Source organism: Uloborus diversus, chromosome 6 (genome assembly GCF_026930045.1).
Source record: "Uloborus diversus isolate 005 chromosome 6, Udiv.v.3.1, whole genome shotgun sequence".
NCBI classification, from domain to species: Eukaryota; Metazoa; Arthropoda; class Arachnida; order Araneae; family Uloboridae; genus Uloborus; species Uloborus diversus.
Window position 1 is genome coordinate 4,515,753 of NC_072736.1, and position 72,089 is coordinate 4,587,841.

Sequence of the window (72,089 nt, forward strand, 5' to 3'; positions counted from 1 at the left end):
ATGTTAGTATATAAAGCCTGCTTTTTAAAAATTATTTATGTAACACAACAGATAATTGTTAAAATACGATTATATATATATATATATATATATATATATATATATTTATATATATATATATGTTAATAGCTAAAGTAAGGTAGGTAGCTATTTTAAAAGTAATCAAAAATATAAGCATACAGATTATAGCCACATTAGTAGCTTATAGCCACAAAAAATTATAAAATAAAAACTTTTTAACAAAAAAATTGAACCGCCGAAAAAACTGAAAAGCAAAAAATAATAAACCGTTTTAATTAAACCTTAATAACTAAGTTCTTAAACTGATGTAAGTATACCTAAGTATATATTTTTGTAATAATTTAGAGTTTTTAATTAACCTTAATAACTCAGTTCTTAAATTAATGTAAGTATACCTAAGTAGTTTTGAGTCGGTGCCAAACAATAAATAAACAAAGATCCCTAAATTACCTAAATTTAAAGAAATAACCAAATAAAATTAGCAATGTAATGTGAAATGTCCGGCGATAAACATAAATGTTTCAAAAAATGCTCCCTCCACACGCCATCATTAAATCATGAATACTAGTAGATCGTATACAACAAAAAGTACCTCTCGTTGGAGCTTTGAAACCTTTGGGACCTCGCACGAGAGAGGCAAACAACCAGTGAGAAAAATCTTCAGGATCATGTATGCAATTAACGGCTACAGTTGTTATGCCATACTTACGCTGAATAATACTATGACCCACAAAACCATTTATTTGAGCTTTTAACAAGATGAGAAATTCTTCTTCAGTATGATGAACAATGATATAAACATTTTGACTGTTGTATATGAGGCAAAAGCTCAGTAGCAGCCAAATACTCGACACGTGCTTCTTCGAGACCACTCGACGACGTTCGGGTTTAACTTCGTGAACGCTCGGCATTTTCCGGCGAAGGGGCGTGTCGCCATACGCCACCGCTGCGCCTCACGCTTTACAAAAATAATTAATTTGCTTGTTTGGCACCGACTCAAAACTACTTAGGTATACTTACATTAATTTAAGAACTGAGTTATTAAGGTTATTAAAAACTCTAAATTATTACAAAAATATATACTTAGGTATACTTACATCAGTTTAAGAACTTAGTTATTAAGGTTTAATTGAAACGGTTTATTATTTTTTGCTTTTCAGTTTTTTCGGCGGTTCAATTTTTTTGTTAAAAAGTTTTTATTTTGGGAAATTTAAATTTTTGTGAACACTTGGTGCGGTTTAAAATCTTACCAAATTTGCCTGAATCATTTTGGGACACTTTCGATAATATTCCCCCTCCTTACTAATTTTTATTATAGAAATATTGTTGCCAGATGCTGAGATACTTTTGGTCAAAAGAAATGGCGCTAAACGGTTTCATCCGAAATGTTTCCAAAATTAGTAAAATTTGGCGATTGTTTGAAATCGTGCAAAAAGAAAAATTAATGGAAGTTTTTGTGCGGTTTATGGATTTGCCTAATTTAGTTGTTGAATTATTTTACACAGTATTTTTTTTTTTTTTTTAAGTATCTTTGATTGGCGATATTTTGTTTATATGGTGAAAGCTGAGAAACATTATTACGTAGTCTTTGGGCTCAAAAACAGCGACAGTGGAAAAAACTGCCAAATGCATCAGCTACTGAAATCTTTCTGAAAAAATTCTGGCGATATTTCTGCTGGTTGGTTGGATATAGTGAGCAAGTGTCCAATCAGCATAAATAATAATAATAAACCATTAATTACATAAGTTCCGTTTAAAAGTAAAATGATCAGTCAAATCCATTTATTTTTAGCCAATCTTGTGGAAAAACGTTACTTTAAGATTTGACTTGAGAAAAGCCTCAAAAAGTCAAACGAAACGCAAAAATATTCAACAATACAACAATTCTTGGGAGTTGAGATGACACACTAAATAATGACTTGGGTTGATGAAAGCCTTCGAATAGGGAACAAAAAAGTTCATAACTCGTTTTTTATACAACTTAGAAACTTCGAACAAATGCTATTTTCAGCAGAAAAATTGGCGCTTTCGATGGACATATAATGTTAATATGTGCACGTTTTTTTCCACCCCCATATTGGGGCATTTATGCGAAAATTGGGACTAAAATTGGAATAAAAAGGGAACTATCAATCGGATTTTTTTCGAACTGGTCTATAAACCTTCCCAGTACCAAACTGAACAAACTGTGAAAGTTTCAGCAAAATCTGCCGGGCAGTTTCTGAGATCTTAGGGAAAAATTTACCAAACTCCATTTATATATATGTTACGGCCAAAGCCCGAAGTTCGGCCAGTTCGCGAATTGGCTGGCCAATTCGCGAACTGGCCAAGAGGTTTGGCCAAAGCCCGAAATACTTGCAATTAATATTGCATTTTCTACTTTGGCTGGCCATTTCGCGAAGTGGCCGGGAATCCTTGGCCAAAGCCCGAAATGATTACGGTAGATTTTAGGTTGACAGGTATATGACATATCTGTCGCTTCCAGAGGTACGGCGGGGAGTGCAAGTGATAGAAACTAGGAAGGAGGTTGGTCCAGGGCCGCCGAGAGCCAAATCGAGCCCCTTGTCATTATCGTCACCTGCCCCCCTCCCCCTCCTCCTCACAACACCAGGAAAAGTTATACTACTTTGATTCCGAGTTGGGCCCCTAGTTTTGGATTAGGCTGACATGATGGCATCGGAGGATGCTATCACGTCCCTGAGAAGGTCCTGCCAATGGTTATTAAAAATTTCGATCGCGCTTTACTTGCCGTTAGTTCTTTGACGGAGCTATGAGTGTGTATTTCTCGTATTTGCACTTCTATATGTGAATACTTTCAGTTGAAATCATATTCGATAGCTAATAAGGGGTCATTCAAGTATTGTCTAAGCAACTTTTGGTCATTTTGTACCCCCTCCCCCTCTCTCACCTTGTGAGAAAAAATAAACATACGCTATACTCCCTTCCCCTTTTGCTTACATAAGATTTTATGACATTTTGTACGTCACAGGATGCTTTTTCCCCACGTTTTTTGTTGTTGTACTGTAACTGCTTCGTTATTTAATGCTTGCCTTAGAATTTTTGTTGCCCCTCACCTCTTGTCAGAGAAAATAAGTAGCCCTCGGGATCTTTCCTTTCTGCTTACATAATACACTACTGGCCATTAAAATTGCTACTCCAAGAAAGCGACATGGTACAGACATGAAATTTAAACGACAGGAAGAAGATGATGTGATATGCAAATGATTAGCTTTTCAGCGCATTCAGACGGCACAGGCGTCCGCAGCGACACCTACAATGTGTTTAAACGAGGAATTTTTACAGCCAATTTCCCACGTGCAGATTTAATTTGAACGTTGTTGCGTGGTGGAAAATTGTTATGATGCCTCGTGCAAGAAGAAAAAATGCGTACCAGCACGTTTCTGCCTTTGATAGAGGTCGAATTGTAGCCTACCGGGATTGCGGCTTATTCTATCGCAGTATTGGTGCTTGCGGTCGGTAGAGATCCAATGACAGTTAACAGAATATGGATTCGATGGGTTCAGGATGGTAATACAGATTGCCATGCTGGTTCTCAACGGAAAGTAATCACTAGCAGCCGAGAGGACAGGCATGTTATCCGCATGACCTAAGTGGATCGTACAGCCACGTCACGAGCCCTGAGTCAAGAAATGGGGTCATTTGAAAGACAACAAGTGCCTGCACGAACAGTTCGGCGACATTTACAGCAGCATGGACTGCCAGCTCGGTGACCATGACTGCGGCTACCATTGACGCTGCATCACAGACAGGAGTGCCTTCGATGGTGTGATCAGCGACGAACCTGGGTGTACCAATGGCGAGACGTCATTTTTTCTGATAAATCTAGGTTCTGCTTACAACATCATGATGGTCGCATCCGTACTTGGCGACATCGTGGTGAACGCACACTGGCAGCGTGCATTCGCCATCGTCATACTGGCCCAACCCCTGGCGTGATGGTACGGGTTGCCATTGGATACACATCTCGGTCACCTCCTGTTCGCATTGACGGCACTATGAGCAGTCGGCGTTACATTTCTGATGTGCTACGACCCGTGGCACTAATGGGTCTGGTCAATGGTTGCTGAACAACTGGCTCGTCAGCTAACGCTAGCCACTAAGGTCGATGAACTGGGGCATCGTTTTAAAGCTGCATGGGTGTCTGTATCCGTATATGCCATCCAATCTCTGTATGACGCAATACCAAGGCGTTTAAGTGCTGTTATTGCTGCCAGAAGTGGTACTTCTAAGTTCTAATTTCTCGGGATCTATTCACCCAAATTTCTTGAAAATTTAATCACTAGCAATTTTTAACATAATATATGTGTCCAATAAATATCATTTTGTTATCTGCATTTCTTCCTCGTGTAGCAATTTTAATGGCCAGTAGTGTACTTGACCGATCCAGCTAAAATTAAACATAAGGCCGTGTTTCTCAACCTTTCAGTGTTTGCGATGACACAAATTTTAAATAGTATAATTTTCATTTTGAAACCAAACCTAATGACAAGTAAGGGATTCGTTGTGTGCTTTTCTCCTTAGAATTCTACTTGAAATCAATTTTATTTAAGATCCCCCTACCACCCTTACTCCCAATAAGGGTAGATGTATGATCATTAGTTTCTATTACACTAGAAACTTCAAAAAATCTTTGCAAAACCATATCTCAGAGAAAATCTCCAAGTCAAAATTAATCATGATTAAAAAAAATAGCCATAAAATAGTAGTGATAAGAATCCAAATATTCGAGTAATTGTCGGAAGCACAAGTTTTGTAAGTGACTTATTGCATGAATAATATCAGGGGTGATTGTGAGTTCATCAAAAAATACCTGAAAGCTTTAAAGCGAGAACGGGGGGGGGGGGGGGGGGGGGAACTTTGGCTCCTATTACTTAAGTGCACCTTTGCCATAGTATTAAATGTATTAAATAGTTCTGAGTCAAAATATTGTGTGTAAGGAAAAAAGAAGGTAATTAAAAACACGTTGTTAGAACAAAAAGAAAATCTTGCTCCTTCATCCCCCTTAGGAAAAAAGAATTTAGCTCAAATACAGAACAATTTATATAAATGATCATTCCGTATCCTCTAGAAGAAAAAGTTTAAAATTAAAATACTCATTGCAAGTACAGCAAGACGAAAAGAAATTCAGTTAAAATACACACAATCAGATTAACATAAAATAAATGTAGTAAAACGTGAGTAAAAACTATTTGAAAAAAAGGAAGAATTAACATAAATACTATGACAGTAAGCAGGGCCGGATTAGCCATAGAGCAGAAGTAGCAAATGCTACGGGCCCCGCGCTTCTGGGGGCCCCGCGCCATGAGAAAAAAATCCAGAAAAATATTTTCCGTACTTTAACCTGTTTAAATTTTTCTGTCTTTCTTTTATTTAGATTTAGCTTTTCTAAATGCTCAGGTAAATTAAAAATCTTACTTTTTCGATGGCTTGCTTTCCAGAAATTTCTCCCAATTGAAGTCTTAAAAACATAACTTTAGTTGATCTTTCTTAGTGGAAGGAGAAAAGCTCCGTTGGGTCAGAAAAGTTTCAAACCTGACTTAAAAATAACAAATTTAGGCAAAATTGGAGAACGGAAAATTAAGTTTTCTCTGGATTTTTTTTTTTTTTCTTTTTCAAAATGAAGTCAATTTTAAGGTATCAGGAAATTTAAGGAAGAGTTAGGGTCCTAAAACTTTCAGCTATTCAAGCTTAAAAAAAGAAAATTTTAGATGTTTCATAACAATAGGTGAAATGGGAAGGGGTTCTTTCCTGAAATTGTGCTCAAAACTGAAGTCAATTTCAGGCTATCTTTGGGGAGGAAATGGTTTGAGGGATCGACCCATGGCATAGTTGAAAACAAAATTTCATGCTATGTGGGTAGATTAGAGAAAGGAATGAGGGTTTGAACTCCCCCAGAAACAATTCTGACTTCAAGTTTCAAACCGTGGTTTTAGATTATCACTGGAGACGTAATCGGGGGGGGGGGGGGGGGGGGGTACAGGTTTGCTTCGCAAAATGTTAGAAACTGAAATCATCAAGACGCAGACTATCTTTAGCTCTAACTTTAGGGAAAGAGTGGTGGTTTGGAGCCATTTCCCCAGAATGTTGAGAAGCTAGGGAAGTAGGTGGGTATTCTCCTTTGGAATTTTTTTGAAATCGAGATGGTTCAAGGGCTTTCTCCGAAATTTTTTGGAATTTAGGGTCTAAAAACTCAAATTTAAGCAATTTTTGTTGCTAGCAGGAGAAGGAGGATGCTGAAATTCTTAAAGCACAAATCCTAAAACCGCATTTTAAGGCTCTCTTTGGTAATGTTAGACAAGAGAGGGGAAAGGGTTACCATCCATAAATTGTTTGAAAGTGGCTTTCTTCTTAAAGCTTTCAAAATTGGAGTCCTGAAAATGTAATTATTAGTCATCTTTAAACTCTCTATGTTACCATCAAAATTTTCCACCCCGTGACACGAGGACGTAGATCCGGAACTGTACAACAATGAGCAAAATTAAGAGATCATGATAGAAGAAAAGAAAAAGATTCTGAGACTTCGCACTTATGCTGAGCGAAATAAATGAATTGTTAAGAGAATATTATTTTTTGATGAACTAAAATCGTTATGTGTAGAAGAAAGACTTTAAATATCGTTTTTAATTTTTTCCTCTGAGTGGAGGGGAACTAAAATTCTGCCACCCATGCCCCGAACCTAACCCCTTTCTTTTGCATCACGAAAGGTAGCCAAAAATGTTTTTATTCAAACTTGAAATTCAGAAAAATTCAGGAAGAAAATTGTTTAACATAATCGAAAACCCGCTAAAACTGCTTTCTGGAACTTCAGTTTCGAAAAATTCCCGTGGGTGTAATCCCGAGCCCGATTCCGTCCTACAACGTCGTCTAATAACAATCAATTACAAATCGTATTTTGGACTATAATTTCGAAACATTTCAGTGGGAGTGTACCTCTCCACCCCCCACCCCCAACATTGTTAACAATGGTCTAAAATGTACTTTTAAGACTTCAACTTCGAAAATTTTCCAGGTTGCCTCGGAGAGTGCCTGACTCCATCCCATACTGAAACGTTACCCGCGATGGCCTACTATCTATCACGTTTTCACGACTTCATTTTCAAGAAATTTCCAGAGGATTTTTTTCGCGAAATCCGCCCCAAAATCACCAAAGAACGTAAAATAATACCCTTTCAGAGTATATAATTTCGAGAATTCTTGCTTAAAATTGTGTTTTTAGATTAATAACAGATAATAAATTCAAAAAATTTCCAATGTTACCTCCTTGAACACCCCTCTTTCCTCTCTCCACAACGTCATTAAGGATAATGTACAGTTTTATTTAAGACTTCGATTTTAAAAAACTGCCTGGAGAATCGCTGTGAACCCAAATTTTTTTTTCCTTTGATCTTACCTAAGATAGGATGCAATCGCGTTCTTTGACTTCAGTTTCTTCAAATAATGGCCTCCGAATCTTCTCTTCCTAATATCATCGGGGGCCATTAGAATTGAGTTTTTAGAATTGAAATATCGAAAATTTTCCGGGTGTAAGCCCCTGACCCCCCTCCCTTTATATCGTGCAAAAATTGCATTTTTGGAATTAAAAGTTAAAAACGTGCAGTAACGGGGAGACGAGGGGCAATATAAGGGGATCATAACCATGGTAAAGCTCTAAAATTACATCCACATTTATGTATTCATGCGTGTTATAAGTACACCTCCCGTCTCCATGAAGAAGTGCTATATTGTTTACTATATCATTCGAAAATGAGGGCCCCTTGGAAACATTTGCTACGGGCCCCGCGCTGGCTTAATCCGGCCCTGACAGTAAGAACAACCTTTCCTTAATGTAAAAAGAAAAAATAAGAAAAATATGCTAAGTTTTCCAGATTGCATTCCCTTCCGAAATATTGATTCATAAAAATACGAACTGTTTTACAAGGGGAAAAAAACAATACTAAGTGTAAATTAAAATAAACATAATCACATTTATGTATAAAATATTAATAAGTACATGTAGAGGAATTTTCGACAAAACGCGGCATCAAAGTAATTTCTTTAAATAATATTAACAAGAAAGCTATTTTTTCTTTATGTTTGTCTTAATGAACCCTTAGTATTGAGGCTTTGCAAAATACTTTAAAATCTTTTGAAACAATATTTCTTGGTACAATATGATCTAGAATCTTTAAAATTAGGTCTATGGAGCAGAAAAAGACTGCCAATCATCCTTAATTCAATAGAGGCAGTGAAAAGTAAACGGATGTATGTGACAAAATTAAAAATTTGGAGATAACGCGTACAAATGGTAGGTGAGCCCCTCCTTTGTCTTGGGGCAAGAGATAGTAATAGTAGCCCTGGTAGGTACTGCTGTACAGCATGATTTAGAGAAAAAAATTAAATGAAAGCCTACCTAGGACGTTATCTTTATAGTCGTTTTGCTCAAAACTTGAAAATGTCCACTTACATCCCTTGCTTCTCACTGCTTCAATTAACCTTTGTATTCGCACACTTAACACAACGCATTTATTTAAGATGTAATTCGCTCATATGAAGGGGGCAAATCCAATCTTTTTACGCAATCACGTTGTTACATCATTTACTGTCACTGAATAATATCTATTATGGCTTTAATATAGAAACAGAATGACATGAGATCATATTTTTATGGTATCCCTTATATGTGAACTTCGTTTGTGAAACAAGTCAACTTCAAGAAAAAAAAACTGTACACAAAAGTACTTATTTTAAAATGCTTTGTGAAACAAGTCAACTTCAAGAAAAAAAAACTGTACACAAAAGTACTTATTTTAAAATGCTACATTTTTAACAGGGAAGCACAATCTGGTCTTGGTTTCTCTCTTCGTACTTTGGCCGATCGTCCATAGCCACTTCGCGAATTGGCCGGCCAAAGCCCGAAATGAAGAAAATTTCGGGCTTTGGCCGGTACGTTTTTGATAATGTTGGCCAGTTCGCGAATTGGCTGGCCAATTCGCGAACTGGCCGATTTCGGACTTTGGCCGTAACATATATAAAGATTTCGTCAATTCTGGATACATTTTTCAACTGTAAGACTACTTAACAGAAAAATAAAATAATAGTTTAAAAAACTAAAAAAACACGTTTTCGTAGCAAAGTGAACTAAAAAGTGAAAAATAATCTTTGAATGATAGTAGTTGACCAATCACTTAATTTTAATGTAATACAAAAAAGCGTGGGGTGCTGGAATTTCTTCCATTTATTGTCCAAGCAAAAATGTAAATAGACAGCACCCCACGCTTTTTTGTATTACATTAAAATTAAGTGATTGGTCAACTACTATCATCCAAAGATTATTTTTCACTTTTTAGTTTACTTTGCCACGAAAGCGTGTTTTTTTAGTTTTTTAAACTATTATTTTATTTTTTAGGCTGCACAGGGATTTAGTTTTAAATACAGTTAAATAACCCCAGTCACAACTAAATTAGTTACTGAGCTCGCTTAGATCTATTTAGGATGAGCCTTCTGAGTTCTGACATTACTTATCATTGCGTGGCATTTTGTACTTCGGAAAATTTAAAAATCAATAAAAAAATTTCGTGAACTCAAGTGCAATAGTTGATTTTAGAATGCAAATTACAGTGTTTCCCTCCCCCCACCCTACTGTGGCACACCCCTCAATCGTTACGGAGAATCCTTCCAGAATAAAAGCCCTCAAAAAAGAAAAAAAATACATCTTGAAAAAACTGCCTTAAACATTGCAATGATGCAATCTGCGCCGCTGCTCCCCCCCCCCCCTCCTCCGCCACCTGTGCAATCCGGGTTAGTTAGCATTTTTGTCTATTAGTTTATTATTTTACTATTATAGAGTGGTTCTTGCGATTTTTGAGTATTTTTTTTAAGTAATAAAATTATTTTTTTAAAAAAGAGGATTATTTTGCCATCCCCTTTTCTCCCCGAACCCGACAAGTAAAATTCTGGGACTTTTTACACCTTCTTGCTGGTATGGTAAGAAGTAGTTTGCAAGAGGTTAAAAAAAAAATTTTGAGCAATCACGATTGCTTATTGTTCTCACTTTACCGTCCGCGTTTGGTTCCTTTTTCAGCTTGAACCAGGGGTCTCTGGTCCTGAGCACTGTCCCCCGGAATCCGCTGCTCCTGGTCGGTGGTGTTCATGTCCTACACTCACGCACGCTCATACACATGCACACTGACGCACAAACTCACACACACGCCTACATACATGCACACAGGTCCACGCACACACACAAGCATACACATGCACGCACGCGCGCCTACACGCACCACTATACACACGTAACCGCCCCCTGGAGGAAGGGCAGGTTTGGGGGGGCAGGAGCCGTTTCTAGTAACCTCTGTTCCAATGAGTAGGGTCGTGTCGCAACTTGTGATTGCGAAAAGCATAATTTGAATTCAAAATTTCAGAATTAAAATTAATTTCTTTTTAAATTTTTTTTCCGATGTTTGGGTTTGGCGATTTTTTGGCTCAACTTTTCCTATTCCTATTCCTATTCAGAGTCACACCTGACTACAACTGTATTTATGTCGAGGACTGCATACTAAGTGCCTTGCCTCCATTATTTTATATACCGATAGATGGCAGCACCATCACCGGATCGAACAGTTAATGAGAATTTAGAACTGGTCCAGGAGCTAATAGCTACCTGGTGCTAGCACCCCCAGAGATATCGTTTCACTTGGAGGACATTGAGACCACGAGCATATTTAACGTCGCCCAGTCTCCTTTAATGACGACGGTGGGTCTTCGACCACCGAGGTTCGAACTCAGGACCCTCCGGCCCCGAATCCGGCACTCTACCGATCGGGCTACCACGGCCCTAGGCTCAACTTTTACTGTACTATGTGGCTTTTCGCAGGAGATGTTTGGCTCTTGTATGTTTCGTTAACTCAGGATTTGTAGCAAATGTCTTTAAGCAATGCTCGCACGAAAAAGGCTTCTTGCCAGTATGGCCTATTATGTGTCTCTTTAAGTCTGAAAGATTGGAATATGTTTTTGAACAGTAGTCACACGAGTAGGGTTTTTCGCCAGTATGGACTCTCACGTGTTCCTTCAAGGTCCCACGCTGACGGAATGTCTTTGAACAGATTTCACACGAAAATGGCTTCTCGCCAGTATGGGTTCTCGTATGATTCCTCAACTGTGAAGCGTTAGCAAAAGTCTTTGGGCAAAACTCACATAAATGGGACTTTTCACCAGTATGGACTTTCATATGTGTTTGTAGTATTGATTTTTGAGAAAATGCCTTTAAACAATAATCACACGCAAATGGCTTTTCGCCGGTATGGACTCTTGTATGTTTCTTTAACTCAGACTTTGTAGGAAATGCCTTCGAGCAATGCTCGCACGAAAAAGGCTTTTTGCCAGTGTGGCCAATTGTATGTCTCTTTAAGTCTGAAAGAAAAGAATATGTTTTTGAACAATAGTCACACGAATACGGCTTCTCGCCAGTATGGATTCTTATATGCGTCTTTAAACTGGTACATGAAGAAAATATTTTTGAACAAGTTTCACACACAAACTGTTTGCCGGCCCCATGGATCTTTGAAGGAGATGCCATTGCTGAATCATAAATTTGCGTCTATTCAAAATTTACCAAAATGTAGGTTTTGCCAGAAATAAATGATCCTTTAGTCGGCCGAAAGTGCCTTTCACCAGAAACCCAAAGAGTATATCATTTCTTTAGTTTCACTATTTATTTTTTGATACAGAAAATGGCATCAAAAAATTTTTATTCTGTCGAATGTGGTTTGCTGTGAAGAAACAATGGTTTTCACACAACAGGATGATTCGTTTCAAAAAGGAATAATCTCGGATTCTTTTCCAAACACCATGCCACAAAAAGTGTTCTTAATCGAGTCAAGAGAATGTCCATGTCCACTTTTGTCGGTTTCTGTATGTGTCGATTACCATACTTTGCTTCAGTAAAGGAACTGTTATAAAGAACACTTGTCACAGAACCTTAAATCATTTTTATAGATGTGGATTCGTAAGTAGACGAACCCATAAAACCTGATAAGTGCACATAATTTAAATGATTCTTTTCACTCTTTCAAAGGTTTCCTTTCTTAAAACCTAATCTAATTCAAAACAATCTGTCGATCCTTAAACTGAAATTATTCCTTCTGTGTAACAACTGAAACAAGCAAACATTCACTGAATTTACAAGGTTCTAAATAAAAACAGCAACAAACAAAAGCTTTGTATTGTAATGATGACGCCAAAGCTGGTTAAATGTTTGATAGGTCGGTCAGAAGTCTAGAATCATGTAGTTACTTCGCTGCCTTTAGCAGCACTAATTAACAAAATAGCCCGAGGTCTGTGGATTAGCTATGAGTTTTCTTGAATAAATCTCCTTTTACCGAGACAAGAAGAGTTGGCTAGTCACTACCTTAAGCAGCACTAATTCACGTTATACTTAGAAGGTCTGTTGATTAGCAATGACTTTACTTCATCAATAAATCTCCTTTCACTGAGAGATAGAAGAGTTAGTTATAAATGTTTGAGAAATCAATGAGAAGTTTAGGATGAGGTAGTCACTTCACTTCCTTTAGCAGCACTAATTAACAAAATAGTCGAGGTCTGTGGATTAGCCATGAGTTTTCTTGAATAAATCTCCTTTTACCGAGACAAGAAGAGTTGGCTAATCGCTACCTTAGGCAGCACTAATTCACGTTATACTAAGAGGTCTGTTGATTAGCAATGACTTTACTCCATCAATAAATCTCCTTTCACTGAGAGATAGAAGAGTTAGTTAAATGTTTGAGAAATCAAAGAGAAGTTTAGGATCAGGTAGTCACTTCACTTTCTTTAGCAGTACTAATTCACGAATACTTTAAGGTCTGTTGATTAGCAATGACTTTGCTCGAATAAAGGTCCTTTTAGGAGTACTTGACTAGCTTTAGCATCCTATCGCTTGCTTCACTGCATCTTCCTTTACTTGCACAACTGATAAATTATTATCTTTAAAGTGGAATTAGAGAATAAGTTTATGTCAGTGATAATTAGATGAATAAATCGTTATCTAGCGAAAATGGCAGCCACTTCAGAAGCTTGATGAGAATTCCTGAGATCCCGAAATGAGAGTCTGAGCTTCTGACACAACGTTCACTTTGACACTGTCACCAAAATATTATCTTACTTGTTGCTCACGACTGGCTTGGTTAACAAACATACAGTTCATCATTTTCATTTTTAAGCACAAAAACTTGGATAAAACTTATTTGCTCTGTATTTAGTTCAAAAGAAATTCTTTTTTGAATGTCCATATGGAGGAATCTAGTAATGTAGAGCGACAAAATTCTTCTTTAAATCCACTGTCATTCAGTACAGATTATCACTGAAAATAAATGAAAAGAATCAATGTGCATTAAAAAAAAGCACAGAAGTGTAGAGACTTTTAAGGTCCTGTACCAAAAAAAAAAAAAAAAAAACAGCTATTTTGATGATTACAAAATGTATAAAGATCAAAAAAAAAAAAAAAAAACTCAACACAGAAATATATACACACAATCTATGCGCAATCCAGCGCTCGAATACGCTACCTTGCGGTAATTTATAAAACTACAGAAACATTGTACAGTAAAACACTGCGTTCCACGTGTGTGTGCTGAGGTAAACATAGGCAGTTTGTTATGAGTATTTATTAACGCATTCGATGTGTCTTAGATTGCTTTCAGCAACAGAAACTGTTTTGTTCTTTAATAGTATTCTCGAACTTCTCAAATTAATGTTAGTTTTCATTATTTACTTTTAAAAAGTGAATTGGTTGTCGTAAATAGCGAAAGTGTAGACAAGAAAGAACTCTGGATTAACAAACTTCACATTGGCATGAAATTAACAACGAATATGCTCGTCTGTTCGAAGCATTTTTCTTTGAAAGAGGATCAAATTTTACCAGGTAACATTTTAATTTTTTTTGTGTGAATTCGTATAAGTATGAGGATTTTTTTTTAAATCTAAAGCTCGAAAGGAACATTTATTTGACAACATTAGCTGAAGAATTCTCGCTTTCATCTAAGCCTAATTTAAAAATAATTAATTTATCTAACCTTATTTTACTGCAGCATTTAGTTGAAATGGACAGTATGCAAAATATTTTCTTGAAAATATTTTCGCAGAACGAAATGAAAACTGTTTAACCGAGAAAGAATGTTTAGAATTTGAATTAGCAAAAACAAAAGCTGAAAATTTCCTCGTCAAAATAGTGCGCCAACTTTACTTTATCGCTTACATTATCGGCTGGGGAGTTCCACCAAAAATTTGTTTAGGGTCATAGTTTTAGGGCGCGAGCAAAGAACCATTGGCGAGATTTCGCTTTGCAGCTAAATCATTTTTATGAGTTTATGAAAATGGTAAAAAGATTACAGAATTCGATAAGTTTAAAGAAATAATTTAAGTTCATTTAAGAAGAAAATTACCACCATATCTCCATGAGAATTTTCTTGATGATTTACATAGCTTGACAAAATTAAATCATTTAATTCAAAAATTAGAAACATACGAAACAGAATAAATTAAAAATTAAACGATTTGGCAATTTGAGAAATGACTCAGCTACAAATGTAAAACAATTAGCACTAGCCAAACAAAACAAAGAAATATCATCTTCCTCTATTGATAACCAACCGTATTGCCATATAAATAGTCTTCTAGTATTAAATGTTATTCTTGTCAGTCTTATCGCCCCAATGAAAATGTAGTTCAATGAAGAATTGATGAATATCGAATTAAACATTGTGGAAATGGCTGCTGTTGATTTGTTCGTTGGTTGGTTTATTTGATTTTTATGGCGCAAGAGCCCTTGAGGGTTACACTGCGCCAAACAATACTTTATTACATACTATTTATTTTTCATTCAAGAATAAAGTCAAGCAAGTAAAAGTAAGCATAGTTTGAAGTAAAAAGCATTGACTTTAAGTACTAGTAATTTCAGAAGAAAAGAAAAGAAAGCTTCCCACAAACACGAGGAAAAATTATTGTCATTCACTAAGCGTCAAAGCAAGTTATAAGTTACTGCATTTGTTTGTTTTACCTTTTTTATCCGCCATAAGACAGTGGCTGCAGCGCTCCCTATAGTTTATTGGAGTTGCGAATTTCATTTTGATTCCGCGACCAGAAACCGCAGACAATACTTTAAAAAAATTAAAAATTAATTTGAATTTTGACATCTTGAATTCAAATTATGTTTTTCGCAATCACGAGTGTGTGTATGTAGGAGTGTGTGTTTGTGTGTAGGGGGTATGTGTACGTGTGTGTAGGCATGTGTGTTTGTGTCTGTGTGCTGGCATAAGTGTGTGGGTAGTTGTGTGTATGAATGTGTGTGTGTGGGGGGGGGTATGTGTATGTGTGTGTAGCCATATGTGCTTGAATCTGTGTGCAGGCATGAATGTGTGGGTAGTTGTGTGTATGTGTGTGTAGGTGTATGTATGTGTGTGTGCGTGTGTGTGTGTGCGTGTGTGTGTGTGTGTAGCTGCGTATGTATGCGCGTGTGTGTAGGACATGGATGCAACCTGGAGACGGCTTTCGCTAGAGGAGCAGCATCGTGAGGAGCCGGTCCACGGTGGGGAAAATAAAATGATAGGACTCCAAAAACAGTCAAGTGAGAACAATAAGCAATCGTGATTGCTCAAAAATAAAGATAAGCCTCGTTTTAGAACATGAAATGGAATTGAAATGAAGAATTGGAATTTCTAGTTATCCTTCAAACTTCGGGGAAAGTTCATATTTTATAGCTTTTTAAGGGCTTAAACATGCTGCAAAAATCAAACAAATATGACTTTTTTTCGATGAGTACTCGTAAGTTAATGACTTTCTGTAAAATTGACATAAAAATCTTGGAATACTTTTTTTTTTGGATGAAAGTTAGTCTATGTTCTATTCCGTACCTCCAGACAATGTGCATTCAAAATTTCATTATGATCAACTGAGTATTTAAGGCGTGAAAGGATTACAAACAAACAAACAAAGCCACTTTCGCTTTATTATTTTAGTAAGGATTGCTTTGTAAGAAAAAAAGAGAAGAAATGTGTTCTCCGTCTCGGCGAGTCGGAAATCAGTCTGTAGGTCGCAAGTCTTACGTCTGTTTTTAAGCGTACAAAGTCAAAAAAGGTTTTTATACAATAATCACACGAATGAGGATTTTCGCCTTTATGGATTCTTCTAGCATGGATTCCTTTACGCCTTTATGGATTCCTTTACGTAAGAAGCTGTACAAAAAGTCTTTGAACATCTTTCACACGAATGCAACCGTTCGCCAGTATGAACTCTCACATGAACCTTTAAATACAAAGCTCTGGAAAATGCTTTTGAACAATAGTCGCATGAGTAGGGTTTTCCGCCAGTATGGACTCTCACATGAACCTTTAAATACAAAGCTCTGGAAAATGCTTTTGAACAATAGTCGCATGAGTAGGGTTTTTCGCCAGTATGGACTCTCACATGAACCTTTAAATACAAAGCTCTGGAAAATGCTTTTGAACAATAGTCGCATGAGTAGGGTTTTTCGCCAGTGTGGACTCTCACATGAACCTTTAAATACAAAGCTCTGGAAAATGCTTTTGAACAATAGTCGCATGAGTAGGGTTTTTCGCCAGTATGGACTCTCACATGAACCTTTAAATACAAAGCTCTGGAAAATGCTTTTGAACAATAGTCGCATGAGTAGGGTTTTTCGCCAGTATGGACTCTCACATGAGCCTTTAAATACAAAGCTCTGGAAAATGCTTTTGAACAATAGTCGCATGAGTAGGGTTTTTCGCCAGTATGGACTCTCACGTGTTCCTTCAAGGTTCCATGTTGACGAAATGCCTTTGAACAGATTTCACACGAAAATGTCTTTTCACCGGTATGGATTATCTCATCAAAAACAGCCCTGTTGTAAAAATTTCCCCGCCAAGAAAACCTTTAACTTTTACGTACAAAAAAGAAGGCCTTCACACACATCGCTAAAACCCAAAACCCTCAGCTTTAAAAAGTTATGATATCTAGTTTGCCCGCCAAGTATCTGCCAAACTATCATCCTCCCTCTTCTCCTCTTTCATCACATCTACTTCCGTTAGACCCTCTTTCCACCTTCAACTCTTCAGAAATATGGATACATCTTTTAAATTGTTTATCTTGTTTGTCGGGAAGCTTTTCAAAGTGAAGTGGTTGCTTGATGAGCAAAAGGCTTCCCGCCAAACAAGATAAACACTTTTAAGGATCTATCCATATCTCTGAGGAGTTTAAGGTGGGATGAGGCTCTAATGGAAGTAGGTGTGAGGAAAGAGGAGAAGAGGGAGGATGATAGTTTGGCAGAGATACTTGGCGGGCAAACCAGATATGTATCATAACTTTTTAAGGCTGAGGGTTTTTGGGTTTAGGATGTGTGTGAAGGCCTTCTTTTTTGTGCGGAAAAGTTAAAGGTTTTCTTGGCGAGGAAATTTTTACAACAGGGTTGTTTTTGATGAGATATCACATCCTCTTGCATTGCTATTATTACTTTGTCTGTATTTTTAGGATTGAGAACTTCAAGTCAGAAAATTTTCAATTGAAACAACGCTGTTTTGTGTTTTTAAGGAAAAATAATGGCAAGCCTAATTTTACGTCAAGTTATTTTCTGACCATTAAGATTCTACGTTCTTTTTGCGAGAATTGTACCGTTTAAATTTTATTACAATTCTTGTATCCTCTCTGTTGCAAAGAAAACTTCTTGGATACTAAATAACAGAATTTTTTAAAAAATACTAAGCACTTATCATAATGCACTCAAAAGGATAAAATAACTTTTCTGGGTCAGAAAGGACAATTTAAGTATTCTTGTAGTTTTCAATTATTCCAAGAAAAAGACTTCACAAACGAATAAAAGTAAGGCTCAGGTCATGCAGAGAATGTTTTATCATTATCTAGCTTTCAATCATAAATTTGAGTGTTGAAGCATGCATAGTTTTCTTAATGGGAAAGTTCGACTTGAAATGCCTTAAGCGCACTTTTCTTGGAATAATTGAAAACTACAGGAACACTTAAATTGTCCTTTCTGACCCAGAAAAGTTATTTTATCCTTTTGAGTGCATTATGATAAGTGCTTAGTATTTTTTAAAAAATTCTGTTATTTAGTATCCAAGAAGTTTTCTTTGCAACAGAGAGGATACAAGAATTGTGAAATTCCGAAGTCTCTAAGTAGTCTAGTTTCTGAGATATAAGCAAAAGAATGATTCACAGCACATAAGTTACTTGTGATGAAGATCCTAGTATGTCTCTTTACTTAGCCCCGCTATTGATTATTGGCATAGATCTGGGTGCTTATTCCAAGCTCGAAATTCCCCTTGCGAGATTAGTTCTGATCGTCTCACTAGATGGCGCTTTAAGGAAAATCGCAGTCTCGCAGTATAAATCTCGCAAGTTCGTATTCTAAGCTCCAAAAGAAGGGGAAAAAGTGACTTTTCGCGCTTTTACTTGCGAGCGAAATCTCGACTGCCGCGAAGTAGGTGAGATTGTGCGATTTTTGTGATACAATTATGGGAGTTTGTTTTTCTGAAAGGTATTGGATCGAGGAAAACGAATTTAGATGATGCCAATTTTGGAAATGGTTCAGGAAGGGGGGGGGGTAAAACTGCCCGGGGGGGGGGGGGCAAGTGGTTTTCTATTCAATTTGTGATACAATTGCGGGAGTAAGTTTTCTGACAGGTATTTATTGGCAGGAGGATAACAAATAAGGAATTAGGATTTTGCCGGCGCTGAAAATGGTGCAGGGGGCAAGGGGGGTCGTAACTGCACAGGGGGAGTGGTTTTCCGTTCCATTTTCGTGCCGCAAAAACGGGAGTTAGTTTTCCGCTTGCCAATACATTTCAGAAAAACTAATTTGAATGTTGCGAACACCGAACATGGTGCAGAGGGGGGGGGGGTGCAAATGGTTTTTAGTGGAATTTTTTTGATAAAATTACGGGAGTTGGTTTTTCTGAAAGGTATTGGCACGAGGAAAACGAATTAGGATATTGCCAACCCTGAAAATGGTGCAGGGAAAAGGGGGGGGGTCATATAATTGCACTGAGGGGCAAGTGGTTTTCCGTTCAATTTTTGTGACACTAAAACGGGAGTTTTGCAAAAACATTTTGCAGGGAAGAAGGGGTGGGGGGGGGGGGGGTAAAGTGGTTTTCGGCGAAATTTTCGTAATAAAACTACGGGAGTTGGTTTTTCTAAAAGGAATGGTATTGGTACGAAGAAAACGAATTAGGATGGGGCCAACCCCAAAAATGGTGCAGGGGGGTAGAGAGGGGGGGGAGAGTTATAACTGCAAACATAAAATAGGTATATATGCAACATTTCTTGCTTTACAACAAATTTTCAATGCTTAAAAGACTTAAACCCACTTTCACAACATTATAATACAGTCGAACCTCGTTAAACCGCCCCCCGAAAAACCACCACCCTCTTAGTTCGCCAAGAAAGACTGAAAAAAAAACCTTTCCGTATTGGAATGTAGTACAAATTCCCTCATTAAACCGCCACCTCACTGTCCGCCAACCGCCATTGATTTTCCACGGAAACTATATACTCAAGCATGTTAAAAAAGCTGTTTAAACCGCCATATTGAAAGCAGGACTAAGGAAGATAAGACTATACAATGCCCTCTATTCAAAGAATGTCAGGCAGTTCAAAGTAGGAGATCAACCATTTACTAGAGCGTGACTACGTACACAGAAATCATGCATATGCCATCACTTGCACCTGCCACTTCTTGTTGCCCACAATGTGTTGCCCTTAACAAATTTCCCTAGATTAGTCACCAGGTAATTGTACAGCTTTCTTTCGCTCTCTGTCAACATTCAGCTCCACCTCTACTTTCTGGCCATTTACCCATTAAGCCGTCCCCTGCGAAGCTCAGTTCCCCAAGGAGCATTGTTTTCAACGTCTCTAAGAATTCTTAACCTGAGCTTATCAGCTCAGTTAAGACTGCCAATCTATTGCCAATCATTTCTCCGATATGCTGGGAAAAAAAATTAGCCGAAGAACCGTTGGAGATATTCTGCAGGAGAAACAAAAGTGGTTAGGATTAGAGAAATCATTACATACAGTCAAGAAGATAAAAACTGGGAAGCACGAAAATTTGCAAAATGCTCTACTCATGTGGATAACCCAAGTGAACGAAAATCACGGTGCTGTGACTGATGAAGTTATAAAGGAACAAGCAAAAATTTTTGGCAAAGAACTGAACGTTGAAAACTTTCGGTTGGCTCGACCGATTTTTGCCACCGAACACCACAGGAATTCTGCAACCAATGGATGCTGGCATCATCAAATCGGTTAAGGCCCATTACAGACGGTTTTTGGTAAAGAAAACCGTGGAGGATATAAATGAAAATCGTAAATGTGATGTTACGTTGCAATTTACTTTGCAAAAAGAGCCTGGGATTGTGTAAGTGAAATCAAAAACTGTTAGAAACATACCGAATTGATAAGAGCCGATGCAAATGTTGACCAACAGATTTTTCAAGACCATGCAATCACAGCTTTTAAGGAAACATTTCAAGAAGCGAATAAGGTGCTTAGCCTTGAAATGAACGCGGATGAATTTTTAAACATTGACCATGACGAGCCAATATTTTAAGTGTTGACAGATGAAGAAATAGTTAATTTTTTTAAAGCTCCTGAAGTATCAGACCATAGCGAATCGGATTGTGACAAAGAGGAATCAGAACCAAAAATCACCGGAAAAGAAGCACAGGATTACGTCAAAAAACTTACTCTACTTCGAACAAAACGAAAAAACTGACAGAGAAATAAATGATTAACAATGTACTCCGTCTTGAAAAAAATGTGGATGAGTTATGTACCCGACAAAAAAAAAAGGGCACTTTAGATAGTTATTTTTCTAAACATTAAACTGGTTCATGCCGGTAAGTTTATCTTTTAAATATTTGTTCGTTTTATTTATTGTCTTAGTATCCATTTTCTATTATGATTCAAAGATCAATTGGGTAGGAAAATACATATTTTTAACTATATTTTCTTAAAACCATGCATTTATGAAGGATAGGGGAAACCTCGTTAAACCGCCACCCTCGAATTTCGCCAACTTTTGGCCCGTCACTAAGGTTGGCGGTTTAACGAGGTTCGACTGTACACAAATATCCGAATTAAATTGCAGACACGTGTTTTGGAGACATTAAGAGCTCCTTTTTCAATGCAAAAGATGTCAGTTTATGAATAAAAATGCATTCTCGGCTAAGGTTGTTTATTTCCCTGGATTTCATTTTCTTTTAACCAAATCCATCACTTAGGAAATACGTTGGGCGGGGGGGGGGGGGGGATCGGGGACTTCCATTTTCAAGAAATAATGCATTTGAAAAAATTAAGGAGCGATGAATTTTCTACTCCCCTTTATTGGTTTTGACCGCTTGACGGCCTGCACAAATGCGTCTAGGGCAAATTATATAAAAAGCGTTCATAATTTTTATTTGTCTTTTGTACATTATCCCACTTAAAATTTAGTTGTTTCACAAAAGTACTATTTGTTTCTGAAAATTGTATGAATTTGAAGTTTATACAGAATATACAATCCCCTTTTTTTTGCGTTTAAGGGGGGGGGGGGCGGTGACATCACAAATTACCGCCCCGTCTGTCACCCATGCTAGGTACACCACTGACGAATGTAATTTTTTTTCTGTCTTCTTTTGCTGTAAAATCCTCCTCCCCCTTTTTACCCCTAAATTCTTTATTTGTTACCTACTGTCATTATTCAATTTCAATTGAATTTAATTTGTAAGAATTTTTTTTTCTTTATTGAAATTTGATATTGATTAACTAATTACAAAAAAGTACAAAGCCTGGTAATTTCTGGGAAATTGTTTCCAAAATTTGATTTTCCATTTCGCCCCGATTGCTCCTTTTTTCATTTCTTCTTCAATTTAGAATCTTTCCTTTGGGTTGAACGTTTAAAGTTCTTTATCAGCTGAAGTGAAACGATGATTAAAAAATATTACTCCCTTTATGAATATTTTTCAATATACATTTACAGAAGCAGAGTATTTATGCATTTTAAACTGCTCTTATAACCAAGATTGCTGTTTTGACTTTTTAATCTTGAAGATAAAGATGAAATTATGTAATCATAGTTACAAGTTGCTTGTTTTGAAAAGGAAATCTAAAAAAGTACTGTTTTGAAGATATCTTAAGATTGGGTCTTGGAAAACAATACCTAGAAAAAATGGATAAATAAATAAGGAATAATGAAGAAATAAAACTTTTTATTTAAGCATATGCTTATTAAATTGTAATTTTAAAGAAAAAGAGAAAAAAACTGGAATATGTCTTTGATACTGAGATTGTTGCTATAATTACAAGTTACAGCTGAGCGGGGGGAAAGGTTGGTTTTTACATTACCAATCCTAATATGGAAGATTGTATACTCTGTTATGACTGCTCTCATCCCCAAAAGCTCAATTAGCCCAACAAACCTTTTACATGTTGCAGGGGTGCCCCTCCCCCCAAATATCGCAAAGACTCCCTCCTACCAAAAGCAAGAGCCCCCCCCCCAATAAACAAATACCCCTCAAAACACCACCACCATCCCCTAAAAATTTCAATAGCGCAGTCAGCGCCATAACCTAGACCCCCCCCTGTATTTTAGTGTTTTATATTCAATTTGAATTACCAGATTTTTTCATCAAGACTTTTGGATGCAGCTAAACCTTTCGCATTCGACACGAGACACGACAACAACATAATATACAATCCCCGATTACAGACTATTAATATTTCTTCGTCTGCATTTATGACAGTTAGGATTTTTTTTTTTTTTTTTTTTGATATCATGATTTTTTCTAAAGTTATTATTATTATCATTATTTGGATTATAGTTTCTCGGGAAAAATATATTTCATACAAGACGTTCTTACTATTATAGATGGTTTTATATTATAAATCAACAAAATGTACGGTTATTTTTTTTTTTCTCATATATGTATTGGCTTTTTTCCCCTCTTCAATTTTTGTTTTAGACACTGTAATACTGAAATACTCGTATGCATAAAATATGACTTACCTTTAGCCCTCGGCTCATTTTTCCTTTGTGTACTATTTTGTAAAATTTTCGGTGAATTTATTTTTATGAATTCTGGATTTGCTTCTAGAAAATCTAAAATTATTTCGATGTGATTCTTTGCAACGTAAAACGTATTCTTTGAAGTATGAGCCATTAGCGTGCCAATCGTCAAAATTCGCGCCTTATCTTGCACGGATGGAGCAAAACAAAAAGTATCTGCGCCTAAAGACCATTGGTTGGAAGAAATCACGTGCCTCCTCCCCTCCCCCCGCGCCGCCAAAACCGGCGAAAAACTCTTCCTCCCCCATCGCGGCTGGAACTTGGACTCGTCGCCACATCGTGATAAGAATTTTTTTATCTCAGAATTCCACTTTGCGAGATTTCTCGTCACGTGATCGGCTCTGACGTAACGTTTCGAACTCGAAGGTAGAAAATGCTTGGAATGACCTCCCAGGATAAAAACCCTAAGAAAGTAACGTCAGTGAATACATTCTATTCTTGCTCCAGAGAAGCCTTGATTCCAAATTTTCATTGTGACTAACCTGCGTGCCCGGCGTTGCACGGGCTACTTAAAAAATGAAAGAGCTGTTCAATTGATGTTTTTGTATTATTCTGACATCAGTTTCTAAAGCGCTAAGGAGTAAATAATTACGCGTAATGCAAGGTTTGCAAAACACCAGTAGAGCATATTTTTGGCAAAAACCTCTTTAACGTTAATCATATTTATCAATAATACAAGTTATGAGTATTTTCAATTAGCACAAAAGATGAAACTATATGCATTCTCAACTATAATATGTGCTCACTTTGAATTAAATCTGATAGAATATATCTGAAATATTTATGTACAATTACAATCAGCTGTTTACATAAAATGACACAAACGTTTTTGTTGATTAACTAAAGCACCAAGACTTATTAAATACCAATAAGCATTAATTTAATATCAAGTCATCAGATTCCAATTAAGCTTTAGTTAAAATCCTTAAAAACAATCTTTTTGTTCAACTCTGTTTCACTTAAAGAAATCCAAACACTCTTAATTTAACGTGTTCTTTTAACGATACAAACTGTATTGCAAAAATCGAAACAAGAAGGAAAAAGAGATTTATTACAATTCGAAAACTCACCCATGTGACGGTAAAAAGTCCAACAAAATAAACATAATTAGTCGCACATCCTAAATGTACCAAAATATGAGGCCGGTGAATGATAAACTTACACCACAATCAATAAACATAGCTAAAGAAACAACCTTCATATGCTGAAAAGAGTTAAGAACGTTGAATGTAAAAAATAAAAAAAGGACAGACGATAAAATAAAGGCTATGTCCGAATAGGGCAACCAATTTTAAACTAATTTAAAATGAAATTCTAGATGGAAACGTTGTTTTAAGATTTGGACAGCAGCCAAAAAAATCTTTTTTAAAACAATTTTTAGAATTTTATTTGTTCACCCATATGCAAAATGGCAACAGGAAAGAAATAAAAATTCCTGAATAACGTTATGTTAATTAACGTTTTAATTAATATCTCCGCTAATTAAAGTCGTACAATTATGAGATTGGTCCTATTCGCAACTCCAACGAACTATAGGGGGCACTGAAGTCACTGTCTTATGGCGGACTTAAAAACTAAAACAAACGCACATGGTAACGAAGAAAATGCTAAAAGTGTTGTGATTTTTGTTCGTACGTATGATTTTTTCGCTTTATTCTTTTTAAATTAATTTTCAAAGTCTTGTGGATATTCTGGCCCACGTAGAAAGAAATGAGAATTCAAGAAGCATTACTAAACGTCAAAGATTAATGCAAACTACGTAGTTCGTAGTTCTAAGCAGCTATTTCCACGATGTTGAATTCGATACAGTGCCCGCCGCTTATTAAAATCACATTCGTTCTGAGGACATTTGATTTTATAAAGCGGCTGATTTTATAAACCGGCACTCATGCACTGAAAAAAAAAAGGTTTTCAAGCATAAATACTCTAAAAAAGGAATAAATTACGATTAGTTGTATTTTATTTTTAGTCTAGTTGTATTGTATTGTATTATTTTAGTTCAGTTGCAAAATACAGTTGATATTTAAACTTACATAAGGTACATTTTTAAAATTTCACAAGGGTCTTAAAATATTGACTTATTGTTGTTTGAGTAAGAGAATTTGAAAGTAAAGATTTAGAAATCCCTAATTTAATTTGCAGCATCACACTAACTACATTTAGGAAACTTGTCATACTTATTCAAAATTTCGGATTAATCTTTCACACTCAAGTCATCACGACTTGCTAGCTAACAATTTTAACTTAATTGTAAAAATGAACTGTCAACTCCTGTAGATACTGACTGTGCACGAACTGATTGAAACTCAGTGGTCAGGCTGCAAGTCGAAACAGATCTGCGAAGTGGAAACATGCAGCATCAACTAAATATATGGCTCTGAAACAGTTCTCTTGTGGCTGCTTCATTCTTCTTCTTCTTCTTCTTTTTTTTTCTTTTAACTCCCCAAGAAAAAAAACGTACAACCTTCACCTTTTTTTTCGTTTTTGTTTATGTGAATTTGTTATTTTATTAGTGCTGCACTGTTTTAAATCTTGAAAGAAAAAATAAAATCCTGGTTCCATTCAGAGAAGAATTAGCATATGCTCTCCAAAAGTTTGATTTTATAAAACGGCGAGGATGATTTTATTAAAGGATAACTCTAACATATTTTGATATAGTAATGATTCTGTTCTTCCAGATTTGATTTTATAAAACGGCTGATTTTATAATCCAGTGATTTTATTAGTGGCGGGCACTGTATTTATCAATTCTTGATAAAACTAAATAATAATTGTGGCCTGACAAGAATAACAATTAATGCTAGAAAATTCAATATGACATTACAAATTGTTATCGAAAGAAGATGATACTTTTTTGCCTTGCTTGGCTAGCGCTTATTGTTTTCCATTTGTAGCTGAGTTATTTCTCTCGAATTCCCGAATCGGTTAATTTAAAAATTTTCTGTTTCGATTTTTCTAATTTCTGAGTTACGATTTAATTGTGTCATGTTATGCAAATCATCAACAAAATTCTCACGGATATATGGTGGTAGTTTTCTTTTCAGTTGATTGACCATTATTTCTTTTCACTTATCGAATTCTGCAATCTTACTACCATTTTATTCCACTCATGATAAAAATAAAAAATGGTTTAACTAAAAACGCGAAATCTCGCCAAGGCTACTTTGCTCGCACTATACTAAAACTATAACCCTAAACAAATTTGGCAAAACCTTTCAGCTGAGAATAAAAGGAATAAAGTAAATTCTTTCTCGGTTATTCATTTTGTTCTACGATAATATATTCAAGAAAATATTTTGCATACTGTCCATTCCAAATAAATGCTGCTGTAAAATATGGTAAGTTTAATTAATTTAAGATTAAAAAAAACCTCATATTCTTACAAATTCATACAAAACAATAAAATTTTTTACCTTGTATAACGTTATCCAAGTTTGTTAATCCAGAATTTTCGCTTTCACCAATTATTAAGGAAATAATGAAAACTAACATTATTTTGAGAAGCTCGAGAATACTACTAAGGGACGAATTAATTTCTGTAGCTGAAAGCAAACTAAGACACATCGATTGCGTTAATAAATACTCAGAACAAACTGCCTGTGTTTACGTCAACAGACACACGTGGAACGCAACGTGGCAATGTTTTAGTTTCATTTGCAGTTTTGTAAATCACCGCAAGGTAGCGTATTCGAGCGCTGGAGTTCCGAATTGTTTTTTCTTTGGAAAATTTCGAATTGATCGGTATCTCGTTTGACTCCCTATTCGCAGTGTTCTCGAGAAGATCGATCTTCAGACAGACAGACGGACGCGAACAGATTTTAATATTTTAGTTGATTACTGTAAGCATTACATTTGCAATCCAACAAAATTTTTAACAATGCCGTTTATATTTAAACATTTAATGGAGAAATTACATGAAATTTTATTTTCCATCCTAACCGAAATAATAATATTATTTCTGAATTTTAATTTTTCAGCGTTAAGTAGTACCTTAAGATTAAGCAAAGCATTTACTGAAAACCAGAAGTCCCTAAGTAAACTAGTTGTCTGGGGTTCGTTATCGAGTTTAAGAATTTACGGGGGGGGGGGGGGGACCCGCACGGACCTTTGAATTGCGCGGGATTTACCGATTTTGTGCGCGTTTCGTGCAATCCCTCGCTCTATTTCAAATCCTGGACGAACGGATCCGTTCATTTTAAGGATTCGTTCTTTTTGACCCGTTCGTTCATGAACGATACATCTCTACTATGAAGGTTAAAACTGAAGGAATGTGATCAAGGGCACACTTAAGTTAAATCTTTGGGAGGAGAGAAATTCTAAACTTACGGAATGAAATTCTAAATTTCACCGAACAATAATATATGAGCAATCACACACTCCATCTAATCGACATCCTACATTGCGTCTGATGAGAAAGAGCACTGGGCATCATAAAAAAATAAATCTATTGTTATGTTACCATGATGTCGCAAAATTTGCCGACTCGACAGCAAAAGTTGTAGAACAGGGAAATTTTAGGAGGTCACAGTGACTTCCTGCGACCTCCGAACGGGGCGCAACTGAACGTGATCGATTTTTTTCTCCATCCCGTTTTCCGTCTCGGCGAAATTGGATGGACGGAAATCCGTCACGGGACGGAAAGTCTTGCACACTTGTCTCAAGTGTTTTTTCAAGCGTCCAATAGCAGAACAGACATTTTTGTTCCCAAAAGCAAAAACTTCACATACAAGAGTATAATGAAAAAAACAAAAAGCGCACTATTTTTATCGTAGACATGTTTATTATTTCATTAAAAAAAGGGGACATTATTGATGAATAAATATTAAAATGAAAATTTTTTTATTGCATTAGAAGTAAAAACTGAATAAATGCGATCTCATTATCATTCCGTCTCGGCGAAATGGGAGGGACGGAAATCCGTCTCGGGACGGAAAGTCTTGCACACGTATCTCATGTGTCTTTTCAAGCGTCCAATGTCAGCAAACGTTTTCTTACTATAATCACACGAATGCGGGTTTTCGCCATTATGGGCGCTCCTCGCATGTTTCTTGACGTTTGAAGCTGAACGAAAAGTCTTTGAACATATTTAGCACGAATGCAACCGTTCGTAAGTATGGACTCGCATATGCACCTTCAAATGCAAAGCTCTGGGAAACGCTTTCGAACAATAGTCGCACGAGTAGGGTTTTTCGCCTGTATGGACTCTTACATGTTCCTTCAAGGTTCCCTGCTGACGGAATGCGTTTGAACAGATTTCACACGAAAATGGCTTCTCGCCAGTATGGATTCTCGTGTGATCCCTTAAGTGTGAAGCGTTAGTAAAACTCTTTGGACAAAATTCACATAAATGGGACTTTTCGCCATTATGGGCCTTCATATGTGTCCTTAATCCTGACTTTTGAGAAAACGCCTTTAAACAATAGTCACACGCATATGGCTTTTCGCCGGTATGGACTCTTGTATGTTTCCTTAACTCAAAATTTGTAGCAAACGCCTTCAAGCAATGCTCGCACGAAAAAGGCTTTTTGCCAGTATGGCCAATTATATGCTTCCTTAAGGGTGTAAGATCAGAAAAAGTTTTTGAACAATAATCGCACGAATACGGCTTTTCGCCAGTATGGGTTCTTATATGCGTCTTTAAACTGGTACACGAAGAAAATAGCTTTGAACAAGTTTCACACACAAACTGTTTGCCGCCACCGTGGATCTTTGAAGGAGATGCCATTGCTGAATAGTAAATTTTTATCTGTTCAAAATTTACAAAAAGTGTAGATTTTAGCAGAAGTAAATAGTCTAATGTCTTTTAGTGGAAGGAAAGTGCCTTTGACCAAAAACCGAAAGATATACACTTTCGCCACTGTGAATTTTTTATTTGTTGATACGGAAAATGGCATCAAAAATAATTTTCATTCTGGCGAATGTGGTGTGCTGAGAAGAAGCAACGGCGATTACACAGCAGGATAATTTGTTTCAAAAACGGATGATCTCAGATTTTTTTTCCAAACACCATGTTTTTAACAACAACGTTTTTAACTAAGCAGAATGTACTAAGACATTATAATCTTTTACATAATTAAAAGACACTTTCTTTTCTAAAAACTTCTTCAAATTCAAACTGTTCCGATTATTCTAATTTGAAATTATTCCTTCTATGTAACTGAAATAAGCAAACATTCACTGAGTTTTTCGACGCTCTCAGTCCAGGTGGAACCTAATAAACACAGCAGCAAAAGAATGTTTTTACTGTGATGATGACTCACAAGCTGGTAAAATGTTTGAGAGATCGATCAGTAGTCTAGAATGGCGCAGTCACTTCGCTGCGTTTAGCAGCACTTTTTCACGGAATACCTAGAGGTCTGTTGATTAGCAATGACTTTTCTCGAATAAATCTCCTTTCCCTGAGAGATGAGTTGGTTAAATGTTTGAGGAATCAATGAGAAGTCTAGGATCAGACAGTCACTTCGCTTCTTTTAGCAGCACTGATTCACGAAACACTTAAAGGTCTGTTGATTAGCAATGATTTTGCCCGAATAAATGTCCTTTTAGGAGTACTTTACTAGCTTTAGCATCCTATCGCTTGCTTCACTGCATCTTCCTTTACATGCACAACTGATAAATTATTATCTTTAAAGTGGAATTAGAGAATAAGTTTCTTTTTCACGAAATACTCCGAGGTCTTTTGATTAGCAATGACTTTGCTCGAATAAATCTCCTTTCCCTGAGAGATGAGTTGGTTAAATGTTTGAGACATCAATGAGAAGACTTGCTTTAATGTTTGAGGGATCAATGAGAAGTCTAGGATCAGGCAGTCACTTCGCTTCTTTTAGCAGCACTGATTCACGGAATATCTAGAGGTCTGTTGATTAGCAATGACAATAAATCTCCCTTTAATGAGAGGAATTAGAAAACTGGAGATTCAGGGGAGGAGGAGGGCAACTTCTGATGTTGTTACTTCCGTCAACTAAATTTGGGCCATCATATAATCAAACCAGCTTTAAGTACACAGCATCTTATTGGATGCTTAACTGCACCTCCCTCTACATGCACAACTGATAAATTATTATCACTGAAGTGGAATTAGTGAACAAGTTTCTGCTAATGATATTTGAATGAATAAATCTTTATGTAGCAAAAATGGCCACCACTTCCGATGGCCGAGCTTACGAAGAGAGAGTCTCAGCTTCTGAATTTCGGCACAGTCACTAAAAGATTTCCCTTATTTGTTGCTCATGACTGTCATGGCTAACCAACATGCAGTTCGTCACTTTTAAGTCTTAAGCACTAAAGCGTGGAAATTTGGGAATTTTTTTTGCCCTTCATTTAGTTTAGAAAAAAATCTTTTAATGGATGTGCATATGGAGGAATGTATTATTGAAGAGGGACAAAATGCTTCTTTAAATAAAGTGTCACTTAGTGCAGGTTATTGCTGAAAATAAATGAAAAAAATCAGTGTGTGTATTTAAAAGCAACTAAGAGAATATGTAGATAATTTTAAAGCCGCGTATCAAAAAAAAAAAAAAAAAAAAGAAGTGATTTTGATGGTAAGAAAATGTGAATGGATAAAAAATGGATAAATTTTATGGGAGTTTAGTACCACCAATGGTAAATTTTCCGCGCAACTCATCATCGAAAATAGAAACATACTATTTTTACTAATTTTGTACTTTTGTCACTGTGCTTTACTTTTTGTCACTAAAATTGATAGAATAAGCAAAAAAATAAATAAATAAATAAATAAATAAAAATAACATAGACCCAGGAAATACTTTCATTTTCCCAATAGTTATTTTTTAAAATGTCTGATTTTTCAAACAAGGCGTGGTCTTGATGACGTCACAAATGATGCTCTTTGGCGCATCTTTCTACCGTGATTCCACGTCATGATAATCAAGAAGCGAATTAAAATTGCACTCTACGCTTGCTATCAACAATATCGTTGCCAATACACGTGAGTAAAGATGCGAATTAAATATTTTTCTCCGTAAATGGCAACACTGAATGGCATTTCATCATTTGTGATGTCATCGGACAGAAATGTAAGCAACGAAAGCGCACAGATTTTAATTTTTTTTTTATATATATTAAACTTAAAGAAATTATTTAAAAAATAGTGAGATCCTATGTTTTTAAGCATGCTCTTTCAGAAAAAAATACTTTTAAAATTTTGGAAACGACCCCATTGCGGCAGATCAAGAAATTGTGCAAAACAATTCAAATTTTTTATGTGCACTTTGCTCCACCGATGGCACCTTTTCCGCACTACCCATCATCAAAATTTTACAAAAAGTTCTTTTTCGGCATAACCTACTGTATAGCATGATTTAGAAAAAAAAACTCAATGAAAGCCTACCTAGGAAGTTAGCTATACGGGGCATTCCAAGGTATTTTTGACATTATGTAGAGTCCGTAACGTGACCTTTTTTTGCCATAACTTTTTAATTTACTGTTTGATTTGCAAATTATTTTAATTTGAGCTAGTGTGTTTTTAGGAAAAGATCAAAATAAAATAATATGTTAATCAAACAGTAAATTAAAAAGTTATGGCAAAAAAGGTCACGTTACGGACTCTATATAAATGTCAAAAATACCTTGGAATGCCCCATATGCGTTTTACTCAAAACTTTTAAAATATCCACTTACATCCCTTTGCTTCTCACTGCTTCAATTGTTCTTTTTAACTGCAGTTTAAAAGAACAAATATAATAATCAAACCAATCAGCTTAAATTTGTTTTACTTGAAAAGCTGAATACTTTATTACGAGACATTTAAATGGATTAATAGATGAAAGAACATTTCGTCCCTATTCCGTTCCGTCCCACGCTTCGTACTCAAGTAAACAACCATTTTGTGATTCCAACGAAGTTATGCAACGGGAAATGAAGCTATATATGCACCCTTTTCTATATATTTCTAAATGCATAAAGAAAAATATGGTAAAGAACATGATCTAACTTATTTTATGTGTGTGATGAAGTATCAAATTAAATTAAATACAAGAAAATGATGAAATTTTGTACAAAAATGATACAGCACAATGCAGTCTCAAAACGTTGAAAAAAAAAATGGTTTTATGCAACCTTCATTTGAATTATTTTTTACTTTCAAAAGCTGAAATAAACCAGACAATTGTACCTGTTATATGAGCATTTATTTTTTTCCCACCAAGTACACTTCAACAATTATTCTATTTAATACATACAGTACATTGCAATATTCTTCAACTTATCAATAGTGTAAATTCAAATGCTCACCTTGTTATATAAACTGAATCTTTTTGTTTTTTATCTTTATTAAAATTTCAAAGATACAAATAATTTACAAAAAAGAAAAAAAAATCACTGTAGAATATTTACAGTGCTGTAGTTGAGAGCGAACTTGAAATATTTGTTTTGTATTTTTTTCTCTGTAAAAATAATGCAAATGTAATGTAAACTGGCTTCTAACTTTTCTTTCGCTGAATTGCTCCCAAACCACAAGATGAGTCCCTCCAAACGTTTTTCTTCGACTACAGCACAGGGACTATACCCAGACAACCACAAATGTCTCTTAGACATCCAAAAAGGTCCATGACATATCCAAATATCCATTGGATTTGCCATACAGCTGATGGATATCCATATCTGGTTATGTCTATGGATATGGATTTCTGGTATATCTTCAAGACATCCAAACGGTTACATGTTTTGGATGTGGATATTCGGATAGCTTATGGATATCCAGGTTTTGGATATGGATTTTCGCAAGTCGTCTAGCTATCCAGATTTCTACATGTTTTGGATATAGATATTTGGATAGCTTGTGGATGGCTGTTCAATAACCTGAATGTTTAAAAAAAATATCCATCTAAGTCTCATTTATGGATATCTGCTAGATATTTGACTTTTGGATATTACTTGATTTGTTTATATTCAGGTCTCTGTGGCAAAATTCTTTTAATTTAAAGTTTTGTTGATTTGAGGTGAGTTTTTTTTTAAATTCATTTCCTTTTAAAATGTGATAAACTGAAAAAACTAACACTTCTTCTTCTAAACTTCATTTTCATTGTTTATCAACAGAATCGCGATCGCGATACGGCGTGAGTTCGGTGGTAACAATTTTGTACTGGATACTTTTCTTTGCTGTAACTACATTAATTAATATAACTATTTTCTTTTCTCAGATAAGTGTTTCAGATGCTGCTGATTTTGTGTTTTTCACATTTTAGAACATTTGTGGTCAGCAAAAGTTAAGTGTTTGTATGTTACCTACCGCTTTTCCGTTTGATTTGAATGTCGGCCATTGCTACTTGGTTTGCTGTTTTAAAAATTTAGTGGAGTATTAAACTGTTTTGAAGTTTTTCTTTTCTTTATTGGTATGTTTCTTTGTTTCTGGTAAATGTATTTTTTTTTTTACTCAATGATAATTTTTTCACTAATGAGGAGTTAAGTTCACAGGTACCCTAACTTTGATTTCTGTTCGTGTATATTCGATCAGCATTTCTTCCACAATGTTAACTTTTCATTTTTTTAAACATAAAAATCTATCTTGCAAGTAGGCTAGGTATTAACTTAGATTTCTTTTCATGTGTTGTGTTACTTTGCTGAAAGAATTAAAGCTCTAAAGTTGTTTTGTGGAAATGTTTAAGGCTTATTTTCTAGAAATTTTTATGTTCATGAATGTTCAGTTTAACCATTCGATTTAAGCATGCATTCCCCCAAAACATCTATCCAGTTTGTTGATTTTTACAATTGCACATTGTTTGAATATGTATTTGCATTATAAAGATAAAGATTACATTTTAGTCTTTCCCCTTGTTGTCAGATGGCACAAAAAGGCCCAATGCTGGGTTTGTTATTTGCATTCATGTTTTAGCACCTCATCTTTTACATTAGCAAGATGAGCACTACTATTAGTATTATTTCTCCCTAAAAGCTATGAAATCTCATATGCTGGAATTTTGGTTTTACCAATGTATTAAAAGTGTCTCACTTACTCCTCCATAATAATAAGCATTTTTTGGCATGATTTTTTTTTCAATTTCCCGATTGTTTTATTTAAATTCAAATGGTATTATATTTGCTTGAAAACTCAGCCCACTGTTGACTAAAAAGTGGTTTTGTTTAAAAATGCCAGGTTAATGAGAGTGCATATGTTAAGTTTTTCTCTCAGGTGTTTTCGTCCTGCCAGAATGTAGATGAGTTTTCTGGATTTGACGGAGTTATTAAGTATCAAGTTTTTGGAAAATCTAACATATTAAAATTAACTTAATGTTTTATAAGTCTCTGAATGCTGTAAATTTTGCAACAATTAAATATGAATCCAAGTTAGCCAACTATTACTCATAAAAGTTTGGCTTCAAAATTCACATTGTATGTATTTGATGTGTAGGTTTCACTAGTGCCGTACCAAGTAGCTCTTAGTTCGAGTTCAGAGCATCAACCTTGTTGACATACACTTTACCGAGCACTTAGAATGACACTAAACACTCATAATACAATATACAAATTATTCTTTTCCAAATATTTAATTGTTTTATAGTATGAAAGAGAAAATAGAGAATGAGAAACATCCAGAGAGGAACATTTTACTGCGACTACCTAATAAAATTGATGTAGTTTCTTTTTTATGTTCCTTCTCTGTCAAGCCAGTTTTTTTTTATTTTTTTTTATTGCAGTATCCTGTGTTTGTTAAGTATGTAAATATATAATTCATAAATTGTTATGAAAAACAAGATAGCAAATATTTATTTCTTTATTTTAGCAGAGAAGAAAAAAACCAAGCGGAAAAATTACTGAGAAAAACATTCAGGAGGAACTATTTAAATTAATGTAGTTTCTCTTTTATGTTTGTTTTCTGTGTTTTCGACATCTTTTAAAATTATATCCTTCAACACTCAAGCATATAAGGTAAGTATATCTTATAATTTAATAATTCCAAATGTGAAAACACATGCTTTATGCAGCATCAGTCCATTATTTTTGCAATTTTCTCATTTTTTGAATTAAAAAGTTTTCTTGGCTGTTTTTCAGAACAAAAATTAGAAAAGGGAGATGTTTAATTCAAATATTTTGGAACAGTTTGGACTTTTTGGTGAAAAGGTCTTCACGCCAGTTACATCTGCAATTGTGGTTATGGCTGCAATTTTCTTGAGTATTGTATACTCGACTGCAAGCTTACTTGACAATGGAGAAATAAGATGAGACCAAATGAAGGAAATAGTTCATTGTGTCTTTTCCGATATTCGGGTGAAATTACGCTCTACCGTTTAGAAATCAGATTTGTTCGTTAAACCCACGCATACTACCTTTTTTAGTCATAATTTCTGTCAATCTTTAAATATTTTCAATTTTACGAGCGAAGCAGCGCGGAACATTAAAACCATTTGAATCAAACACGCCAGCCAGTAGCAGCTCATACACAGGTGGTGATCTCCTCTTATTTGTGAAGCAGGTAGGGTGAGGAAGCTAGTAAGTGTGACGTTTTATCTGTTAACACGGTTTTTCTTCTGTGTGTCATGATGATGTCACTGTCCACTTAAGTTGCAGGCAAGTATAGTTCCAAATGTCATGATGTTATTGTAATTAAAATTCTAAATTTTTGCATTAAATTCTAAGTATTTTTTTCTGCTGTATTATGTATTAACAAAGTTCCAGATGTTGCATTGGCATTGCCAAAATAAGTATTTTTATAAATTGATTTTCTCCCAGTATTAATCAAAATTAGGGCAACAGGTTCTGCCATGAAAGTTGTGGTTAAAAATTAGTTGCGGCACATCAAAACCTGACTAGATAAAATTAAATAAATAATAATAATAAACCTGAATTTTTGACATCTTGAATTAAAATTAAGCTTTTTGCAATCATGAGTGTGCATGTACTGGTACGTGTGTTTTTGTGTATGTGTATTTGTAAAGATATGTGAATGTTTGAAGGCGTGTGTGTGCGTAAAGACGTGTGTATGTTTGAAGGTGTGTGTGTAGGATACAGAAGCAACCGCACAGCAGGAGCGGATTCTGGTGGTCAGTGCTGCTGATGGAGACCGTGCTTGCTGGAGAAGCAGGACCTGAGCCAGTCAACGGTGGTACTCCCGACGCTCCTTTTCAAAAATCAAAGGACTAACATCATTCACCGGTGAAGTGAAAACAAGAAGCAATTCCTGATTGCTGAAACCAAACATAGATGTTTTGTCCCTGTCAAATTTTCATGCAATTGTGATGTTTTGTTTGTATGCATTTTTTTAAATGTTAGTCAATAAAAACATTTTACAGTAATTTTGATGACATTAAAGCTTTTTTCACTGTGTAGAATTTAGTTTTAAAAAGTAGAGATTGCTGTGTGTAACTCATGTAAAGGAAGGAGCATATAAAGGTAGGTCATTTTGCCTAGGAATATCAAATTTTTATTGAAGTTCAGTTTTCAGATTTGAAATTCGACATCTTTTAAGAGATATGAAACAAAATAAATATTTTCATATTTGTCTATTATTTTTTTCCAGATTATACATGCATTAATCACAATGCATCATAATATTTTAGTGTTATAGTTAATTCTTTTTGAACACTTATCAAATAAACTAAACTTTATTAAGTATTATGCTTTATTAAGTATAAAACTTCCAAAAAGAAAGTGATACTTCAAAATTCAGAAAACTAGAATTTGCAAACTAAGATTAAATTTAATTCATTTTTTAGAGGAAATAGGAACCGTTTTGCAGAAAGGAGGGGGAAATACAGTCGAGCCCGCCTATTAGAATATCGGTTAACTGTATATCCTGCTTAATGCAACACATTTTCAATGTACAGAACCATTTATGTCTATTTTAATTCTGTTTAATAGAATATCCGGCATGTTAGAGTAATTTTTGTGGAAGACTGGCTATTCCATTAGGCGAGCTTGACTGTATTTGGAAAAAATCATAACACTGTGCAATAAAACATTTTATAGTGCACAAGTGATAAGAACTCATCCTTTGAGGATCATCAAGTCAATAGAACAAGGCTGTAAATAGAATGTTATTTTTATTAAAATTTTTGTGGCATATACTTTAAATCTATAGACAAACTTACACGTTTTAAGATTATTTTTTTTTTATCAGCAAATAAGTTATTTACAAATATTAACACTTTTATTCATAAGTATCAGGAACAAATCTTACTCATGGTGCCAAATAAGTTACTTAAAGTATTAAAGCTTTCGCACTTAACTACAGTTATTAACATTTTTCCGAATTATTATTAGCAGAGATGCTAAATTTAGGTGATTTATTCATCGACACCAAAGAGTTGCTACTTTTTAACTTGTAAAATTGGTTAAAGCAAATTACTTGGAAAGTCTGAAACAATATGCGAAAAAGTAAAAACTCCTTTTATAGGTACCCACAGGATGAAAACTCATCCTTTGATGATTATTGAAAAATGAAAAGTCTGTAAATAACTTATGAATCTAGACTTCATTTATTACTAAATTTTGTGGAATATATTTTAAAGCTGTAAACAGATTACAGGTTTAAAAATTACAATTTTTTATATCAATAAATTAATTTATTTGCAAATATAACACTTATATTCATGACAATCGGTGAAAAAAATCTAGAACAGTATGCAAAAAAATATTTTATAGGTAGGTATAGAATGAAAATTCCTCCTTTGAAGATTGAAAAAAAAGAAGAAAAGTTTATAAATGACTTTTATGACTGAAAACTTTATTTAAAACTTATTACTAATTTTTTTGAAATATATTTTAAAGCTGTAGACAAGTTTACAGGTTTCAAAATCACAATTTTTGTGTATCAATAAATAAGTTATTTGCAAATATAACACTTTAATTCATATTTATCAGTAAAAAGGATCGTCACTGCATTGCGAAAGCAAATTTAAGATATTTTCCAAATAACTTATTTTTTAATACACAAAAAGTTGCGTGTTTTAAACCTGTAAATTTGTTTCCAGCTTTAAAATATATTTAAAAACATGAAATCTATAAAACATTGATTCTAATATCTCCTATACATCTATATGATCAAAAATCCATATCTATAAGCAATTATAAAGACATCCAAAAGCTTTCTGGACATTACATCCTATGAATAGGAAAGAAATATCCTCTACATGTGCATGACCCATCCAGAATATCCCCTTCATATCTCTGAGATCGCCGCAGAACGTCTGGATATTTTGGATGTCACTGGAAGTTAAAAATTTTCAACCTTTCGACCACTGGTGGATATTCAATTAGACATTCGGACATCCCATGCACATGTTTTGTATTTGGCTCATATCCAGTTCTATGGCTAGTGGATCTCTTGTAGATAACTTTTAAAGATAGGTGGTTGTCTGGGTAGATGAAACATTTTTTTCATGGAGTACATTCAGAATCCTGTACAATAATTGTTTAAACACTAATACTCCGTTTCTGGATAGTACCTACATACAATTCCAGACCCCATATTGTGCGACATTCATTCAATAAAAAGCCATGTTTATCTTTACTAATAATAAAGCTGAAAGTCTCTCTGTCCGGAGGATGTCTGGATGTCTGTATGATGTCTGTGACGCGCATAGCGCCTAAACCGTTCGACCGATTTTCATGAAATTTGGCACAAAGTTAGTATGTAGCATGGGGGTGAGCACCTCGAAGCGATGTTTCGAAAATTCGATGTGGTTCTTTTTCTATTCCAATTTTAAGAAAAAAAATTTCATAAGATGGATGAGTAAATTACGAAATTATCATAACATGGAACCGTAACATGGGCCCAAGCCAACTGGCGAGATACGAAATTATCATAACGTGGAACCGTAAGATGGGTACAAGCCAACTGGCGAGAAAATTCACCATAAATTATTAGTAAATATACAGGCGAACCAAAAGACCTTTTGATTTTTTCTATTACGGGCAAAGCCGTGCGGGTATCACTAGTTTAAAATAAAACACAAAGTTAATCATTATTATGAATGGTAATTTGAATGTGGTTGAATGAATATGCTTTGCTGTTACAATGTTTGAAACAGGTTTTTCAGCAATACAGTAGAATACCTTTATAACGCCGACCTATATAACGCAATTCTCTATAAACCGCACAACTTTTCAGAAGTAAACAATAGGTTTTGAAGTTTAAAAAATCCCTTTGTTTTGCCTTGCTAACATAAAAATTGTTAGGAAAATTAAACTTTGAAACAGTTTTTCATCTTCCCATTATAATTCAAAGCTTTTAAATGAAATTATTCATAGTAAAAAGAAAATACCAGATGGCTCTTGAAAAGGCAGCTGTTACGCAAACCATGAAGCTACCAGAAGTACAAGATATTTCACTTTCATTTGATTGTGAGACATATTTATTTGTGAATAACTAATTCTATAATTAGTGCCTTACTACTCATTGCTGATAAAACCCACACTGTAGTGCTAATAAGATATATTCTGAATATTAGTTTCAAAATTTGTGAAACGACCTATGTAACGCCAAAACCTGTATAACGCAAAAGCTCTGGTCCCAAGGTGTGCGTTATAATGGTCTTCTACTGTATCAGTATCTATAGTGAATCGAATTGAAAGCCAAAAAAAAAAATTCTTCCATCCTATGCTGCAGAAGCTTTTGCAGCAGCTTGAGAGGAGGGGCTGTGGTCAGCTATCAAAGGGAACTAAGAGAAGAAGGACATTGGATATATACTACGGAAGGGCAATATGAATTAATATACTCAATTATTTATGCATTTTAATATTAAATTTGGATAATATCTCTATAGGTAGTGTAGGGCCGGATTTGGAAGTGTGGTGTATCCGGGGCAACGAAGGAGTGGAGGCTCCTAATCAGGATTCAAAAAGATAATATTTTCAAAATATATTCGGTACTTTGATATAGATCCGAATATTTTGATATATATGTGTACATCCGATATTTTCGATCAGCACTTTAATAGTAAATACATCCTGAAGTTACTGATATTTATTTTTACTTTCTTCTATATCTAATATATAGAAGAAGGTATTGGATTCGTGCAAATTTTCGAATTTCGAATTTTGACGGATTCGAACGTTTTGAGGTGTGCTGAGTCCATTTCGACTATTTTTGGAAAATGTCTGTCTGTCTGTGTGTGTGTCACGTCTGTGTGTGACCAGTTTTTTTGTGGCCGCTCTACAGCAAAAACTACAGCATGAAATCGAACGAAATTTGGTAAACATATGTGCCCCTATGTGAACTTGTGCCCATTGGTTTTTGGCGCGAATTCCTCCTAGGGGGGTGGAGCAATGGGACGTTTTTTTGAGTTACGCGTGCATGCTATTCCTCAGGAAGTAACTGGCGGAATCAAACGAAATTTGGTCCATATGTTGCCATTAACAGGAACAGGTGCTGATTCAATTTTGGTGTCAATAACTCAAACGGGGGTTGAGCTATACAACGTTTTTTGTCGTCAATTGTGACTGATGTATCTCAAGAAATAATGAACGGAATGAAATAAAAATTTATCGGCAAGTAGCCCTTAGTTGGTATAAAAGCTGATTTTATTTTGGTGTCAACAGCTAGAAAGGGAGTAGCGCAATCGCCCGTTATTTTTTTTTCCATTGTGAGTGCTCTATCTCAAGAAGTAATGCAACGTTCTGGTTGAAATTTGGAATATATGTGAATCCATATGTAAACAGGCTTTGGTTCAATTTTGGCGCCAATCGCGCCAAGAGGTGCTGATTTATTTTTATTATCATTATTTTTTTGCGAATAAAAATATTTTTATTAATACAAATACAAATACAAATGTGACGACCAGCAACAGGCTCTGGGCCACAAATACAAATACAAATGTGACGACCAGCAACAGGCTCTGGGCCCAGCTAGGCTGGTCCTAGTCAATTAATTAGTCCCCAATGAAGATCAATGGCCCTCTTAAAGCTATCCACTCCCTTGCTCATTACCGCCTCTTCCGGTAAGCTATTCCAAGTGCCCACGACCCTGCTAAAGTAGTAGTTTTTCCTGATTTCCAAGTTAGCCTGAGATTTAAATAGCTTAAAACAATGACCCCTTGTCCTGCTTTCCCCACAAAAATTTAATCCATTTACATCTTTCATTTTGATAAATTTAAATAACTGAATCATGTCCCCTCTGACTCTCCTTTGCTCCAGGCTATACATGTTAAGCCTATTAAGTCTGGTATCATAATCTAAATCTGAGAGTCCCCTTACTAATTTAGTTACCCTTCTTTGAACCCTTTCCAATACGAAAATATCTTTCTTCAGATAAGGCGACCAAAATTGAACAGCATACTCCAAATGAGGTCTTACTAAACTCCTATATAAAGGCAGAAGAACTTTCTTAGATTTGTTTGAAATAGATCTCTTGATGAACCCAAGCATTTTGTTGGCTTTGTTACTAGCAGTACTGCACTGTTGACTAAACTTGAAGTCCTGATTTATAAAGACACCCAGATCCATAACATTTTCTGCCTGATTTATGACTGAACCCTGTAAATGATATCTCATACGCTTATTTCCATGACCTAAGTGTAGCACTTGACATTTCCCTACATTAACTGCCATACCCCATTTATCTGCCCACTTAGTAATATGATCTAAATCCTCTTGCAGCTGTTTTACTTGTTCTTCATTTTCGACAATCCCCATAACTTTTACATCGTCAGCAAAACAATTCATGCTTCCAGAAATATTTTCATTGATGTCATTCATAAATATAATAAACAAAAGAGGCCCTAAAACTGATCCCTGAGGAACCCCGCTTAAAACATCACTCCAATTAGAATGATTTCCTCTCACAACTACTCTTTGCTTCCTACCAGTAAGCCAATTTCTAACCCAAAGTAAAGTTTTTCCTCCTATTCCAATGTCAGCTAACTTGCTGAGAAGAGCAACATGCGGTACCTTGTCAAAAGCTTTTTGAAAGTCAATATAAACAACATCCACACATTTTTTGTTATCTAAAGCTGAGGTAACCTTGTCGTAGAAATGCAATAAATTAGTAGTACAGGATTTACCTTTCCTGAAACCATACTGCAAACTAGTCAACAGACTATTAGTCTCTAAGAACTTCATGATCTTAATTTTGATCAAAGTTTCGAAAATCTTACAAATCACCGAAGTCAAACTTACAGGTCTATAATTCCCAGCAATACCTTTAGACCCCTTCTTGAAGAGTGGCGTTATGTTAGCCAGTTTCCAGTCCTCTGGCACCGTCCCCGAGTTATAAGAAGCATTGAAAATATTCAAAATAACATCCACTAATTCCTCTGCACATTCAACTAAAATTTTTGGATAAATATTATCTGGTCCCGGAGCTTTAGTTGCTTTAATCTTTTTCAAATGAAATAAAACCTCCTCCCTGGAAAATACAAAATCCTCAAGCTGTATAATAGCTTGTGTCTTGTTAGTGTCAACTGTTGAGATACAGTTATCGTTAAACACACTGGAGAAAAAGTTATTCAGAACATTTGCAATATCCCTATCGTTTTGGATTAAATTTCCATACTCATCAACCAAAGGCCCAATTTGATTGTTTCGAGCTTTCCCAGAATTAGCGTAAGCAAAAAACCTCTTAGGGTTCCCATCAATGTTATCTGCCAGCCTTTGCTCCAATTCCCTTTTCTGAATCCGTACCAAATACTTAAAATTTCGCCTTGCCTTACCATACTGGAGCCTCTCCGCACTCTGACCAGTTTCTTTAAACTTACGAAAAGTGGCTTGCTTATAATTAAGAGCTTCTTTAGTCTCCCTGGAGAACCACATAGGCCAAATTTTGGTATTAACACCTTTTCTCCTAAATGGAACATAGTCCCCAACGGTTTTAGCAAGTTTATCCTTAAATTCCGTCCACTGCTGATCTACGTCGCTATTTTCCAACCCTGACGAAAAAACCTCTTTCAAGCTCTGCCTAAGTGCAACAAAATCAGTGTTTCTGAAATTGGGCACAAACCTAAAATTATCATCTTTGCACACTTCAAATTTAACCCGGAATCTAATGCTGTTATGATCACTATCTCCAATATGCTCCCCTACACTCAATCCCTGAACAAAACTACCTATGTCACAAAAAACTAGATCCAAAATTGCCTCCTCTCGAGTTCCCTGAGTTACAACTTGATCTAAGAAACAGTCACCAATTACTTTTAAAAATTCCTCTTCTTTGCCATTACCAGGATAAAAATTATTCCAATCAATACCCGGAAAATTGAAATCCCCCATTATGATAACGGATCCCTTACTGGACATGTCACTAATAATACGGTACATCTGTTCATCTTGTCCCTGGTTTGAATTAGGTGGCCTATAAATGTTTCCAAAGCGTAGCTTTTTGCCCTTACTGCTCATCAACTCCAGCCAAACCATATCAATATCAGTAGGCTTATCATTTATGACCAATTCATTGCAAATAAAATTGTCTCTAACATAAAATAAGACCCCACCACCTCTTTTACCTACTCTATCCTGTCTGAACAAATTATACCCAGCAATATGTAATAACTCTGCATCAGATTCGGTAGCCCATGTCTCTGTAATTCCAATAACATCCAACTTCTCATCCATAACTATGCTTTTCAGTTCATCCATCTTGTTCCTAATACTGCGAGCATTGGTATAGAAAACTTTAAGCATGCCTAAGTTGCTTTTATTTAACACCCTGAAATTTCCTAAATTACAATTGTTAACATTACTACTCTTGTTCGTCACTTTATTTCCATTTCTAGCAATACCCGAAAAAATTTCATTCTCTCGATACCTGATGCTTGAACCATGCCCCCCATTCCAACTTAGTTTTTTGACTCCGAATCCCTTAAAATTAATCCACTAACCATTTTGACCCCTGTAGAGCTCAGATGCAGGCCATCCCTAGCAATCCAATCCCGTTTACAATGACTCCATACATCAATGAACCTGATACTGCGCTTTTCGCAAATTGACTTCAGTAGCAAGTTCATACACCTCGCACGTTGATTTAGCCAGCTCCTATGCACTCCATACCTGGGAAGCAAACCAACCACTTGGACATTCGTCGAAAAGCTGGTTGCTTTATCCAACAGGGATTCCCATTCCCTAGAAAACTCCTCATTTTTACTGTGGCCTACATCATTTGTTCCCACCCACAAAGTAACCATGTCCTCCTTATTCAATACTCCCTTCTTTTCAGCAACCATATTAACGTCTTTTACCCGAGCCCCTGGTAAACAACACCTAGCCACCTTACGCTTTACTCTCCCAACTGTGTTACCCACCTCCCTTACCATAGAGTCCCCCAAAATTACACCCTTAGTTTCCCAATCTAACTCCTCATTTGAAACTTCCCCCTGAATCTCTGGAACATTTATACCCTCTACAACTGGCCTACACCCTAATGCTAACTGGGCTTCCAAAACTAGCATCTTAAGTCTTAAGTCTGAGAGTTCAGCACATTTAGTGCAAATATAATCCTCCTCAAAAACAGACTCATTTTCCCCCTTATACAGGCAGAACATATGACATAAATCACAAGAGATCCACCTGTCCCCCTTCCCACTCTTTACCTCTTTCATAATGCATATAACACCCATTTCTACTCAGTAATTATGTTCCAAAAGGCAAAACACAGTGGCGTAGCTGGACCCGACTTTCGGGGGGGGTTACTTCTTTTATATATATATATATATATATATATATATATATATATATATATATATATATTATATATATATATATATGTATGTATGTATATATATATATATATATATGTATGTATGTATATATATATATATATATATATATATATATATATATATATATATATATATATATATATATATATATATATATATATATGTATGTATATATTTATATATATATATATATATATATATATGTATGTATGTATATATATATATATATATATATGTATATATATATATATATATATATATATATATATATAATATGTATGTATGTATATATATATATATATATATGTATATATATATATATATATATATATATATATATATATATATATATATATATATATATATATATATATATGTATGTATATATATATATATATATATGTATATATATATATATATATATATATATATATATATATATATATATATATATATATATAATCACTTGGAATTTTTTCCTTTTCTTCTTTTTTTTCTTTCTCTTCTCTCTTCTTTTTCTCTTCTTTTTTTTTTTTTTGAGACTAACGTTTCGGGGGGGGGGTTTTGTCCCCAAAACCCCCCCCTTAGCTACGCCCCTGGCAAAACAGAAAGATAAAAATGCAAAAAAACACAGAATAAATACTAAAAACAGCAGTAAATAAAGAGTTGCTACACCCAATAAAGCACACAAGATCAAAAACCAGGAGATCACCACATGTTAGGCTTAGCTCCAAAAAATGCAAAAACACTTCAAGAATACAATAACAGCTAAAATGAGCCCCCAAAACACAATAAAACTAAATTACATGATAAAGTGCAGTAAAAAAACCTAAAACTAGACAGTAATAATGAAAAATTATAGTAAGAAAACACTTATCAAATTAGCAGCAATAACACTCCCTGCATCACAGGCGCCCTCTAGTGGCCAAAACAGCAATAACAATAAGAAAGATAAATCGTAATAGATTGTCGTCTGCTTATTTCTCGTGATTTTAATTGTATGGAAATGATCGGAAATATTATTTCAATGATTTAAAATTTTTAACTGTTGCCATCTTATGTTTGTTAACAAATAAAATATTTGTAATTAATTCAAGCAAGGCTTTTAAAATAACTTTCAAATTTCGCTCTTTGCTTTGCTTTTGCAATAATTCAGACATTTGGATGGTCGTCAAGTTTTTGCATGTGTAATTTTGTTTTTGTTGGGAATATTGCTTCCTCGTCAAGCATGGGGAGGGATCAGAAAAAAAAAGAAAAATATAGAAGAAAGTTTCGTGATGGCCACAACATACTAGTTTTATATTATTATTGTTATAATTTATAGGGGAGAAAAAACGTAAAATTTGCTGACCCGTGAAAGTTAGGATATTTTGTAAAAATTTTACTGTGGGGGCCCCTTTGTTGTGGAGGCCTCAGGGCAGTAGCCCCGCCTGCCCTCCCTTAAATCCAGCCCTGAGTATATATGCTAAACTTTAGAAATGTGTTAATAACCTGTAGTGTCTTTTTAAAATTTAGTTTTGTCGTCGTGTTCAGCGGTTGATCAAGGTTATTATTTTTTGGTTCGCATTAAAAAAAAGATTTCCATGGACTTTTTCTCCAGATATTTTTTAAACATATTTTTGTGAAAAAGATCCTGTCATATTATGTAGAGCACATTTAGCTATCACAAATCTAACTTGAACTCCCTTTTTGTCGGATGTCTTTTCATCCATAAGCTCATTATTTTTTGCATTGAAAAAGGCGTTCCCTGTAACGCCGAAACACGTGTCTGCAGTAATTTACAAATTTGTGCTTCTTCTAACGTTGTTTTGTCTTACTTTATTGAACTCCCTTTTGTTCGAAAGGGCTTCACTAGGAGTGACTTGGAAGCTGGAGGTTGTTGTTTTTTACTGATGTTTCAGACAAATGGATTGAGCTTATAGGTGAGGAACGAATTGCTTTTGCAAATGAAATTTTGTAAAAGGTCCAATCTTAAGATAGGAAATTTTGTGAAGTGGCCGCTTTTACGGCATAGAATTTTGTGAGAGGACTGCAAATCAGACCAAACTTGAAGCTGAAATGACCCCTGGGAGGGATTAGGAAGTGACTTCTTAAGCACAAAGACACAGGTTCGAACCCAGCTCCAGTTGGTGGATTGTCAGTCAAGATACAGAAAATCGACAGCATCCATGCCGTATGATTATGCGGCCTGGATTGAATTATGAATGAAGATTGATTGAACACTCGTTTTACTTTGAGAACTCTTGGCAAAACTCCTAGTGCGGTTTCGCATCTAAGGAAGTACAAGTGCCTCCATCTAGCGGAAAACTGGCCGTCAAATTCTCGTGGTAGTGGCATCTGCCAATAGTGATGCTTCAGGACAAAATGGTTGCTACATCAGAGGATTGTAGAAGGTCTTTAAAGGGTAAAGTCTATAATGCAACCCCATTAGAAGGAGAAAAACATATGAAAATTTAGCAGGGTTCGTACTCAATTTCAGAAAGAAAATGAAGGAGTTTTGAAGGAATAAAATGAGATTTTGCAGGAGTACTAACAGGCTGTCACCAAATGATGTCACACTTTTCCAACAAATTTGACCCCTTCCCCTTCATCACAAAGTGTCAAACTTCAGCTAACTCCTCCTCCTGTCACATGTCAAATTTTTTATAAACATATTGTTACAATAACTGTGTGATGTCACTTTTGTCACCCTCTCTCTTCCCCTTGTCACAATTTCATGAGCCCAGTCATAAAACTTGAAAAAAAGAAAAAAAAAGCCAATCACCAACATGTTTTACTCTTCACTTATGAAATGTCTTAGTCTTCTAATAAAATTTTCACCTTCAAATTTTATGATTTAACTATGATCAATTTTTAAATTACATTTTTCTGAAAATTAAATGCACAAAATTACTACATTAAAATTGCCCTTGTCATGACGTTAGTTGTCGATCAAAGTATTTTAAGTTACTGTCATAGAGGAAGACTATGTGGTCTTGAACTAGAAAGAAGGAGTTTTGAAGGAGTTAAAACCAAAATGAAGGAGTTTGAAGGGTCCTTCAAAAAAATTTCCTAAATGAAGGAGTATTGGAGGAGTTTTGAAGGAGCGTACGAACCCTGTTTAAGTTCTCATGATTTTATATATATCTGTTTAGTGTTAAATCTTGCATTGAGTAATTATAATTTTCATAGCCATATTAGTGCATAAAAATGTTATATTTAAATTGTATAAGGGTAGTTATAACAACTGACAGCATATTTAAAACCGGCAAAATCGATTCGAAAAACATGTAAAAATGATTTTAAAAAAAAAACAATCACCAGATTTCAATCAAGATGAATAAAATCAATGAACCGAACCATTGCTTTCACATAATAACTGCTTCGCTACATGATTGCTGTAGCAGACATTTATACTACGAGGGCTGTTTTTTTTTTCAACTTCCAATCGTGCCGCTAGACGGCAGGGCGAGTGGCATCGGCCAGCAATGCATGGCTGTCGACTGCGCACCTCTCCCACTACAACCTCACTCGTTTTCGGGCGTCCGACGCCATTACCAGTTTATCTAGCGACACACAAACATGGCTACCATGATAGAATCTCCCGCCAAGTGTGAGTTGCGAAGTGTCATTCGCTTCTTGCAAGCTGAAGGGATATCCGCAGCAGAAATTCACCGTAGAATGAAACGAGTATACGGTGAAAGCTTTATGAGTGACAGTGTGATTGGTGTAGGAAATTTAAAGATGGACGAGGTGACATTCATGATGAAGAGGGGCCAAGGACGAAAGTCGGTCACAAACAAAGACATCATTGATTGAGTTGACCAAATTGTAAGAAGCAATCGGAGGTTTACGATTACGGACCTATCCGATCAGTTTCCTGATATTTCAAGGTCAGCCCTATACACTATCGTAACTGACAAGTTAAGTTACAAAAAACGCCATGAAAACCCATCTCAAATCACTGGCGGCATTCTATGAAGAAGGTATTACGAAGCTAGTACCCAGGTATGAAAAATGCCTCAATTAAATGGCGATTACGTTGAAAAGTAACTAATAATGTGCCTAACTTTTGATAATAAATTTATTTAATTACTCTCACTAGTTTTATTTTTATACCACATCGGAAGTTGATAAAAAACAGCCCTCGTATAAAAAATATTTTCACCCCAAGGGCTATGATTTGTTAGCTGAGGTATGAGATATCACGGAACAAGAGTTTCTCATGTGTCTTTCCATTTCTGATCTGCGAGTGAACTCTTTCATGCAGTAGTCGCACGAGTGAGGCTTCTCGCCAGTGTGGGTCCTTATGTGTCTTTTCAAAGTCGACGCTTCGGTAAACGTCATCGGACACATTACGCAAGCGTACGGCTTCTCCCCGGTGTGACTTCTCCTGTGTCTCTCCAGGATCGAAGTGAAAGAAAAAGACTTTGAACAGAATTCACAGGCGTACGGCTTCAAACCATGATTGAGGTTGATATGTCTCTTCAAACGTGAAACTGTTTTGAATTCCTTGGAGCAATGATCGCACGAAAACGTATCGCCGGGAGACAGACTCGTATGCGACTTGGAGTTGGATACTGTCTCCGAGCAACCGGCACCTTTTCTGCCGGTATGCACTTTATTATGTGCGTTTAATTGGTACAAATCGTAAAACGCCTTCGGGCAGTAGTCGCACGAATATGTCTTTTCTTCTCCAGTGTGGACCCTCATGTGTTTCTTCACGTACGAAGCTTGAGAGAATGCTTTAAGACAGTAACTGCACGAAAAAGGCTTTTCGCCGGTGTGAACTTTTATGTGTTTCTGTAAGTGTGAAGCTTGCGTAAATGTTGATAGGCAGTACCCGCAGGAGTATGGCTTTTCGCCGGTGTGGACTCTTATGTGCTTTCTTAAATTTGCAGCTTGAGAGAAACCCTTTGAACAAGATGCACACACGTAAGGCTTTTCGCCGGTGTGGACTCTGTTGTGTCTTTTCAGCTGTAAAGCATCAGGAAAACTCTTAGAACAGTATTCACACACATGCTGCTTGACGTCACCATGGATGTTGGAACAATACGCCATTGCTGAGCAGTGACGGGGTTCGTAAAAAAAACACCTGACTGCCGATTCTTGCAGAGACGGATTTGATGTTCTCGAGGCAATCAACAGAACCGTAATACCTTCAATAAAAACCATAAATTAGAGTATGATTCTTCAGTTCATATTGGATTCGATTTTCAATTCATACTGCAGAGCATTTCTTCAATAAGAATTTATATACCTACTGTGATGGGAAATTTTAATCAAAACAGTTCACAACCTAGTGACTTTTTGTGCTGAAGAAACTTCAGACTGGTATTAGGATAAATTATAGTTAGAGTTTGTCATTAGAATGCTTACCTTTGTCTGTGTGTTTTGATTAGCATACTCTGCTTTATCAACGAAACAGCTATGAAGATGGTTACAAAATTAGCAAAGCTAATATTTTGAGGCCGCGGTATCGAAAATTGAACTTATGATGAAAGTTTTCTGTTAAACCTAATGCATATATAGACGTTTAGATACATAGTTCAAACTTTTTCAAAGGTCTTCTTTTCAATCTACTAAAGAAAATGCTTGCTGCTAACCTTTTTTTACTTCAAAACTATTAAAATTCAAATTCACTGTCACATTTGCATTTTTAACCCACTTGCACCGCCTTTTATTATTCCCTCAAAACATACTTGAAGCAACGTAATTGTACATGAGCCAACGTTCCCAGAATTCAATGTTGCAATTGGTTCCTAAGCAAAGTGGGAAAAAACAAAGACTGCAACAAGTAGAGACAGTATCATTCCATACCACTGAGGACAATTCATAAATTGGTTGAATGATTGTGAGATCAATGAAAAGTCGAAGTCCAGTCTTAGACAGTCCTGTGGCTGCCTTTTGATTAGTAGCACTAAGTTCTGAAATATTAGATGCCAGTTCACTAGCAATGTCTTTGCTCACATTTTCAAAAACTGAGAGCGGGAAGAGAACTGGGGAAAAAAAAAAAGACTTCTAGTTGTTACTTCCCTCAACTACTGAAGGATGTAGTCCATCAAATAAACAAACTTGTTAACAGCATCCAATTAACATCTTCTTTTATATGTACATTGGTTAAACACTTATGACAGTTGTTAACAGCACACTTGTTAACAGCATCCAAATAGCATCTTCTTTTATATATGTACATTGGTTAAACACTGATGACAGTTGTTAACAGCACACTTGTTAACAGCATCCAAATAGCATCTTCTTTTATATGTACATTGGTTAAACACTTATGACAGTTGTTAACAGCACACTTGTTAACAGCATCCAAATAGCATCTTCTTTTATATGTACATTGGTTAAACACTTATGACAGTTGTTAACAGCACACTTGTTAACAGCATCCAAATAGCATCTTCTTTTATATGTACATTGGTTAAATACTTATGACAGTTGTTAACGGTACACTTGTTAACAGCATCCAAATAGCATCTTCTTTTATAAGTACATTGGTTAAACACTTATGATAAAAGTGAGCTTACTTTTCAAGTTTCTGTCAATATGAAAATGAACAAAGCTTTCTTTGCAAAAAGTGATGTTCTTCGGGAAATTTGAATAGAATCGAGAAATTACATGATTTAACTATCACTGGTGGCATCACAAAAACAGAAATTAGACTTGTAGAGCCATACATCCCTACCTTTTCAGTCTTGAACTTAATAACTTAGGAAAATTGTACTTGCATTTCATTTCCCATTTACTTTGAAGCAATTTGTCGCATCAACGTGCATTTGAAAGGCATGACCTGATGCAGAAATCAAAACACCATGCTTCTTTAAATCTGATGTCATGCAGTACAGGCTATGACTGAAAATAAATGAAAACAATTAGTGCACACCAAAACGTAACAACATAGGGTAGATAACACTCAATTTCAATGCCCAAAGAAACTATTTTGATGGCAAAAAAAGGTTAAGTGTGCAAAATAAAATTACTATCCAGTATCAAGACAAGCTATTTCTGAAGCATAATTTTCAAGAACATCCAACCTCTGCACATCTTATTTCATTTTTCTGTACTAAACAGTCCGCTGCTTTTGATTTCTTATTCATGTCCACAAAAGCATGAAGATGAAACAGGCCAACATGTGCAGTAAATTGGATATAGTTACAGGGCTCGAAATTAACAGACGTCTACAGGTCCGGGACCACAACTTTCTAACCTGACCCACATTTGCGGAAAACATTACGAGTCGAAATCCAATTGCCATTCTAGTCCAATTTGGCTACCAACATTTTTCCATATTGACCTCTTCTCTGAATTTTACGCTGTGGTTTCTCCGTCAATCAATCTTTTACTCGAAAGCTCTTTCACAGAATTCCATCCTTTATCCAGCGGAGTCAGCGACCATACTCTGTGCTGTTAGTACAATTCTAAAAGGATAGGAAAGGGTAAGATAAATGTACCTGAGGGCAAGAACCGATTTACACACCTGGTTGCCCTGGGCACTGACAGATATGGTGCCCCCCCCCCCACCACCACACAAAAAATATAAAGGTAAGTGTTGGATATTATTTTGATAGAAAGAAAACCTTTAAATATCGATTTCATACAAAAAAAGCTAATAATTAAGGTGTTTTGCAAAGAAATCATTTAATATAAATCTAAAATAATTTTATGGTTTTCATGTTATAAACTTTTTTACAGTCGCAGATGGAAAAACTATGATACAAATGGTAAAGGTAAATCATAATGTGCTTTCTGCGCATCAAAGATTCTTTATATATTTTTGCCTTTGTTTTCTTGTAGTAAATTCATCTATAATGTCCTCATAATCTCCTCATAATCCATTAGTTTTAGGTCAAACTTCCTTCTATTGATAAAAGAACTAATGAAGATAATTTACCACCAGAAATGATAGTACGAAAAGGACACTTAATTCTCTGCAATAGCGAAAATGATCGTTCTTCACAACGATTGCCTAATACGCTTTCATTTAATTTAAAAAAAAATGTCAAATGACAATTTTTTTTTGTTCCCTTTAGTTAGAGGTCCCGAGCACTGGTCCCCAAAAAAACAAAATTGATGACAGAAATTTGGTGCCCCCTTTTCTTTGCTGCCCCGGGCCCCGAATGGGACACTTAATTTTTTTCAATAGCGAAAATGATCGTTCTTCACAACAATTGGCTAATATGCTTTCATTTAATAAAAAAATTGTTAAATGACAAATTTTTTTTTGTTCCCTTTAGTTAGAGGCCGCGAACACTGGTCCCTAAAAAAAAAATTGTTGACAGAAATTTGGTGCCCCCTTTTCTTTGCTGCCCTGGGCCCCGAATGGGACACTTAATTCTTTTCAATAGCGAAAATGATCGTTCTTCCCAACAATTGACTAATATGCTTTCATTTAATAAAAAAATTGTCAAATGACAAATTTTTTTTGTTCCCTTTAGTTAGAGGCCGCGAACACTGGTCCCTAAAAAAAATTTGGTGACAGAAATTTGGTGCTCCCTTTCCTTTGGTGCCCCGGGCCCGGAACCCGAATGCTCTGCCATAAATCATTCCCTGCCTGAGGAGAGTCCTCTAGAAGAAGAAGAAGGCACCATGACATATTTTGCACATGCTGCTCACATGTTGAAAGCAGGATATTTTAAACAGACCTGACAGACAAGAAGCTTTTTTTTCACCTCTTTTCAAAAATAATGGATTTATTGCTCCCAAGGTATTCAAATAATAATTTAGTTACTTTATTATGTACTTTTCAAATAAAGAAAACTTAAAAGATTTATTTACTAGAATTAATTTTCATTATGTGAATGTTAACATTAGAAAATAGGTGATACAGAAACTCTTTAGGAATTAAAATAATGGCAATAGCACCTCAGTGAGTGGACATCCACCTAAGTCGATATGTTTTCACTGTACATCATAGACAAAGTGAGTATCTTGAGAGTTGCAATGGTGAATGGAACGCATAACATTTCACTGGTAGAGCAAATATTTTTAGGCGTCTTCAGTTAACTTTCAAAAAACAAAAGAATTTTCACAAAAATGGACAATTTTTATAAAATACAGAAAACTGTAAAATTATCTCTGCTATTTATCAAATACTGTATCATATAAGCACTAACATACACAATTTCTTTTTGTCAGTGGAATATAACTCTTGGGGGAAAAAAACTATAGAGAGAGCATACCTATTACTTTAGAATGCAGGGGTGCCCAACTAGCGGGAAGGGGGGTGTCATGGCAAATTTTTTAGGAGGGGGTGTTTTGAGCTTTATATTTCCTTTGCTCTTTTGGTGGAGGCTTTATGATATTTATGGGAGATGCACTCTTGCTCTTAGGGGGGGGGGTATCCCTGTTAGAATCCATTGTAAGCAGTGTGAAATTCCTTACAGCTGTCCCTTATTTAATGCGGGGCAGGGGGCACGAAAGCACCGTACACTTAAGGACTGAATAGTCATGTTAAAATAAGGGCTAGGTTCCATAGATAAAAAATACTTCATTCTAGAGACGAGGACAAGCATGTATAAAAAATTGCATGATATTTCAATATATATGACACCAGTGCATAAGAAAACTTGAATGAACATACTGTTTATTTTTTTAAAAACAGGTGCTCTGTTGGAAGTCACTAATCATTTTTTTCTGAAATTCTTCGTTGGGCATTAACGCTTTTTCTTCATTCATCTTTTGCAATAGTCACGGAATGTTTGTAAAATTTTGATAAGAAAATTTTTGGTCTGCAATTATGTGACCCGCGGAGCTGATCTTACTTGGTCCGTTGTTCTGTATCCTTGACATTGGTATCATACCACCCATAAGCCTGGGCTAAAGCAGAACTACATGTACAATATACCAGACAGCCCCTTTATCACATCGTGGGATCTCAGGATATGATAATGGGGCTGTCTGGTGTATTGCATAAATATATTTTTTGCTTTAGAAAAATTTAAAATTGTGATGATAGAATCTGAATTATAAATGAAAATTTTGAAGCTTGAGTGTACACATTATCTGTCTAAAAAATGTTTGAGAGCATATGGCGTACATAGATCATAGGGAACACACCTGATATAACATTTCGTTTGTAGAACGGATATTTTTAGAAGTCGTCAGTGGAATGGATCTCTCGAAAAAATATCATAAGTCAAGCATATTTGGAATGCATCATATGTAGAGTGGATTGTTTTCAGACAGTCGCACCCAATTTACAGTCCATTGGCCACATATGGCCCGCGCAGCTGATCCACACAGCCCCTTGTTCGGTTGGAATTACAAACTATCAATCAAAATACTTGAGACGTTCTTCAAATGTTCATGAACATTACTCATCAAATATTGGAATGCAAACGGATATCTGGTTAACATGCTACATCCAGTTAGTATGCCAGCTAATTCGCCAGACATAATACAATTACAGGGTTCGTACTCAATTTCAGAAATAAAATGAAGGAGTTTTGGAAGAGTTTTGAAGGAGTAATATGAGATTTTGAAGGAGTACTAACGGGCTGTCCTTAAATGATGTTGCCCTTTTTTTTCTCAAAACGTTTGATCCCCTTCCCCTTTGTCACGAAGTGTCACACTTAATCTTACTACTCCTCGTCACATGTCATATTTTATAGACATATTGTTATAATAACTGTATGATGCCTCCTCCCCCCTCAAGGCACGACATTACTTGTGGATGACTCATTTTACATATCATAACTGCGATTTGCTAAACGATTGTTTTTTTAACACAATCACTTATAGTACATCTGCTTATGTATTTTTAAATATTTAAATAATAATTAGACAAACTGACTTTCGCAGCTGAGAGTGTGGTGAATGGAAAAGCAATAATCATAATACTTTAAAAAATAGCCAAGCACCATTTAAGCATGGTTTACTGCTTATGAAATGTCTTAGTCAACTAATAATATTTTCACCTTCAACTTTTATAACTTCTATGATAAATTTGTAAATTATATATTTATGAAAAAATAAATATACGAAGCTACTACATTAAAATCGCCCTTGAGATGAAGTTAAGTTGTCGATCGAAGTATTTCAAGTTACTGTCATAGAGGAAGACTGTGTAGTCTTTAACTAAGAAAGAAGGAGTTTTGAAGGAGTTCAAACCAAAATGAAGGAGTTTGAAGGGCCCATCAAAAAAATTTCCTAAATGAAGGAGTATTGGAGGAGTTTTGAAGGAGCGTACGAACCCTGAATTATCTGGCAATAAACAAGATCAGAAATGAAATAATTGAGAAATGATGTAAATGAAACCAAAAACTAGCTATATGTGGACAGTGGCGCCACAAGAGCAAAAGTAGACATCTGCGATGCAGTTTTGCGAGGCCCTTTTAATCATAAAATATTCTCAGAAAAATAACTGAATTCATAAAGCTAATTTTTGTACTAACTATTGGCACTTAGAATGATCAATTCACTTCTTAATTGCTATTATAAAAAAATTTCATGACTAGTAGCACAATTAAAAAATTTTTGGTAGTGGGAGGAGAAGGCATAGTGAAAGGAAAAAATGACCCGATAGAAAGGGGGGTCCGGGGCTCTCATCCAGAAAAATTTGAAATTTGTAGTTTAAAAACGCCATTTTAGGCTTTCTTAACTGATGTTAGGGGGAAAAGGTATGGGGGGGGGGGGGTTCTTAGCGGAAATTTCTAGAAAGTAAAGCTTTAAAAATGCAATTATAGGCCATATTTATTGACTTAAGGCCAGAGGCTGTCCCGATCGATTTTTTTTTCTTTAACAGGTCGAAATCAATTCCTCCTCCCCCCTGCAAGTTCTCGAAATTGAAGTTTCAAAGACAGAGTTTCAGACAAATTTTTACGGGATGGAGGTCCTGGAGCTCTTTCTTGGAAAAATTTTGAAAATTATGGTCCTAAAAACTTAACACATTGACTGTGTCGTCGACAGCCTATATATGGACTCCCTGCGCTAAGCTAATTATTTGAAACAATTTGAAGGAAAACAGTTTTATTGGACTCTTTCATGAATAATACAGCATATAATGAAGGTGTACATGAACAGGCTCAGGGTTGGTGAAATTAGTCTCTTCGTTGTTGATCTCCCTGTCGCTCAAGTTGCAACTGTCCCTGTCACTGTCATCATCGTCAACTAGTCCATCATCCGATAAAGTGACATATTTCACTGCATCTTCGAGCGATATATACTTACGTTTGCTCATTTTACGTTTTTATTTACTCACAGACTACAGCACAAAAAAATCGCTATCTCGTTTGATAGCGCACACGCCTGCTTGCATCAGAAAATGTTTTCACAGCAAACGCAGTAGTGGCACCGTGTTCTCTTTTTGAACCTTGTCTAAATGTTCGTTTATGGGCAGCAGAACAGCCAGGAAAGCCAATGGAACCCGCTCAAAAAATATAGCAACATGTCGGCTGGAGGACAAGTTATCTCGTACCTAGCGCATACAGCATAATTCTAAAGGACGAGTTATCTCGTCCCCAGCAGGCAATGTGTTTAAGCAATATATTCTGTATTCAGGAGCCATTCCACTTAAACTTTTTGTTAGTGTTGTTAAAAAAGTTAATTACTTATGATATAAAAGAAAGGTGGTATGGAGACCCTTACCCAAATATTTTCTGAAACTCAAGCCTTAAAAATGCATATTTTTTATATTAGGCTCAGTAATTTTTGAAATTCAAGCTCCAAAAACGCCATTTTAAGCGATTTTTGATGCTACCGAGTATTTGAGGACTTTCAGTTGGATATATCGCGAAATTGAAGATTTGAAATTTCAGCTGCTCCATAATGCTTTCAGGGTGTGTGTGGCAGGGGGGGAGTATGAAAGAACAGCATTTTGAATATTTTCTTATTTTTAGATGAACTAGGAAAAAAGAGAAAAAATAAAAAAAAGTAGGACGGGGGTGGGAGGAGTAGAGTTAGCTGATCAATAAGCTGTAACTATTGAATGTTTTTAATTCAAAGATTTCTTTTTAAAAGAAATTTCACTAATTAATTTCTTTCAAAAAAAAAATGAAATAAATAAATAAAACGTGATGTAGAAACTTGAAAGAAGATGGATAATTGCAACAGTTTCAAATCTTTGCCCGCGTCGAAAAAAATCGACGATCAGGCACTGCTCAAACTTGTATAATCGTTTTGTAAAAGGCCCCAACAGAATTCTCCAATCGGGCCCCGCATTTGCTAAGGCTGGTTCTGTGCAGTCTCCTGTTCACGCACTATTTTAATTACTGTGTCTGTCGTATTTAAGAGATACAATAGAAAACATTGAAATTTCTTAAAACTTCTGAGAATTTTGCGAGGTCCTATCTGTGCGAGGCTATCGACTGCACTGTATGTGGATCCCCTCATTTAAATAATCTATTAAAATAAAAAGCAATAAAATGTACGAATGAAACCCATTTTGATTGATACTATCGACTTCACGACACTGTGTTTGGTAAAACCCTCTCCGAAACAAGTATCGTCAAGACCATGATGAAAAACTTAAAAACTTTTTTCAGTATAATATCGAAAATATTGGAGGGGGTCGAACCCAAAAAAAACCACCCTTGAACAGGATCCTGCGCTGTCTTTTCAAATATCGGGCTTTTTTGTTGTCCCCCGACACGCACGCATGACTTTACGAGGGACCCGCACTTAAGAGATAATTTACATATCTGATGGTAGAAGAGAAAGATAAATACAAAACTAAGACTTACATGTATTGATGACTATGTTAGGTTACGGCAGGTCAACAATATTCTCTGTCGTGGCATTTTATCACTTACAACAAAAATCATAAACTCAGACGAAATTTTAAAATCTGTTCATTTTTTACTCTAAAGTACTAAAAAAAAATTTCAATTCTTCGCAGCATCCACCATGTTACAAAACATTTCCAATATTATGCGTTGTAAAGTAAACAACCTAACAACAGAAACTGTTTTCACTTTATGACGGTTGCAGGTAAATAGCTCAGACATGGTTGCGTTCGCATACCATAACTGGTCGACCTAACCGTAGCATTCTATGGTTGCGTTCGACGACCTTAACCGGTAAACCGATGACTAACCATGGTAGGTTGATCACGTGACAGATAATGACGTCAGCCAATGCTAAAGCATTTGGTCACTCATCGAACTCAATCGGTCGCTCATCGGTTGCTGTATTCGAGCATATCCCCATGCTCCTCCTTAACTGCAACCAATTTACTTTGCTTACTTGTTCTGTTGTTATTTTGCGTGTTCTCGGTGTGCTGTTTTATATCTTTAAATACGCAGGTATCATTTCTTAAGTTATCTATTATTTTAAACTATTGCTATATCTAGCATTTTGTACTAAGTATGAAAGGGAGCCATTAGAAGACTTTTTAAAACAACGACTCGACGTTACTTTACAGAAAAGAGGTAAATCGCATCAATCACCGCGCACTCAAGTATCATTTGGGGTTAAAATAGGGGTGATTGTGTTCTGGTATTTTACCGAATTTCCGTATTTTCGGACGTATTTCCGGTGTTTTTATGTCCGAAAATACCGGAATTATGTTTTTTTTTTTTGTTATGCTTTTATCTCCCTACCTCCGCAATTTTTTAAAAATTATATAATACTCATCAAATATACCTGCAAGAGTCTTAAGATGGACACCTATCCCTTAAGATGGACAAATGTCAAGATAATTTTGTATAACACCATCTCAGAAGTAACTTTGTAACCCATTAAAATTTTAATCAAATGTACACACACTATTTTTAACTGACTATTGAACTATTTAATACTATGGCATAGGTGCACTTAAGTAATAGGGGCCAAAGATTACCCCCCCCCCCCCCCCGTTCTCGTTTCGAAACTTTCAGGTATTTTTTGATGAACTCACAATCACCCCTGGGTTAAAAAGAAAAGACTTTGTTTGAAGGATGTCTCCATATACGCTATATACTCTCGCACATTTTTTAGACACATTATATGATCACACACACATATTGCGTATAATGTATTACTGGGAATTATACGCTCAGAAAAATTGATGGGAACATCACTGCCTTGTTTATTTAATGTTATTCCTTTCCATCTTGTTTGCTGTAAACGTGTTAATACTCGGATTACTTCATTTTTTCCAGATTTCATTATCGTTTAGATCTGTTCCTTAAATTCTAATGTTACAGTTCTACACGCAACGTCTTTCGATTTTCGCCATTCAACTGCATTTTACACGCCAAGCTTTTAAGGAGTAGAGTACTGAAATTGAAATACGTTAACTAATTTGGAAACTTTTTGAGTTCTATTTTAAATCAATCGATTATTACAAAACAAACATGCAGATTTTTTTAATCAGATTTAACATATTTTTTTTTACATCTGATGCAAAAGTGGTTCATGCTTCAAATTTCAGTGCTTCAAGATAATCACAGGGTTGCCACACCACAGGGAAACCTGAAGAAACAGGGAAAACACAGGGAATTCAAAAATCAACAAAAAAACAGGGAATTTCGAAAATTTCCTCAAAAACCTGGAAAATACAGGGAATTTTTTTTCCTTCTTAAATTAAAGTTACAAAAATCAATTCCCAAATATATAAACTACCAAAAATTAAATAAATAATAATAATTATAATGAGAATGTTAATAAAGTTCAGAAATAAAGTAAAATAAAAAATGGTAATTTTGCTTGAAAGTTTTTTTTTCAAAGTAAATATTAAAATATTTATCATAAAAATAGAATCTTGAATTTCATGATAATTTAGAGTGTATGAAATTATTCGTCAATAATCATTGTTCTGGGTCACTTATACACTTTTAAGTCCATGGCTAAGAGAAGTTTTTTTTTTTGAATAAAAAGTTGAATATATTCAACCATCATGCTATTATTTCAGTTATTATGAATTCTTATTTATTTTCCCTTATTTATTTAGAAATTTGTGTTTCGTTTTTTTACCGTCTGGTGAAATTATCAAGATATTAATGTTCTTTTCCAAATAATCAGTGCTCGCTCATTTGTAATGTTTTATTTTCATACAGGGAAAACACGGGGAATTTTTTTTTCTCCAAAATTGAGTGGTAACCCTGTATCATTTAGCATAGTGTACAAGCCATTTCCAATGATGTGGAAGTGGTTGGACACTTGTAGCAGTGCCTGTTCTGTTGACAGTTCGAACTTCGAACGGAATGGTCTACTGCCCTCAAAGCTCTGGAACAGTTCTGAAGTGAATGCCGTGACATGACTCCTCCATTTTTGGAACTAAGTCAGTCACAAAGGATTCATATCTTTGTGATTTTGATTTAATTTCTTAAAAGAATTACTTTGTAGTATTTGCTTCAGAACTGTTCCATGGAGCCTTGAGACAGGTTTTTGGTGCAAACTTAGTAAAAACATTTATTAGGGATGCAGTAAAGAGATTTTGGGGTGAACCTGCATAGAATTTACGGCTTTGAGCCATATCGTCTAGCTTTGTATGTTAATTTATATTTATTTAAAGCCCTTTATGAGCTTTTTCTAGGCGTGTTAATGTATACCAATTTTCATGAGTTTTTTAAATGTTAGCTGAGAAGTACTGCCTTTTGTATAGTTCGTCATGCCGCCACCTTTGTTTAGGCTACCTTTTGGTAAGCATCTTATAGCTACCAGGTCTTTCCGTGTCAAATCATCCAGAGTTTCTTGAAAATGCCGCCCACCATCTCCGATTTTGTTCAAATTTGGTGTACTTGTAGATTTTTTGATGGCTGATTATGAAAATATAAATTATTTTGAGATTTATAAAGGGGTGAAAAGTTACAAGCCTTTAAATGCATGCCAAGATGAGTTTTTTGCCACCATTTTGATTGACACAAAAAGGTGTATAAATGGCTATAACTCATTAATAAATTATCACAGAGCGTTGAATTTTTCTTATTTTGTTCAGCATGATGTATACTTGAATTTACTGGGTTTAAATTTTATAACTCATTTAAAAAAAATTTCTGTGATGGGTTACTTTTTATTTTTTGACTCGAAAACGGAGTAACTTTGACAGAAAATTACTCAAAGTATACCCCCTTCAATTTTAACCAAGTTAAGGTACCTCTTAGTATGGTAAAACATCTGGTTAAAAAATCTTGGTGGGCCATTCACAGGCTGTCGTTTAAAACACAATTTTTTTATTTTCAGTCAGAAAAATGAAACTCCTTACAAAAATAAAGTTTCTTAAACAGCATTTTCCCTAAAATGAAAGCCAACACTTGTAAAAAAAGCTACATCATGAGAATTTAGGTGTGTACAAAATAAATACAAACATCTGAATAAAAAGATTATCTATCAGTAAAGGTATTTACTACTTTGACTTATAGTACACGCAGAAAACATTAAATTTTAATCACAAACTATTATAAATGGTAATTAGGAATAAAATCTTGTTCATTAATAAACTACAAATGAATGAAACTATATGAAATACTAGCCGCCTACGGCGACCAGCTGGTTCGCCTTCTTACGCCATTCACCTTTCTATGCAAGCAGCCACCTACAGCAGCTGTTTGGCTAACTTGTCATTTACCTTTTTACTTCAAGTTTGAGGCCTTCGGCGGCTGTTTAAACAAATTTAAAATACTGTTTAAACAACAGTATTAATCCATCTCTATCCTTTTTTGTGCCATTCACATTTTTACCCCAAGATTGCCGCCTTCGGCGGCTATCTACCTTTATGTTCAATCTCTAAATTTTCTTTTACATCTGTATTTATTTTAACCTCCCCGCTCATTTCCTAATAAAAACAAAGATCACTCAAAACACCGCTTTTTTTATTTAAGTAGAACAAAAAAAAAAGTTATCTCCAAAACTCCCCGTAGTGTGCAAAAAGTAACAAAGTAAAGTAAGTGACAAAGAAAAAAAAATCTCGCTGTTTTTATTGAATTAAATGCGCACAACTATGAAATGTAACGTAATATCGAAACAGCAAAACGTCCATTTTGGGGGGGGGAGGGGGGGAGATGGAAAATGAAATAAATGCATTCCCTAAATTAAACAAAAAAAAAAAGGAGAGAAAAAAGCAAGCGCTGCCGGAAAAACACGTGGTCATCACGTCATAAAATGTAGAAGTAAGCTATATAGTTTTAAAAAAAAGATTAACATTGTTTGCGATTAAGATTCCGTCGTAAATATCGAATCGAAATCCAAGTAGTGACGTCAGAGGCATAGAAGATTGAAGAATGCTTTTTTCGACCGATGCGTATAAAGATATGTGTTCAGCATTAAAAAAAAAAAAACTATTGCGTATTTTTTTCTTCTGAAGAGGGCGAAATGTTTTTACTATTACCAACTTAAATTTTAGAAATGAGGCTTTGATACTTCTCGCAGGATGATATTAGAAAAATGTAAAACCCAGGAAAAAATGCAAATTGAAGGTTCTTACAAAAATTCATAAAAAATACAAAAATTGCTCTATCTTCAAAATGTTTTCATTCATCATATTTAAAATTAAATTTCCAACACTATAGTACAAAAATATTTGTGTGGTGCGATTGGTTCGGGGTCTGTGAGGTAAAAAGTACTAAAAAGTGCAAAAAAACACATAAAACATTAAATAATTTTTTTTCTAATTAAAATACCAAAAATCGAAGCCCGAGGTGCACTTCTTCGGCAGAAACTGTACCTGTATACCAAATTTCATCTTTCTAGGTCTTACCGTTTTCCCAGAAAGCGCACCACACACACACACAGAAACATCTTATTTTATTATATGTATAGATTACTTGATGTATTTTTACTTTCTTCAGCTGATGTATAATTAGCAATTCAATAAGGGTAAACATCGATTAGTGTTGCTTAAATTCTGTTTCGTGTGAAACGTAAGATAATAATTGCAAATATTAGAGACGTACCGAGTTGCACTTTGCCCGAGTACCGAGTTACCGAGTTCTCGTCATTTCACTACTCGGCCGAGTTAACAAGTACCAATTATGTTTTAAGAAGAACCACTGACACACACGTGATCAATTTTGAACTTGTTGGAATAGTAGTATAGACCTCTTTGTCCATATAAAAGTTTTTAAAACTAAATTCCTGCTGAAATTTAATTTTGCATTATTTAAAAAATTTTGTTTACGTCAAAAATTTTACAAAAAAATTATTTTTAAAATTAAAAATAAATAAATAAAAGGTATTATTGATCAAGTTGGAATTAAGACAAACTATACCAATGTATTTTAGTTCTAGTCCGCCGAACATAAATAATTTTTAAAAGCAAATGTGCAGGAACACTGCACACACGTGTTTCTACGTTACAAGGAACGTCTTTATCAGTGCATAAAATGTGAGCTAAAGAATAAAGACATTCGACAAAAAAATCCGACTTTTGTCGGATGCCTTTAAATCTACAAGCTCACATTTTGTGCATTGAAAAAGGAATTTCCTGTAATGCCAAAACACGTGTCTGCAGTGTTCCTGCACTATGCTTTTAACGTTGTTTTATTTCCCTTTTTTTAAGCAAAGGAATTTTTATATTTCTTATAACTAATTTTTGTTTGTAGCAAAAATTTATTTTTTATGTAAAAATTCCATATTTTCTATACTTACCTTTTTTGCACAATTTTTAATAAATAAGTTTAATTAACTTTGGGGACATTAAAATAAAGATTTATTCCATTAAAGCATTAAAAACTTCATTATTCTCAAAATTTAAAATTGACTTGTAAATGATTGCAGAATATTAAATATGCTTGCGCTTTTTTATAAATTTTAATATCTGTCTTGGACAATATTCAATTTTTTGCAACTACTCAGTATTGGCCGAGTATCTGATCAAAATTTGGCCGAGTACCGAGTACTCGGTATGTCTCTAGCAAATATGATTTTCTTGCACTATATTTTATAAAGTAATCAATATCTTTTCAAGTTACTTTATTGTTACAAAATTTAAAATAGTGATAGCAAATAATGTGTATTAGATAAAGAACACAGCAGTAATTTATGAATTTTTGTTACTTATGTATAGACTAGTTTCCAAAATCAGAATTTTCCACTTTTAGAAATATATTTTATCCTCACATTGCACACTGAACCTGTCACCAATTCTGTATGACCTATGTTTTTGAATTGATATCATCAGTACAAGGAGTAAGTAAAAGCAGTCATATTTTGGCCCAAAGATTTGAAGGTGGAGGATGATGCAGATATGTTGTTGCATTACTTTCTTTGGTGTAGGTATCTGGAATAATATTCTTTTTCTTCAGTAGAGGTCTAACACTCATCACTGCAGGGTTGTAAGAGTTTCGGCCAGTGGTGGTTTTAACCATGGATAAAACCGGTTGAAACCGGCCTGGATAAAATCAGTTTTGGCCACTTAGATAATTATCAAATTTTAAATGAAAACCAAGTAATAAATTATTAAAAAGAAATGCAAAACAAACCATAATCAATCACCTTTCATTATTTATCTAAATACTATGTTTTACAGTTTGTAGGAATTACAGCATGTTTAGAAGATGAGGTTTACATGAAAAATATGCAGTAACATTAAAAAATAATAGAGTGAAACATTGTAAGCTGAATATATGTGTTTTAATTCTCACACATAAACGTACAAAGTATTTTTAGTAATTTTGAAGAATAAATGAGAGAGGAAAAAAAAACTTCTTTTGGAAGCATATAGGAATTTTTTTTAAACAAAACTAAAGGCGCAAGGGAAAAACACTTTTGAAAATTAGAAGACAACACTACTGAAAAGTTACTATATTTATGTTACAGGCTGTTTTGTATTCCTTATGTCTTTTATTTTAGTTGTGAACAATTTCAGTTATTAATTTTGAAGAAAGTTAAAACTTGTTCACTACTATTGTTATAATAATGTAAATTACTTCACTAACATTATATTTAATTAATTAAAATTGCTATGCTTAATTAAACAACTTCCAACCAACAGATTTATTAGTTGCAAAACACACATCTCTCACATATATACAAATTAGAAGTGTATTTTCACGTAATTTAGTTTTGGCCAGTTCTATGGTGGTTAAATCCAGTTTTGGCCGGTTTTAGCCAGTGGCGAGGATAAAATCAGTTTTATCCGGCCAAAACTACAATCCTGCATCACTCACAAGGACTTTTTGTTAAAACGGAAGCTGTAACCCTTCTGCCTTAAAATCGAGTAGCTTTGCTACTCGGGCTCGGGTTCCCGAGTGGCATAAGTAACAACACAACAACAACAGGACTTTTTTTTGTTAAACTGTATGTAAAATGTACCTTTCTTCGCAATGCAAAGAATTACATTATTAAAATACTCTGTCAAATTGAGGAATGGATGCGACTGGGCAGAAATTAATCTTCTAGCAGTAAATTAAGTATTACTGCTCAGTCATCAGTCAATGTATTTATTCTATCAAATGATCTAAACATAATTGGATATAAAGAACTCTCTGTCTTTTGGTATTTGTTATCTTTCAAACTTTTTTACCCATCACTAACAAATAAATTTAAAAAAAAAATGAAACTTTTAAAATTTTAGATTTAAAAAAAAATACCAAGAATCGAATATCAAAAAATTTTATTACTAGGTGTTAAAATGCACTCAAAGATACTTGTCCACACAAACTTCTGTTAAAAGATGAAAACAACTTGCAGGAAAAAATGTAAAATGTTACAACCTTACCAACTGATAATCATAACAACTTATACTTGTTTATTATTTATGTGTTTATTATTATACTGTTATACATTATTATTTTGTAAGGCACCTAAACTCATGCTGTGGCTTCTTTTATATGTATTGGCTTTCAAATTGTGGGAAACTCAGCATAATGAACATGATTTTTAAAAGAAGTTTCTTTCTTTCTTTTTTTTTGATTGAAGTTTAGGAAAAATTTTTTTAATAAAATTGTTGATGAGTCTACAGTTTTAGTGTTCACTTTAAGGATAAAATATGTTTCTAAAAGTAGAAAATTCTAATTTTGGAAATTAGTCCATCTATAAGTAACAAAAAGTTATAAATTCCTGCTGCTTTTTAACCGACTTCAAAAAAGAGGCGGTTATCAGTTCATACCGTATGTATATATTTTTTTTTGTTTGTCCACTCATAGCGTCTCACCTAGTGAACCGATTTTGATGATTCTTTTTTTGATGGATAGGGGACGGCTCAACTTAGGTCCCATTACTTTGTTTGACCATATTTGTTCTTTAGATAAAAAGTTATAGGCAAAAAACAGTAAATTTTATGCAATTTCCCTATTAAATGATTAAAATGATATTGTAGCGAAGTTCGCACTTTTTATCCGTGGGTAACGGTGGCTCAGTGGTAGAATTCTCGCCTCCCACACGAGCGACCCGGGTTCAAATCCCGACTAGGACAAAGTGAATTTTACTAAAATTTCGTTTCTACTGTTTCCCGTATTTTCTCGAATGTTCTATTAATTTCTGTATCTTTCCAAGTCTGGAAAGTTCCAGCACTTTCTCAAGTTGTAAATAAGGAGATGTAATGTTCATTCGTGGTTCTGAATAAAGATCTCGAGTTGAGACAAACGAGTATTCGCTTCATTTGGCTTTCACATTGTCTTCGCTATCTTCATCTACGCGACAATATGAAACTCATTGTTATAAAAGTTTGGTGCCATATAACAGTAACATTAATAGTAATTGTAATGATAATTTTGAATAAAGGCTTTTCTAAAGCAATACAGAGATATAGGGCCGAACTTCTTACTAGGTAACTTCTTATTTTTACTGAAATATCTACATTTACACTAAAAAGAATGAAATAAAAAAATTTTGAAAAAAAAAAATAGAACCGACTTCAAAATTGCTCTAAAAAGTGAAAAATAATTTTATTCTTTAAACACCATCGATAATACTTTTAAACATAATTTTTGAAGTTGGCGCAAAAACAAAAAGTAAAATCCATTGTAACCATGCTTCATTCATATTTTTATCAAAAAATCATCCAAAGTTAGGAACGAAACATTTATATCGTTACTCAAATATTCTGTCATCAATGCGTAATGCATGTGGTCGTGAAGAAACTGGACCTGCTTAAATTTATACTTGTAGTTGAGTTATGGCTGTGAATGATTTTATCGATCATTTTTGCGCCAACTTCAAAAATTATGTTTAAAAGTATTACTGATGGTGTTTAAAGAATAAAATTATTTTTCACTTTTTAGAGCAATTTTGAAGTCGGTTCTATTTTTTTTTTTTGCAAAATTTTTTTATTATATAATATATATAATCTGCGATCACTATTTTAAATTGTTTTAACAATAAAGTAACTCGAAAAGATATTGATCACTTTATTAAGTATATGCAAGAAAATAATATTTGCAATTACTATAACACTTCGCACGAAACAGAATTTATGCAACACTCATCGACCTAACTTTACCCTTATCGAATTGCAAATACATCAGCTGAGGTAAGTCCAAATACATGGATTAATATTAATTGTTAATTATCATTTGAAGTTTATTTATTATTAAGATTATTTATAGATACTTTATAACACACTTATAACAGTTTCAGACTCAAATTTAAGATTTTCGGTGTGTACTGTAAGTCAAAGTAGTAAATACCTTTACTGATAGATACTCTTAACTTATTCTGATGTTTGTATTTATATTGTGCACACCTAAATTCTCATGTTTTGTCTTCTTTTAGACATGTTGGCTTTCATTTTAGGGAAAACACAGTTTAATAAACTTTATTTTTGAAAGGAGTCTCATTTTTTTGACTGAAAATGAAAAAAATTATGTTTTTAATGACAGCCTTTGAATGACCAACCAAGATTTTTTAACAGATGTTTTATCATACTAAGAGGTACCTGTGCACAAAATTTAGTTAAAATCAAAGCAGTGTACTTTGAGTAATTTTCTGTCAAAGTTACTCCGTTTTCGAGTCAAAAAATAAAAAGTAAACCATCACAGAAAACAAATTTAAATGAGTTATAAAATTTAAAACCAGTTTGAATTCAAGTACTGACCAAGCACAACGAATTAACCGCAAAAAACGAGGGTTGACTGCAACCCTCGTTTTTCGCGGTTAATTCGTTCGAGACTTTACCGCGATAACTGAATTTCCGCAAAGTAGGATTCTGTATTTATAAACTGTATACAGTCGAACCTTGATATCTCGAACCTCCTTATCTCGAAACCCTTGATGTCTCGAAAAAATATTTTTCCCCTGCATTTTATATAAAAACCCCTATGTATTTTCCATAGTTATCTCGAAATTTATTTTTCGAAACCCTTGATATGTCGAAATTTTTGCACAGAAGCAAGTTTCAGGTGTCTTTTTTCTTTGGCAATTTTTGTAGTAAAATCAGTTCCAGGGACCAGTTTTCATCTCTCTTCTTGGAAACTTTGTGATCAGGGGATTGAAGCAAGATAATAGGGGAGTGTTGGTATGAAAGGGGCGCTGTGTTTTCCCCCAGAGTTTAGAATCTTTGTGCATTTCTCTCGAACATGTTGTCCATTTTGAGGAAAGGGGGTTGATTTTTCGCCAGTCACTTTTCAAGTGAAAACAGAAAATGCGTTCCTCATTTTCATCTTTCCGCTTTTTTAACTCCTACAAAATGGCTGCTGAAAAGTTTTTGAATGTGGGGAGCTACTAGTTGAAGATAAGAATTTTTAAATTTTTAGGTAAAAAGCCAAGTTAAAATTGTTGTTCATTTCAAAATCTCTTCCTTTGCACTTTCAACAATTATAAAATTTAAAATCTAGTATAATATTGAAGACTACTTTATTAATCGTAATTCAAAGTGGTCTCATAGTACATATATAAATGCATATAGCGTACATGTGTGTAATTGTGAGAGTTTCTAGTGTAATTTTTTAAAAACCTTGATAACTCAAAAACTTGATATCTCGAATTTTTTTCCCGTCCCGAGAGATTTGAGATATCGAGGTTGTACTGTATTTTCCTAATTGGAGAGCATAAAACTTACTTAGGACAATTTAAATAGGTTTTTAACATAGGTAGAGCCCTCTAGACATGAAATGTAGCCATCATTACATTTGCATTATTTAAAAAATTGCACAAAATATGAGAAAATAAGATATGTTAGACGTAATAGGTATCACGTTGTTAATTATAAACTACACACACAATGCCGTTTGTACACACTACTACTAATCTATGAAAATAGCCTCAACTTGTTTGATGATGAATTAATTGCCAGTTAGTGACCGTGTGTGCCCCTGTTCTTCCTCTACAATTATCCTTATTTAAGGTATTACGTATACAACTTAAAAATCTAATACATTCTTGAACACCATTTACAATTACAGATGTAATAATGCAGTGATTTATACTTTTCAGTTAGTGTTTAACGATTAAAATGAGATAGCGATTCCCAACTCTTCGACAATTTTATACCTCCACTCCCTCAACTAGTACAGCTGCAGCCCTCAGAAGAGCTTACCTTACTTAAAAGACATACTTTGTTATTCTTATGTAGGAAACAGTTTACACGAGCGCATAAAAAAAGTTAATTACTATATTTGAAAAAAAAACAGAGAAACCCGCGATGTAGTGAAGCCGTGAAAATCGAAGCGCGAACTAGCGAGGGGCGACTGTATACATCATACTGAACAAAATATAAAAAAATTCAAAGCTCTGTGATAATTTGTTAATGAGTTACAGCTATTTATACAAAGCCTATGTGTCAACCAAAATGGTGGCAAAAAAATTATCTTGGCATATATTTAAAGGCACGTAACTTTTCACCCCCTTCATAAATCTCAAAATAATTTATATTTTCATAATCAGCCATCAAAAAATCTACAAGTACACCAAATTTGAACAAAATTGGAGATGGTGGGTGGCATGGCCTGGATGATTTGACATGGATTGGTCCTACCAGTAAAACATTAGCAGAAGGTGTTGGAGGTTGACTATCCTTTTCTATCATAATAGTGATTGCAAAAAACTTAATTTGAATTCAAAATTCAATGTTTTTTTTTCAAATTTACGCAGCGTTAGCTAAAATTAATAATGACCTCTTTTCTTTTTACAGATATTTGTTCTGGAATAAGTTGCTCAACTGCATTTACCTGCAATTGAAATTATTTGCAGAAACATTGGATTTAACTGTTTGAAGAAGTAAGAAAAAATTTTCTTTTGTATCATATAATTTTTTTCTCAGAACTGAAAGTACATTTTTATCTGACTGTATTCTTTTGACAGTACATATTTTTATTTGAACTAGGGATGCACCATTTACGTTATTTTACTGAATACCGATTGTTTGATTAAAAATTTTACTGTTATGTTTGAATTTTATGCTCATTACAATAATAAATGCTTTATCAACTTTGTATCTTTTGTAAAATGTAAATGATTTCCATTTCACAACCTTTTTCTTATTTATGTTAAGTATCATAATAAATTTTAAACAAATAATAAAGTTTTATCAAATGCTAAAGCAAATTAAAATGGTAAATGGCTAGTTTGGTTTATGTTTATCTGCAATTCTGCGTAAATAGTTAATTTCTTTTTGGATATATTGTCGCGTGAATGAAGCTAGCGAAGACTGAAATCCAAATGAAGGTTATACTCGTTAGTCTCAACTCGAGATCTGTATTCAGAACCACGAATGAACGCTGCATTTGCTTATATACAACTTGAGAAAGTGCTGGAACTTTCCATTCTCGGAAAGATACAGAAATTAATAGAACGTTCGAGAAAACATGGGGAACAGTAGAAAGGAAATTTTAGTAAAACTCATTTTACCCTGGTTGGGATTTGAGCCCGGGTTGCTCGCTTGGCAGGCGAGAATTCGACCACTGAGCCACTTATCCACGGATGGAAAGTGGGAACTTCGCTACATTAACTCCGTCTTAGGAGAAATCAGCGTCCCGCTGTAATCTGGACTAGTGATGTGGATCGGGTAAATACCCAGTGAGTAGGTAAATATTTTTTGGGTATTAACCCAGGTATTTACCCCCCCCCAAGGCCTGGGTAAATACCCAAAAACTGGGTATTTTACAAAAAAAATGCAAAAAGTGAGTCTGAATTTTTTTTGAAAATCTAAATATGAAATAATTGTTAAAACTGATACATACATATGTATTACACAGTTTATAATATTTTTTATTGGAAGACTTGATGAAATTATGGAAGAAACATATTGTTAGCCAAAGAATCTTTCTTTTCAATGTCATAATTAGACAAGTAAAAGACATTTAAAGATGCTTCAGGATTTCAAAATCACAATCTAGTCTAGTCATATACAAAATGAAAAAAAAGGAAGCATGAGGGATGCTTGGAAGAATTTACTGAGAAGTTATTAAGACTATGAGGTTATTTATTTATTTATTTTATTGCTGTTTAAGTGATAACGTGGCAAATATAGAAACAGTTTTCACATTAATAAGCTAAAAAATATATAAAAAAAATTTTTTTCTGTTGCCTTGCTCATTTGCATTTGCTCCCCGGTACTTCATGATGAAAATTTATTTGAACTATTT

General features: G+C 34.8%; 1 protein-coding gene across 1 annotated transcript; it reads right to left on the bottom strand.

Moving 5' to 3' along the window:
• Positions 1 to 5,092: 5,092 nt before the first annotated feature.
• On the bottom strand, positions 5,093 to 56,890 carry LOC129224164 (zinc finger protein 431-like). The gene is made up of 6 exons (XM_054858581.1): positions 56,706 to 56,890; positions 49,799 to 49,862; positions 49,063 to 49,680; positions 16,251 to 16,482; positions 11,233 to 11,430; positions 5,093 to 5,106 (listed from the first exon to the last, which is right to left on the bottom strand). The coding sequence occupies exons 1-6, from the start codon at positions 56,888 to 56,890 to the stop codon at positions 5,093 to 5,095; spliced, it is 1,311 nt and encodes a 436-aa protein (XP_054714556.1).
• Positions 56,891 to 72,089: the final 15,199 nt, after the last annotated feature.

What these genes read in the sequence shown, in the direction of transcription:
- LOC129224164 (XM_054858581.1), bottom strand. Translation starts at nt 56,890, where the DNA reads ATGAGCAAACGTAAGTATATATCGCTCGAAGATGCAGTGAAATATGTC. An exon ending in GTACACCTTCATTATATGCT is followed by an intron (nt 49,863 to 56,705) that starts GTATTATTCATG and finishes TTTTTATTGAAG; the next exon opens with GTATTACGGTTCTGTTGATT. An exon ending in GGGAGAAGCCGTACGCTTGC is followed by an intron (nt 16,483 to 49,062) that starts GTAATGTGTCCG and finishes TTGTATTTAAAG; the next exon opens with GTTCATGTGAGAGTCCATAC.